We start from the raw sequence: 72,089 nt of genomic DNA, 5'->3' as shown, positions 1-72,089 counted from the left end.
CTTATGGAGACTCGAGTTAAAATCATCAATTCTCCTTTGAGATTTCTTGAATACCACCAAATCGATAACCTTGCTATTCTCTAAAAATTGAGGTGTGGTTTGTGGGAACCAAAAATTATATGGGAAGAGAAGAAGAATTTTTGGAGAGAAAATTTGTTCACAAAATTGTTTTGTTTGTCCAAATTGCAATCACCTTACATTCTCCAATTTTGCAGGTTTTTCAACCAATGGAGAAAGTGAGAGAGAGGAAACGTGGGATAACCCACGTTTTAGATAACTCCCCTACATGGAAGTTATCTGATTTAATTAATTAAATAATAATTAATTAAATCTAATTTAATTAATGATTTCATTTAAATCATATTAAATGAAACAACTCTCATATAAGTTATAGTTTTAATTTAATCAAATTAAATTAAATAATTATTTAATTCTCCAATTAAATAATTATCAAATTGAATATCAAATGTTTAATTTAGTCTACATTTGAATCATATTCGATTGTATTTTTCTTATAACCTATATTTTTAATGTGCATCTAATACACATTAATTTTAACCTATAGTTTTAATATGAATTCAATTCATATTAAATTAATATTTGAACTCCTTCAAATACTTAATTCTCCCATTAATTAATTTTGAATCATATCCAAAATTGAATTTATATTATAAAGTTTAATTAAAATATAAACTTTATATTATAATGTATCATTATACACTATACTATTTCTCTAAGTGAATTTGAACATTTCAAACTCAATTTAGGACATAATTACCTTAATTCCCTTTACAAACTAGGAAGGAGACTTCATGGACCTACACTAGAATGTCAACTACACGAATGCATTGGATCATTGCGTTTATATCACATACAAAGTGAGTTATATCCATAATGTCATCAAAATAAGGTTCCTAACCTTATCCTTATACTATAGACCCTTTAGACTGTATTTTGAACATTAGTCCTTATATGTCTCCACATACAATTTAAGATTTTATAAGACAGCCTAAATATTAATTTATTGTATTTAGAATTATTAGGACAAAACACATACAACACAATTGATAACACTTCTTAAAATAACATCGATAACTTTTTATTAATGATGGTCAATTATTTACCTTTATTATCTATGAGTTTTACGAGCATAAAATCTAACATGATCAACCCCACCAATCAGCCTGTCCATCGCTGACCTTCGCGCTACTCACCGGTCGTTCGTGTTGCTGTCCCCAATCACATTCATTTGCTTTTCGGTGGGTTTCTTTTCTTCAGTCGGTCTCTTTCTCTCTCTTGTTCACACTGCACTCCGAGGTACCCACCCTCGATAGATCACTGTTCTAAGTTCGCCGTTGGTCGCTGCTTGCATCTACTCCTGTGATCAGCTTCGCCAGCGCCACAGTTATTCCTCGTCCCTACAACACAATAGCCCCACCAGCGTCCGTTCGGTTCGTTGGTAAGTTTCTTTGCCGTCGCTTTTGGATTTTTCTTGGAGTTCTTAAATAACCCATTAAGTTTTGGTTTAAATTTAAGTTACAAATATTGTTTGGTTGTTAGATTCTTGGTATTTGAAAGATTTGGGGCATTATCCAGAAGAAATGACTATGGTTTAGTACGTGTTTTTGTGAATATTAAGACTTTGAAACCTTTTTCAATTAGTCAAAAATAATGAAAATTGGACTTATAACCCTAACCCATAATAATGTTTCAATTTTTTGTTATTCTGTGTTGTAGTTGTATTTGTTCTTTTAGCAAATTCAAGTTTTTGATTTGGACGTGTTTGTGCCAACTTTATAACTTTTAGAGCTTGGTCCTTTAATCCCGGTTGGATCTTACTTCTATATTTTGTTTTCTTTAAAAAGAAAAATGATTAGTTAAGCATCAATCAATTAAGTTTTTGGTTACCTAAGGCTGAAATATAAAAAGCTTGGAGTTTAAGTAGTTGGGATGCTGAAAATAAATTTTATTTGTCTCTTACAGTTTTGATTTTAAGTTGGAAGAAGAGACAAAATTTCCTCATTTTGCCTTTGAATGAAATAAAGTGTTGTGGAAAAGAAAAAAGGTTCTATAATTTGTGTTATGAACTTGCCATGTTGTTGATCCATTTTCTAGAGTTATTTGAGGACTAACAAAATTATCAACATCAATTGCAAGAGATGTGTGAAGAAGATCCATTTTTTAGACTTCACAGGTTTGTTTTGTGATATATGTTTCAAGTGTATAATGAAGTTGAGAACTAGTGAAATGGAATGGGAAAAAATCAATTATGTTGTATTTATCTTTTATGGCAAATAGAATCCCTTGAAGTTGCATATATTAATCATAGGTAGCTCTGACTCTCTTGGTATTCAAGAACTAAGGGACGTTTGGAACAAGAAGTTAGTTATTATAGTTGTAGTTTATTCTAGTTGAGTTATAATAGTTTGTGTTTTGGATTATAATATAGTATGTGTTTGTGGTGTAAACTATTTTAGTTTGAGAAGGAAATAGTATGATGAATGTAACATAGTAAAAATTGTAGCAAATAGTAAATATTGTAGTAAATGAAATAGTATTAACGGTAGTTAATTGAGAGTTTTGAAATAGTGTTTATTGTAATAGGAGATGATTATCATAGTCTTAAGATAGTTCTTACCCCAAACATCTTCTTAGTTCTTGGGCTTATATTATGATAGTGTATGGTTAGATTTAGTTGAATCTATTTGCGGCCAAAATAGCCTATGAATAATGTTTAGCAATTGGAGTTTGAAAGGATTAGCTCATCAATTCTCTTCTTTGATTGCCAATTTCTACAAAATACCATTGTTGAAGAGGCCAAAAAGTTTCATTGCCTATTTGAATTTGGTGCAAATGTTGCCCTCGTTTTCTTAGGTAGAACAATGAAGTACTTCTCAAATTTAATGAAACACACCTGGGTCCTAGAGTCAATGGCTGAGCAATATCTCTAGAAGTAATGATGAGCATTGTGGTGGGGTATAGGGCTTACTAGCTAGTTTTGTAACTGTTGCTTTGGGAGAATTTGAACATTTTATTAGTTATGTGAAGTTGATATTTGTTAATTGTATGTAAACTACAAGTTGGAAACTATTAGTTGTATTTGGTTGTGTTGATAATACAAATTTCAGGTGTTAAAAGCTTGTTTGAATGACCTGATTTTGTAACTATTCCTTTGGGAGAATCAAACATTGCAAGTTGTATATGAGGGTTCCAATTACTTGGTTTTTTTCAAACTGGTATAGTTGATGAGTAAAAAAACGTCAATAAAAATGTACAATTGACGTTAAAAAAATGTCAATAAAAACATAAGTTGATAGATAATAAAACAGTTTTATTGACACACAAAAAGGATTTTCTTGACCTTTTTAAAAAATAGTTAATGGATAAAAAATATCGATATTACTTTACTTTGACATTCAAAAAGTAACAAAGGAATTTTCATTTACGGTTTTTCCATATAGTTGATGGGCAAGAAACGTCAATGTACCTTTTATTGGTGGCCAAGAATGTCAAAAAAGGATTTTCGATGACTTTTTTTGGCCATCAACAAAAATATTTTTTTTTATGTTGGCTTCCTTGACGTTTTTTTTTTGCTATTTTTTGACATTTTTTTGTCCATCGACAAATGCCAAATTTGTAGTAGTGATATTTTGTAATTAATTCAACAATGGTGGATGAAAGATTGAACTATCAATTCTGGTGATAATAATTGATGTCTTATTTAATGAGTTAGGCTCAATAATAAGAATTATATTTTAGTAAGAAAAATTTTAAGGAACAAAAGAATATTTAATTTGTTTTGTTTGTATTGTGTTACTTATAGCCTTAATAAGTTATAGGGGTCCATTTCGAGTGATGGTGCACAATTTATGGGAAATGGATCAAATTTGAATGCATGTAGTATTCATCGACATTGCAACTCTAATTTTATTATATGGGCTCCCTTTTAGACCATACCCAAACGTCTACTTTTATTTGATGTATATTAATTCAATCACATCCTCATATCAAACCTTTATTATTACTTAACAAAATTAAGATATATATTTTCAATCAACATAAATGGACTCGTTTTCCTTAAAAAAAAAAGATGGACTTTGTTTGCTTGATAGATTTTAAATTTTAAGCTTGTTATAGTAATTACTTATTAGTTAACAAATAAATTAATCAACTCTGTCTAATTAGGTAAAAAAAATTGTTGATAAAAATTAAAAGAAAAATGGAATTCTTTAAATACATGTTTGAACTTTGGATTATAATCCCTATTTAATTCTTATTATGAAAACCATTAATAGAATGTTGATCTGATATTTCTATTATATTGGTGTAATGTATAAAATAATTGGATGATAATAAAGATGGTTATATTAACTGTTCTAGAAAAGATTCATGAAAAAAATTAGAGAAACGAAAAGTTATATCTAATAGATCTAAAGCTTAAACTATAGGTTCTTAGATATTAAGAAATGTCAAATATATTAATTGTCTACTTAACACAAAATTAAGAATTAAATTGACCTCGAGCTTGGTTCACTTATTACACGTAGATTCATATAAATTGATTAAGAGCTAAAGGTTAGACTGTATTTACGAACTACGAAATATTTGTTGTTCCTTAAATAAAAAAAATCGACTATTTTGATAGTATTTTTAAGGTAAGAATTAAATTAATACAAACTTGGAATGACTAGATTTAATTATTACAAATTGTTTAGGGTTAAATTATTTCAAATTTAAAAATTACATAGGCTAATTTATTACAAACTAATGTTGAAGAACTAAATTATTATTTTCATGAAATTTTAAAAAATATCTCTTTTTTTAATAGTTTATGTATTTTATCTAACATGAATATATATTGTACTATTGATGGAAATATTGGATAAATAACTTTCTAGTTTTCAACTTTTGAAATTTATGCTTGTTTTTTTTTTTTAATCTATTTTTCAGTTATGGATTTACATTTAATAAAAAAAAAAAAAAAAACTTTAATTCTTAAACAAATTCTCAACAGAAAAAAGTTTTTTGAAAACGATATATATATATTTTTTAGATTTTGGATTGATTTTTAAAAATACGGATAGAAAGTATATAATAAAATATATAGGACTTTACAAGTGAAAGTAACATTTATAAAAATTAATTTTTAAAAACAATAAACAAAAAAATAAATGAAAAAATTACTTTTTTGGTCCCTAAGTATTGGATTTAGTTTTCATTTGAATTTTACGTTTTAAAATGTTACACTTTTAGTATTTAAGTTTTGAATTTGGTTTCGATTCAGTTATTAGATTTCAAAATATTATAATTTTACATTTGAGATTTAAATTTTGGTTCAATTTGTTCCATAGGATTCATGATTTACACTTTTAATTTCGATTTTTACTAAATACACACTTTTCGTATTTAGTGTTCATGTTTATTTAGTTAATTTAAAAGAATTATAATTAATTAAGTTTCACTATTTTTCATCACTATTAAATTTTAAATTTCACATCATAATTAATTAATTAATAGATATTAACGACCTGAAACTAGAAGTGAATACATAATAAAAAAAATTGAAGTTAAAAGTATAAATTTTGAAACCTAAAAACTAAATTGAAATAAAATTCAACACTTAGGAACTAAATGTGTAATTTTTTTAAACTTAACTACTAGAAAAATAGATTCAAAATTTAGAGACAAAACAAAAATTTTTCCCCAAAATTCAAATAGTTCTAAAAATAAAAATTTGTATCCCATGAGATATATGGTTGGTAGCATATTCAAAAATTAGATTCTAATTTAAGTAGTTATTTAAAATGTGTGTGATATCATATTTATAAATCGTATCTTTATCCATTAAATATTAGTAGATAGTTTTATGAGTACAATTTATTTTTAAAAAAGATTGTATAATTATTACTTTGTAAAATTATATAATTTATAATACATTACATAATGCATATTTTAGTTTTTTTAAAAAATAAATTGAGTTTATTCTATTTCTAGAATGTATTTTTATAATATAATTGAGAGAGAGACAAAAAAAGAAAAAAGAAAAATAGAAATCTAACCCTCCAACGATAAATGTGAGCAATAATAATAAAGGATGGTGGCGGATGCGAGAGAGAAGGTTGAAGGAAAAGGACGAGAGGGGCAAAATCGTAAATAAGAGAAGAAATGTGGCTGAATCTGGAAATTTGAAAGAAAAGGCGGGACCGGGACAGGTGGTTGCTATATATCTGGTCGAGGGACCTGGGATCTCTCATTTCACATACACAACCCTTCTATCTCTTTCTTCTCGTATCGTATTTCTTTCTCTCTTTTTTTTTTCTTGTGCTTTTTCAAACGAATATCGGGGCTCCTTAAAAGAGGGGAAAAAAAAACCACAAACCCTAAAAATCGACGACGAACAAGGGTCTGTTGATTGATCCCCAATGAATCACTAGCCATTTTTGCTGCATTTTTCTCTTTGCTGTGGATTTGGATTCTCCCGCGCCACCATTACCATTTTCTTGCCTTCTTCAAGGTTTGCATTCAATGTTCTTTCGTGTTATTCTCTTTTCAGATTGGCGTTTTATGTTCTTGAGAATGTGAGGGAATGTAGTGTTCATTTGGTTTGGAGAATTGGAACTCGATATATTCTAGAAATTCGAATTTGTCGTGAGATTTTTGGGTTTTTAGTTGAACTTATTCCGTTTCTTTCTTCATTCTTGGTTGTATCTTTTCATCTTATCGTTCTGGAAAATGTTTATTTGTTCTCGACATTTAGTTTCGCATTTCTAGTTTATAGTAATACTCATAAGTCTCTCTACGATTCTCATATGGTTCTGATATGTATGTATTTTTAATTACATGTGTTTGTTCTTTCTAGTAGTTTTTGTACTATTCTTTGACTTCCGAATTTTTTTTTTTTCCTTCTACTTTCCTCTGTTTTCTCGGTCAATTAGTGGAGTGGGACAGAGCAGATATAGAAATTGAAGGTACTGTTCTTTTAGGTAGTCTGCTTGCTGTTGGCAATTTTTGGAGTCTTCACTCATAAGGACCTTTAATTATTCGGTCTAGGATTTTGCTACAGTTTTTTTTTTTTTTTTTTTTTTTTAATTTTGATTTTATCTTTTCCGTTGTCTTCAATTCATTTCTGATTAGATGCTGATTTCACTATGTGTATTCTTATATTCCAATACAGATGAATAATCTTTAATTTGGTTCCTGTTGTTTTTAATTTTTCATTTATTAGCAGCAAAGCTTGCGTTCAAGCTATTTATTGATATACTGAAGTGTTTGATTTTGTTGTTTGAAGTTCATCATGGTAGCAACTGCTGCTACATCCGCGTTTTATCCTCTTCCTTCTTCATCTTCTGACTCTGGAGCAAAGAACACCAAAATTGGAGGTGGATCTGCGAATTTGGGGGGGATCAAGTCTAAATCTCTGTCTTCTGGAAGTCTTCAGGTGAAGACTAATGCTCAAGCCCCTTCCAAAGTAAATGGAAGCTCAACTGGTTTATCAACATCTGCAGGTGGTGTCAAGGCTGGGGATGACTTCTCGTCATCTCACCCACGAACTTTTATTAACCAGCTGCCTGACTGGAGCATGCTTCTTGCTGCTATTACCACTATCTTTTTAGCAGCTGAGAAGCAGTGGATGATGCTTGACTGGAAACCTAGGCGGCCTGACATGCTCATAGATCCGTTCGGTTTGGGAAGGATTGTTCAGGATGGTCTTGTGTTTACCCAGAATTTCTCTATTAGATCCTATGAAATAGGTGCTGATCGTACAGCTTCTATAGAGACTTTAATGAATCATTTACAGGTACAATTAGATTGATGAATTCGAGTGTTTTTCGAGTATCTATTAATTGTAATTTTACGTATGCTTATGAGATGGAGATAAGTTAATCCAGTCTATGAATTTTTATACAGGAAACTGCCCTTAATCATGTTAAGACTGCCGGGCTACTTGGTGATGGATTTGGTTCTACGCCAGAAATGTGCAAAAAGAACCTGATATGGGTAGTTACCAAGATGCGGATTATGGTAGACCGTTACCCGACTTGGTAAATTTAAGTTCTTCCATGAAGTATTCGCTTCTAAAGATGGATTCATTATAACACTTGTGATTTTACTTGGGTGGGTGAGAAGAGAATTGAATTTAATTCAATAGTTTACCTTCTTCGTCTTATCCCCTTAGGTTACGTATCCAGTATTGCCCTGTTCCTTGCAACTATATAATATTCACCTCACTTTCACCTTCTAAAAATAATTGATAACGGAAACATTGGACTTTTCACAGACTAATAAGTCACTGAAGTGGCCTTTGATTTACATTTTTCTTTATGAGGTGGAAGTTTTTGGAGCTTGGCTGTGTCTCTTCTGCTTTAATTAACCTCTGTTTCCATCTTTCATTGACTGTATGCATGAGATATTGGAGATTATTGTGCTCACAGGGGTGATACCGTTCAAGTAGACACTTGGGTCAGTGCTTCTGGAAAGAATGGCATGCGCCGTGATTGGCTCGTGTATGATTGCAAAACTGGGGACACTTTGACAAGAGCTTCCAGGTTGGTTCCCTCCCCCCTTTCTGATGAAAATATGGTATCATTTTTCTTCATACCTGTTGTAATTTTTTTTCTCAACCCATGAATTATAAAGTTAACCAGCTTTGATTGAACCCATGATTGGATGGATAATTCTGGTTATAGGTGATGTAGGTTTTCCTATAACCTGTGAATTTCTTATGTGTGTTTCATAAAAAACAGAAACAAATTTTGAGGAAACTACATTCACTTATTTTCAATCTTAATTCTAATTTGATCTTTGCATGGAGACTGGATTGTGATTGCAGTCGTTTTTCTACTATCAAGCCATGGCATATGTAGTGACCATAGTTTACTGATATAGTTCTATTTTTTTCAACGTGAAGTATCTGGGTTATGATGAATAAAGAGACAAGAAAGTTGTCAAAGATTCCTGAGGAAGTGAGGATAGAAATAGAGCCATTCTTTATGAACACTGCTCCTGTTATTGAAGATGATGGCAGGAGACTTCCAAAAATTGATGATGATACAGCTGATTATGTTCGAACGGGTTTGACTGTAAGTTGTTTCATTTAGCTTGAAAATGTTGCTTGAGAAAAGAAAGTTGGCACTGGGTGTTTCGGTGTGTTTCATTGTGACGTTTGGAATTTGGTTCAATAATAACTCTCAAGATGCTTTTCTACTTGGAAGTTGTATCTCATGGCACCTATATTTCTATACTGCAGCCTAAATGGAGCGATTTAGATGTCAACCAGCATGTTAATAATGTGAAGTACATTGGCTGGATTCTCGAGGTAGATAAATCTAGCTTTTCTTATCATTGGTTTCTGATCCAGTGCAAAAATAGTGTTATCTTCTCTAGTACATTTCCCCAAAATTTTATACAGTAACTATTCTTCTAAAGCTTGGTTTCCTCTCTTTGATTGGCAAATTATGCTCGTGGTCAATAGAGTGCCCCGCCACCGATATTAGAGAGTCATGAACTTTCTTCCATCACTTTGGAGTACCGGAGGGAATGTGGGAGGGACAGTGTGCTGCAGTCCCTTACTGCCGTCACTGGCATGGACGTTGGGACTTTAGCGACTGCTAGTGATGTTGATTGCAATCACTTACTTCGGTTCGAGAATGGGGCTGAGATTGTGAGAGGAAGAACAGAGTGGAGACCCAAATTAGGCAACAATTTTAGGATCCTAGGCCATATTTCAGCTGATCGTGGAATTTAAGCTGCCACGCTAGACCTCTCGGAGGAGGGTTCCTACTGCATCCATGGAGGGTTCCTACTGCATCCATGGTTTGCGCCAAATTCTGCTTTTAATCCTCAGATATATATATATATATGTCTATATGTTTTTTTCATTCCCCCTCTAAACAGAAAAAAGGAAAGAAAAAAAAAAGTTTAATTTCATTGTAATTACCCCTTATCTATTATTTTTCCCTCTTGTCCCCGGAAGGCTACTGTATAATGGTTATCTTGCTCAGCCTGGTCGGTTGCTATGCAATCAATGTGTACCTACCGCTGGCCGATTGTCTCACAGCAGGGTCGAAAATATTTTTGTTTGAAAATTCATTGGATTTTTTTTTCTTTTTTTACTTCGAAGGGTATCATTTGTATATTTACTTGCATATTTCTTTTAATTCTGGTTTGGAAGCTGTTAAAGAGAAGGAAAATTTTCCATTTTTTGGACCTCGAACCGTAGTTGGTATATTTCTGCACTCACTTTGTTTCGAGTAGATTGGAAATATTTTAACTTGTTTTGAAATTAGTTGGGAAAAATAAAAAAATTCCAGGGGATGAAACTTTGTATGTTTTCTTGCTGTTTCTTTGACTTATGTTTGGGAGTTGAGAAAAAGGAAAAAGAAATATTCCTTTTTTTTTTTTTGTACCTTGATTTGTCCAATTTTTTTATGTGGAAGAAGTTGGGGTGTCTGGAGTTTCTTCCCAGAATAACTTATTTTTGTGGTAGTGGAATTGGGTAAATACTAAAAAGTGGCATTATTAGTTTTAATGGCTGTTTTTAATGCAAGCTGGGTCGCAGTTATTATTAGTTTGATCTGATGGCATTGGTAGCTCAGTTATACACCATTTATGCTCATCTTGGTAGGTCTAGCTGGAAGAGTGAAGTAGGGTTTATTATTAGGTTAAAATAATATAACAATTAGTTTTTATACATTCAATAAATCTCTAATTTAGTCTATTTATTGTTTTTTTTTTAAATAATCTTTTTATTATCTATTAGTATTTTTACAATAAATTTTAAAAACATGTTCACATTTTTTTTCCTTGCATAAAAATTAGTATTATTATTTAATTAATTTTAATATGAGGAATTAAATTTAAGATTTATGGAAAGTATAGGGATCGTAAATGGACAATTGAAAATAGAGGGATTATACTTTCAATAAATCTTAAATTTAGTGTATTTATGGTTGACTCTTTAAAAAAAAATTGTAATCTATTTACATTTTTACAATAAATTTTGAAAGTATGTTCACATATTTTATTTTCTTGCATGAAAATTACTATTAATATTTAATTAATTTTGATAAAATAAAAATAACTTTAGGGACTAAATTTAAGATTTATGGAAAATATGAGATCATATTTGGATAATTGAAAATATAGGGACTATTTTTTTTCAATAAATAAATTTAGTCCATTTATTGTTGATTTTTTTATATTTTTTTTTTTTTTTGTCTATGCATATTTACAGTAAATTTTGAAAACATGTTTGGATATTTTATTTTCTTATATGAGAATTATTATTATTATTTAATTAATTCTGATAAATAATAATTAACTTCGAAAAATATGGAATCATAATCGGACAATTTAAAATAACATGGGCTAAAATTAGATAAATTTCAAAATATAAACACTAAAATGCTATTATTAATTATTATTATTTTGAGATTTATATTTTGCAATTTTGTTGCCATTTTGAAAGAATTCTTTGACGTGGCAAAATAAATCATGGATCTCAATTAATTGAATCATACATTCAAGGATTGGACATTATGATTTTTGGTTGGAGTCCTCTGTTGATTGTGTTCTTTAATCTTATAAAGTAATGTTTAAAAATGATTTTATAAATTTCTTAAATAAATGTGATACTAAGTATCATATAATAAACCGAGTGTAGAAGATAGAATTCCTTTCAATTTTGTAGAGGAAAATGATTGGGAGGGAGTAGCTCTTATGAGTAATGACTTAATCTAGTTTATGAAAAGTAATCTTTTTGCTGACGTCACTTAATACTATATTGCTCGTAACACCTCGCGATATGGACGTCTCTTTCAACGAAGTAGTCAGAGCTCTATTGCAATGTTCTTTTAAATCACCAATTGATCAATTAAGGTTGTTACTTGTTAGTGCCCTTTCACTATGATATTATAGTGGAGGTCTGATGGGATAATACAACCCACTATAATATCACAATTGAAGAGCAGCCGTAGTTCTTGATTTAAAATAAATTGCGATTGAAATGAATATTGTGTTAGACTCTTATTATCTCGTAATGGGATGGACGTTCCTAACGCGATAGTGCTTTGTGACGTCTACGTAACGTTAGTTTTCATTGATATTTTAGAATTGGTTTATTCCACGTTAACGACTTCATGATTGGGTTATCCATACAATAATTTATTTTCCAATTCTTTCTTAACTTGTTTTGAACCTTGATACTTGAGCCCTCCATCTCACCACCTATCACTAGAAATCCAAGTTTTTGTAACTTGCTATTATATTGAGGCCCAACTAAATATACACTATATTGTAAAAATAGAATAAGAAAGCTATTTGGTAATAATATTTATAATATAATGCATAGTGTAATTAGAGTCCAATAATGTAGAAACATCAAAAGTGTATCTCCATGTGCAAAAAGGCAAGAAATGAAGCTGCCCATCTGCTGGTCAGTGTGAACAAGGAAGCTATCGTTTAGAGAGGATGAGTTTGAATGGGTTAGGTCCATTTTGTTCAAAAGACTTTTTTTTTAATTCTATTTTCATTTGTTAATGAGAATTTATTTTCTTAAAAAATAAAATAAAAAATTGATACAGACCTTAACAAAAATAGTCAAACATATCTTCGTGGTAATTGACATATACTCCTAGATTAGATGTTCAAATCTTCATTCTCCATATCTACTTAACTAGAAATAAAACATTCACAAAAGCGGTTGCAAATACAACTAAGAATAAAATGTATTTGATTATAACAAGTTCAAAATAATGATTTACCTTTCATTATTTAAGTCAACCATCAGTTTTAAAATTAATGCATATTTAATGAATGGTTTCGTGTTGGTTGAGTGAGACAATTATCAATATCTAATTTTTAAAAGAATATAGGAGTACATAAAATATGGTATCCTTTAAAAAAAAAAAATGTTTATGTTATATTTGTAACTACTTTAAAAAAACAAACATATTTAAAATTATTTTTTACAAATATATGTGTGTTTCTAGTGTCTAACCAATTAAAAATTGAAATAGTATTAAAAATGTATAGAAATGAAATTATGAATTAAAGAGAGAAATGAGATCTAAATGGCCCATCACATGGTGGTTTTGGAAGTACTTTTACAAAATTAAAATATAAAGTGCAAAATGGGAAAAGTGGAGTTGTCTTTGTTAATTTAGCTGTACACCCTAATAAAATTAGATCCTCTTTTGATTTACTGTTGATGATGAAATGTCAAATGAATCTACCCTTTTTTACCTTAAAATAATTTGGGAATGGGAAATATATGTCTTTATCAATTAAAAGGAAAATAAAAAGAAAAAAAGAAAAAGGGAAACATTGCAATAAAAACATCTTTTTTTTTTAAATATAGATTAAAAAAAAAAGGCTGATTTGTGTAAATTCCAAAATAACTTTGTGTAAAAGCAATATGGTCAAATTCAGACGGTACGTTGCATTAAAATTTGGCCTAAATTCAATGGAATCCTAGGCTTCATTGTACTTGAATTTGTTTTTTTATATAACTTTTAGACATATACATATTTTGCTTTATTTATTTATTTGGTTAAGTTATATTTTTACTTTTAAACCTTGAAATTTACTTTAGAAATACATCTCAATAGTTGTTACGTCACAATGAGATGAAAATTGACATGAAGAGAGGATTAATGTATAAAAATTAAAAGACATATGTGACGTCATTAACATAAATTGACCAAGTAATTGATGTATACAATTAATTTTGTAAATGATTTAAATGATATATTTTGGGTTAAATTATACAAAATACCCATAAACTTTATATTTTGTGTCAAAAATATCCATGAACTTTCAAATGTTTAAAAAAATATCCTAAACTTCTAAAAATGAGTTCAAAAAATCCTTATCGTTTTGGATGAAAATTGTTAGTGTTTTGTGTCAAAATACCCCTAAATTTTCAATAGCTTCAAAAATACTCTTAGACTTTAAAAAAGGTTCAAAAATATCATCACCATTATATGAACAAAAACCATTAATATCGTCTTACTTCTCTATTTTCCACTTTTTTTTCTCCCATCCCTTCTTCAATACCCTCTTACTTCTCTTTTTGTTAATCGGTTGACATTTTTTTATATAAAATAAGTAAATAAATAAAATTGCACACTTGTGTTAAGGTATATGGACTATGATAAGAAGAAAGAGAATGAGGAACCATGAAATTTTAGGACTTGAATGTTTTAACGAAGTTGTACTTTAGTAGTTGGGTGTAGGTAGTCAAATACTTTTTATTATTATTATTATTATTTATCATTTTGGTATGTTTTAAACAGAGATCTTAATTTTAGAATTTTGTGAAATTTTATGTTTTAACTTAAAATTTTAGTTGTTGAAAAAATTGGTATAAGTTAAGAATTGGAAAAATAAGAGAAAAATAAAAGTGTCTATATGAAAAATCGAAGATATCTATATAATTTGTTTTAAAATTGAATTTTTCGAATTTAAGAAAACTTCAAACAAATTGACCACCATATTAATGGTAAAAGCATTTTTAAACTTGTTTTTAATCTTAAAATTATTTTTGCGACAAGGTATTAGCAGTTTTTGTTCATATACTAATAATGAAGCTATTTTTTGAACTTTTTTTTTAGTTAGGGTATTTTTAAAATTTTTAAAAGTTCAAAGTTCAAAAGTATTTTTGAAACAACACATTAACAGTTTCCATGCATAACTAATAGCAAGGACATTTTTTAACTCTTTTCGAAAGTTTAAGGGTATTTTTGAAACTTTTGAAAGTTCAAGGGTATTTTTGACATAAAGTACAAAGTTCGTAGGTATTTTTTATAATTTAGCCTATATTTTGAGATGAAATAAATGGTAACAATGATCTTAATCATATATAGTTGTAAATTTAACATGTACCTTCGAATTTTTATACATCAACTAATACGTCAATCTCAATCCATACTTTATTTTAGTGAAAAATATTGTTTTATAACAATTCGATATTTAGTATAATTTAACTTTTTTCACACTCTTATATTTCGAGTATGATACTCAATTTTTTTTTTTCAAAAATCAAATTTCTAAACTCAATTTCTTAAAGTTTTGTATAAATCGTCTCTATCATAATGTTTTCGGGTGGTCACAGTTGAAAACTTAGATTCTTTCCGTTTAATAAATTGGGTGAAGAAGTTTAACTTCTAATTAATTGAGCTATATGTTTAAATTGACAAGTAACTAATCAAAATCTATCTAACTATTTTATAAAATGTAAAGACACAAAACACACAATGCTCAAATTACAATGGTGTGTAATTTAAAACAGCCATTTACTTCCTTGTTTTCTTGTAAGTTTTTAATTATGTGTATCACTATTTTGCATAAATATTTGAATTTTTAGTTAAATTTAAAAGAAAAATTAAAATTTAACTTGTATTTTAAAAATATTTCATAAAATTAAAATGTAGAAATATATAGAAACTAATAAGTGGAACAGATATTTATAAATTTAATTTCCAAAAACTAAAAACTCGGAGCTATCAAATGAGGTATTAACGTTTTAAAATAAAAGGTAATTATAATAGGTAATACTTTTAAGGTTTCATTTGATAACCATTTCGTTTTTTGTTTTTTGTTTTTAAAAGTTAAGCCTATAGATACTACGTCCACCTTCAAATTTCTTCATTTGGTATCTACTTTTTATCAATGATTTAAAAAATCAAGTCAAATTTTGAAAACTAAAAAAAAATAACTGTTAAAAGCTTATTATCATAAGAAATGAAGAGGAAATATGCTTGATTTTCAAAAACCAAAAACAAAAAATTGAAATGATTATCAAAGAGGGCCTAAGTGTATAGCAATATTTTTAAAAAATTGCAAATATAGGAATTAGGAAAATGTATAAGTGATAAACCGTTATATTAGCAAATTCTTTTATATTATATTATATCTACTAATATTTTGAATTTAATGACTATATTTACGACAGTCTTATTAATAAATGATGTTTTGTTCGTTTTTGCCTTTTACAGTCTAGTCAACCTTTTCTCTTTTACAAAAATTATATAAATTTCCATCACTATAGTTCTTAGTTTAGACTTCAACCCGATGGAATTAAAAGTTTTGAGATTATTAGTTAAAAAATAAATAATTAATTAATTAATTAAAAAAAAAGTCTAAAAACTTTCAAAGTTAGTCTGTAATAGGTTTTTGAGCTATAAACATTTAACTTTTATGCTTAATAGGTTTCATAATTTTAAAACTGTTTAGTATATTAGTAGACATTTATTCTTTTCTTTTTAATATATGTCTCCAACTGACACAACATATTTGAAAATCACCTATTATGTGCAAATTTCAATATTATGATTTAATAGAAACCTAAATCTTTGAACATAGTGATTAACATATATCAATTTGTATACATTAACCTTTTTAAAAGTTTGTCAACGTTGTTAAATTATAAATTTAATCTCTATAATTTGAGAAAGTTAAAATTTAATTTTTATAGTTTATAACTAAAATTTAGTTCATATGGTTTCATAAAACTTCATAAATAGTCTCTCCTACTCACTTCGTAGAAAATTATTTATGAGAATTTTATCAAACTTTAGGAACTATATTTTAATTATAAACCACATAGACTAAATTATAACTTTTTCTAAACCATAGGGACCATATTTATAATTTAACCTAACGTTTTATAAAGTTAACAAATTTATGTGAGCAATTATTATAGAAAATTGAAGGACTAGGCTAGTAATTTTCATTATTTTGTTTTAGGTTAAAAATATCATTTTGGTTTATATACTTTGAGGTTTATTCAAATTCAGTCCATATATTTTTAAATTTTAAGTTTTAGTCCTTTGTACTTTTAATAAATTCTAAATTTTAGTCTCTCACAGTTAAATTTTTATTTAAATTGACTAAATAATAATAATCATAATTTTTATGTCAAAAAATATAATATTTGAATATATATTAAAATTTAGAGTGAAAATACTATTAAGTGAGAGTAAAGTAAACTTGACTCAAAATATTATTGGCTGATATGGCAATATAAATAGCCAATGAGTACATGAGAGAGAATATAAAGTCAACAAGTCAAACATAATAAACCCTAATACTCCCCTTTAAGATGACAATCTTGGATGTGAATATGAAGAATCCCCACCTTTCATAACAAGGATGTAAAAACAAACAAAGGTAAAGCCTTAGTAAAAATATCAGCTAATTGCAATGAAGACTGTATAGGTAATAACTTGATAACTCCTTGAACGACTTGATCACAAACAAAATGGCAATTAAATTCGACGTGCTTTGCTCTCTCATGAAAAATAGGATTAGAAGCAATATGTATTGCAGATTGATTATCACAATAAATCAATGCAAGTTTCGACGTGTAGCAACTTGAATATTAGTCAACAATTATTCAAGCCAAATAATCTCACTAGTTGTTGCTGCAAGCACCTGGTATTCAGTTTCAATAGAAGATCGAAACATTATCGTTTGCTTCTTAACTTTCCATGAAACAAGTGAGTTACCTAAAAATACATCGAAATCAATAGTGAATTTCCTGAAATATAAGCAAGAACCTGAAACAACATCGGTATGTAATTGAAAACTAAAAATCAAGAGAAGAAAAATCTCTTGCCTTGGATTATGTTTCAAATCATTAATAAATGTTGATAAATAACAAAAAGAAAATTAACAATTATCAAGGGCTAAATTTAAAAATATAAATACTAAAAATGGACATTCAAAAGTAGAAGTAAAATTGATATAAATATATTTTAACATTTTGTTTTAATACGGAAAAAAGAGGGGGGGGGGGGGGGGGGGGGGAGCATTAAAAGAAGAAAAATCTGGTGTCGCCCGTGTATGATTAGTCCTCAGAAAAATGAAAAAACCGTGTGCTACTGAGAACTTGACTGGTTTTGCAGTAAACTCAGTTGGGATTGGGAGCCATATGACGTTGTCCCTTTTAATTTTTGCTTTCAGTGCTAACATTCCACCAATAATACCTTGCCACGTTTACACTCTCCACGTGTCTCTCCCTTCTATGTCCTCTCTTTCCGGACTTCTCTGTTTCTTCTCACTTCTTTTTTTTTTTATTTTTTTATTTTATTTTTCATTTTTATGTTTATTTTTTTTAAAAAAAAATCCATTTAAATCATGAGTTAATAGTTGTATTATTTTAAATTTTAAATTTATTTAAGTGTATCAATTTATATTCTTCAGTATATTCCATTTGATACATAACTTACAAATGTATGAATTAAAACTCTAGACTTTCATAAATTAATCAAATTTAAACTCTTAGTCGTAATCTTTCTTTTAGAATTGTCTATGAATTTACTCTGACGATTCAATCTGTAAAATTGACATGTGAAGAAGTATACGTACGTTTGAGAATTAGTGCATAGATAATTTTCAAAGTTAATTGTAATGAATTATCTAAATTGATTGGTTTATGAAAATTTAATAGTTTAATTGATTTAAATTTTAAGTTTCACACAATAATGAAATTTGTAGGGAAGGGTATATCGATATACTTGTGAAAGTTTATTAGTTCAAGGTTTAGTTTTTACAATCCTCAAGTTTAGGGGTATAATTAAATTGTTCTTTGCCCTACTATTTTTATTAAAATATTATTTTAGTCTTTGTACTTTGAGCTTCGTTTTATTTTGACATTTATATACTTTCAATTATCTAATTTTAGTCAATATACTTTTAATAAATCTTAAATTCAATATCTATACTTTCAATAAATATTAAACCTAGTCATTTGAAGTTAATTTTTATCGAAATTAGTTCAACAATTATAGTAATTTTTCTGCAAGAAAAGTTATTCTGTAAATATATTTTAACTATTTTATAAAGGGGATGCTCATAGAGACTTATTGTTTGGAAAAAAATCAACAAGAAACTAACTGCATGAACAAATTTTGAAATTTGATTGAAAGTGTCAAAATTGATTAAAATTAGATAATTGAAAGTATATTATCAAAATGGAACAAAATTCAAAATATAGAGACAAAAAAATGATATTTTAATCTTTATACTCACAAAAATATATACGTTCAAAATTACAAGTTTAGTCCATAAATTTTAAACATATTTTAATAGGTTGATAAACTTTTGATTTGATGTCTAATAAATCCTTAAACTTAAAAAAAAATGTTGAATAAATCTTTAAACTTTTGATTTTGTTGTTAGATATATTTAAATAATAATATGTGAGCTATGTATGTGGATTAATAATTTATCATGGATTATTTTATTAGATTGGAACTAATTAATTAATGCTATTCCTAATTGAGTATGAACTTAATGGGTAAAACTCATTCTAAATTAATTAGGGTTAATGGGACCCTAATTGAACATATAAAAAAGATCTCAAGGCTATGGTCTCTAATATACTAAAGTTATGAGCATTCAGTCTTTCTTGAATCTTATCTAAAGAGATTCCACTAAGAGTATTCAGAGTTTTGATTAAGGAGGACTATAGTCACATCAAAGTCATCGTTATCTTGACGCTACCATCAATAATCACAATGGAATCAAATATGTTGTTTATTATTGATAATTTAACATGAATGATCATAGAGATTATTTATTCAATATAGATATAAAGTAATTATATAAGCTAACATTTGTATCTTTCAAATTTTTTGCAACTCATTCAACACACAATTAAAAATTTTTGATATTAGCTAATGCATTAGTCAAATTAAAATTAAAAGAAAATGTTGAGTATGTTATACATTTGTAAGACAGAAAAATTGAAGTTTCAGAAATAGAACATTTTTAAAATTCATGAATAATTAGACACAAAATTAGAAGGTGATCGATCTATTATTAAAGATTCTTTTAAAAAATGTTGAAACCTATTTAACACAAATATAAAATTTGTAGACTTATTAAATATTTTTTAAAGTTAGTTTAATCCGATTAAATTTAGTAATTTAGCCTATATTGTAAATTAATTAATTTTGGTTATTTTCCATTTGAATTTTTGTGTAGCATTACGACACATGTTTTGAGAATATAGCATTACAAAATATAAAATTTGGGCTTAAACCTTCGATTATAAAAGATATTAAGAATATTTTAATTAGTTGTATTCCAAGTTTAAAGTTTCCATTGAAATTTCACAATTCCGATATTTCGATGGTTTCGAAATTTTGATTGGAAATTTTTCTTTTTTCCACAATTTCGAGAAAATTTAGAGAATTTTCAAATTTCGAAAATATTTTGAAAATGTCCTAATTTCCCTGTTTCGACAAAATTTCGGTATTTTGAAAAAAATTTGAAAAAATTCGACATTTTGAGAAAATTTTGATTGTTTTTAATTAACTACGTTAGTTCGATATAAATTTTTTCAATTTTATGGCCTCATTGTACACAATTTTATGGTTTCATACACCAATATCATTTTCGACAAAGGATTAAGCCTTAGTTTTATTTCGATCCATAACTTTCATTTCTAAAGAAATTGAATATGAAAAAACCACATAAAATAATATATATTTACTTTTAACCCCATCCAAATATTTTTCATTAAATTTTCACATCATTTCACCACAAAATCGAATTGATGTGTATTCTTTTTCTTTAACAATCCAAAATTTTCATAATTTTCATATCATTTTAACTCAAAATATTTCTAAACTTTATATTATTTTGTAATTATTTTTTATTTCTTTTTTAATTTATGCTCTACATCAACATTTACATGGACATTTATAACAAACATCTAAATGTAAGACTTTATAGAATTTGAATTAAAAATGGTCCACTATCACTACAAGAATTTTCACATTTCTCCACACAAAAAAACGTTTGACAAAGTATTAAAAACGTCGGGATAGGTTATGCCGACGCAAATTTTTGCGTCGATAGAATCGTCGTCGTATCCATGTCGGAAGAACTTCTTCCCGACGAAAACGATTTTCGTCGACATAAATACCATTTTTGGCAACACAACTATTTGCGTCGGCATATGTTTTTTCTCAACAAAATACAATTTGCATCGAGAAAAGCATATTCCTAAACAACAAAATTTCAATTCAATATGTAGATTTCTGCCACGTTTATTTACGTCGGCATAAATTTTTATAATTTTATATATTTTTTATAACAATTTAATAACCAAATTTTTATTTTCTTAATACCTAATTATGCACAAATAAAAATTAATCTTCAAACAAATCAATCGATAATGAATATAACAAAAATAAGCTTATATATTTAAAAATAAGACTAATATTCAATACACAAGCTATAAAATTTTACAAACAAAAACTGTATATACAATTATATTTGAGCTTTTCTAACTTCTTACAAACCCCCTATACCAAAAAAAGTTTAATCTTCCTAAACCAAAATACCAAAAGCCAAAATAAGTGAGATACCAAACCAAACTAAGTAGTCATCTCACAAAATCTTCTTGCAATCTCAAAAAAAATTATCTTTAAGAATTTACACGAATAACCTGAAATAGGAAAAACAAAATGTTTAAAATGGTTATGAGGAATGATCCCTCTCTCAAGCTACAAACAAGTTGTCAATGTTCATAATTAAAACATGAACACTACAAACAACGATTTTACTATCTAAAAAGTGATTAAAATGGTTATAATTAAGACGTGAACCTCTCCCCACATTACGAGCAACATATATAACATATACATCCCCCTCCCCTCCCAAGCTACGAACGTATCCTAGTTCCACCTAAACGTCATTTAAACCACAAAGTAGTAACAAATGCATAAAAGCGTCAAAGTGAATCACTCCCCTCTAAATTCACCTAAATTTCTTTCAAGGCTAAATCCGTCATTAGATAGTCTTAAAAGCATATAACTCAACTCAAGTATGTGTCGAGGACATTAGTAAGAAAAAATGGTCAAATATTTCCATTTTCTAATTTTACTAGAGTTTTTTTTTTTTTTAAACAACTATTTACTAGAGTTTTTTTAAATGATATGATATCAAAATTACATTTACTTATCAACTTAAGTTTTTCGGATCAATCGATGATTTAACACTAGCAAGTAAAAAGTGTGAAATTTAGTTAATTTTCTTTAAATATTCTTAGCAATTTTATAAAACTTAAAGCATATTATATCCATAAAAAGGAAAGATTAAACGTCAATCTTAATAAATGAATCTCATGTACAAAATTACAACCAAAATATACAAATAATTCATCCTTCATTATATCCATCCATATACAAACCAAAGATAGAATAACAATTTCATTCATAAACAAATCTATATCCTAATTCGAATATAAAACAAAACCATTTATCAGAATAATAACACAGACACAACCTACGAATAACATTTATTAGAAAAAAACAAAGAGAAAAAGAACCAACCAATGCGTGCGGTGGCGAAAGTAGTGTGCAACAGCATGCATTGGCGTTCGGTATTGAAGCAGCGACTGTTTGTGTAAAAAATATAAGGAGAAAGGGAAAATAATAAGAAAATGAGGGAAAATTTTAATCAGTGTGGGACTTAAAAGAAGGGAAACGAAATGGGTGGGGAGGGTAGGCGGCTGGATGGGAAAGGAAGGGGTCAGCTGGGGGAGCATGGGAGGGGAAGGGGTTGGGGGTGGGGGGAAAAGAATGAGAGGGACAGGAGGGAGGGGGTGACGGAAAAAGAAAGGGAGGGAAGCGAGAAGGGGGTGGGGGACGAGAGGGGAGACCGGGTAGAGAGGGGATGGGGCTCGACTGGGGGAGAATGGGAGGGGAAGGGGTGGGGGGAAAAGAATGAGAGGGACAGAGGGGAGGAGGTGACAGAAAAAGAAAGGGAGGGAAGCGGGGGAGGGGGTGGGGGGCGAGAGGGGAGAGGGTCGGCTAGGGGAGAAAGGGAGGGGAGGGGGTTGGGGGTGGGGAACGGGAGGGAACACCGAGTAGAGAGGGGATGGGGCTCGGTTGGGAGAAAGAAAGGGAGGGACGGAGCGGAGGGGAAAAACAATTGGTGGGGGTCGTTGGAGGGGAAAAGAGAAGGAAAATGGAAAAAAATAAAATAATAATAATAATAAAGAGGACTAAGGTCGGCCGGAAAAGGAGAAGAGAAAGAAGAAGGGGAATGGGTCGTCGGCCAGGGGGAGAAAAGAGAAGAAAAACGGGGAAAAAAAAAGAATAAGAAGAAAAGATAAGTGGGTCGACCGGAAAAAGAGAAGAGAAAGGAGAAGGGGAAAATAGAAAAAGAAAGGAAAAATAAAAAGAAAGGAAAAGCGGGAGGAAAAAAGAATATGGGGTTTTTTAAGACTTTCCCCACACATATTTTTATTGAGAAAAGTTTCAATTTTTGTCGATATAATTTTTTAAAAAAAATGTATACGTTACTCTATTTTGGAATATCGGAACAGGTAAAAATTCTTGTAGTGTATAGTCTAATTAAACCACAAGCAAAGTTTCATTAACTAATTATAAAAATTTTCATCCATTTCCATCATTTTCCATAATTTTGCCCGAAATTTCCATTAATATCAATATTTCCATCGATATAGCCACAAAATTAGGGATTGATATTTTCATCGACATCCATGTTCCGAATCTTGGTTGTATTATATATTTTAGACAAAATTTACGTATGAGATATATTAGGTGCTTGTGTATGAGATACATGAGGTGCTTGTTAAATATATTGTGTGCAAAATTAGAAGATAAGGACCAAAAAATTGATTCATATATAATTAAGTATGTGAATCTTGAATGAACTAAAAACCAAACCTATATGAAAGAATAGGTTTAAGATATAAAATAAACTTATTTTAAGGCCAAACTATATCATGTTTATACTTAATAAGAATTGCATCCGTCTTGATATAGTATAAATATTTAATTAATAAGTCAAGATTTATCGAAAATAGATATATTAAAAAATTGTGCATGTCTATTTATAAATTTTAAGTTTAAATGAGAGCAAGATTTTATGGTTTTTTTTAATAATAAAAAGAAGCTAATTAGAAAATATTTGACTAAAAATTTAAACCGTCTTTGTTTCAAATTTATAACTATAAGAATGTTCAAATTAAATTGAAAGAAATAAAAAAGTAATTTTTTTATAATAGATAAAATGAAATAGTTACTTAAAGGAGACATTAGTAGTCATGACTCAAAAAATCAAATTTATAGTTTAAATATACTTTTTAAAGTCTCATCATATGGAATGATATTAAACCTGAATATATCCCAATAATGATCAAGTCATTATCTCGTCTTATATATTAAAAGTAATTAGAGGTGCAAATTCTCACGATTATTATTGAACGAAAAAAAATATAAATAAATAAAAGAGAGATTTTCTTTCATGGAACAAGAATCCAAGTAATAAATCGAAATCAAGAGTGTGAATTCAAAGTTTGGAAGCTATTGATTGTCGGATTCCAACTTTATAATTGTTAGTGGTTGAATCATCTTATAATAACTCAAGTATTATTATTATTATTATTATTATTATTTATTTTGTCTTCTAAGAATTTTCATGCATTGAAATGTTTCATTTATAAATGTAATGCATAATTATTACATATAATATTGTATATTATTTTTTTTTAAAAAAATAACATTGACATTGAAAAATATTTAGAAAAGGGTTTCAAACACATTAATATTTTCTATATTTAATGAAAATAGATTGCTTTAAATACACTTGAATATATAATTGAAAAAAAAAATAAAGGTATTGTATTTTATGGTTAATATTTTGTCATTGATACACCATACACATATATAACTTATTTTACTAAAATTGGTAGAAGGGTAGACTATATATCATGTAACTAAAATCATTTTAAAATATATAAAAATATTATCATTTAAACAATGTACGTAAATTAAGTAAGTATAAGTATAAGTATCAACCGCTAAGATAAAAGAGAGAAGAATCTCACTAAATTAATTACCACTTATTTCTTTTCCTTGACAAACAACTAATTGGGGTCCTACTCCTATATTGAGTGCCTTAAGAGGAAATATCATCACATTTTTCAAATACAAAATTTTGTTCTTTACACAACCCTTTTCAATGTTATGTTGGGTTTTGATATAGAAATTTAGGGTGGTATTGGTTTTATTCCATTGCCATTTTGATGGGTAGGTGATTGAAAAGAAAACAAAATTGGTGGACCCAAATGAAAAGAAAGGAAAAATGTGGGGGGCACTATGTCAAGAAAACAAAGAGGATATGGTCATTCACTCTTGTTTGTTTGGGTATGTTCCTTAGAAGTTTCCCTTTGTCATTTCACACAATATATCTTTAATCTTTCTTACCCATTTATTTTTACCTCTTTTGAATCACATGATATTTATCATTCAAAAATATCGATAAGACTCTCCTTTTAGGATAATACAATCTCAAAATTAAAGATCATGTTCGAATAATCGAGAAAATGTTCATTATTATATATATAATGACTTCTAGAAAAAAAAAATAAGTTAATAAATGATAAAATGCTTCTGAGTGAGCATACAAATAAACATGGATATAAAAACTTCCGAAAAAAGGTTAACCTTTCAAATTTTTGTCAAATCTATAGGTAGACAAGAAATAACGTGATAGACAAAAACATCTTAACAACTATAAACGAGTGAAGAAATTAGAGAGAGGCCCTATTATGTATAGAATTACTCTCATCTCTTAATCATAACACTTACATATCAATTCATTCATATAAGCTAACCTTCGACCAATCTAAGCTCTTAGTTTGTCTAAATTGATTTAATTAATTCAAGAAAAAAATTCATTTTATTATTATTATTATTATTATTTTGACAGTGAGAAAAGTTGCCTTTAATTTAATTTGTGTAGCATGTTGCTTTTTGTCTTAGTTAGGCGTTACCAACCTTTGTTTGAGACTCTTCACCTAGAGTATCATATAGTTTTCTATTATATATCTTTATATATATATATATATATATAATTAATGAGACCTAAAGTCCAACCATTATATATTAATAATGAGATATTTTTGGTGGAGCTTTAAGCCTATAAAAAGTAAAATAGTAATTAATTAAGCTCTATGTATTTTTTTAATACTTAAGAGCATATATTATTATATAGTTGGCTCAAATAATTTCTATTATTATAAATATACATGTGTGTGTTTGCAGACTTTGTTAATTTTTATATATGTTTAGATCTTAATGTAAATTATGTGCTCCTTGGGAATAATGCAGAGAAGCTAGTTTAGAGATTACTCGATGTGATTTTTCGTGAATTTCCATGTATGGGATTTTATTTTATTTAAATTTTTACTTCACAAAAAGGTGAGAGCTAGGTTGTGATTTTTTTTTTCTAAGTAATAGAACAACAAGGAACTAATACGATATTAAATCATTAAACACAATCACATCGATTTATGAGACTGTCCTTTAATCTAGATGCTAGAGACTTTAATTTAGTTTGTCAATGAGCAATGGTATTATAGATTAGTGGACAAAACGAGAAGCTTGAAACATGTTTCGTTTGATGAAAAGCTCAAATGTCATCAACAAATACTTGAACTTTAATGTTGAAACAATACCGACTTTCAAATAAGTTCTAGAGAATCATGATTTTTTTTCAACTCCTGATGGGTAAATCTCTACTTCTTCGACTACAAAAATTCTATTAAAGAGAGCAACAACCTCGACAAGCTCAACAATACTGATGAACTTTAGAGCTTTCTACATCGAAATCATGTTATAATATGAGGTATTGATAAAATTAGTTAAATTATAAGTAGTATCCAAATTTTTAAGTATGTATCTATTTGGTATCTTAACTTTAACGGGTGTTTAATAGGTTTTAAAATTTTTAATTTTATGTCTATCAAGTTCTTGAATTTTAAAAATATTTAATTAGCCCCTCAATTTTCAATTTTGTATCTACTAGGTTTCTAATATAAAATTAATTGATCGAATAGATATATAATTGAGTTTTTATGTCAAATAGTATCCTAAGCTTTCGTAATATTTCATGATTTAAAAATAAAGTTGAATAAATGACTTATTAGACATAATATTGAAACTTTAGAGATATATTGGATATAAAAATGAAAGTTTAAAGACCTCGCTTTGATACCCTATAAAATTCAAGTGCGTTGTTAGATATAAAATTAAAAATTTAAAGATTTATTAGATAAATTTTAAAATTTAGGACAAAAAATGATTTTTTAATCTAATATATACATATCTATCCATTAAAACGGGTTTGCTATTATAAAAAAAAATAATAAAAAAGGAAAGAAAAAGAAAATTAACATGAGAGTTAAAAAGAACAACAACAACATTGAAATCTTTAGAAGTAGACCAATTAAATTAGACAAATGGAAAAGTACATCAATGAAAGGTATAATTTAACCTTTCTCAGTAATAAATTACCCAAATAACTTTTCACACTTTTCCCCCCCAAAGTGCCTACTTTTATGGTCTTAAAGCAAAGCTTGAGAAATAAAACAAAAATCAAACAACATCCCTCTCTCTAGTTGAAAACATCACCTCCAATTTCAAATCAAACTAAAAAATAATAATAATAATAAAAACCTAATCCAATAAGCAATTTTCACTCAAAGCAAAAATTTGGCCAAAAAGGAGAACAAGAACAAAGCTACTTTTGAATTAAGATTGACTTTGAAATCACCTTTGTTGGGTTTTAACCATGCTTGTAATTATAACTAAGCATTATTAATCCCATTATCATTGAAGTGGTAACACTTGTTTCTTTTTCTTCTTCTTTGAGTGAGTAAAAAAAAAAAAAAAGATTAGATTTAAAGATTTAATTTTAAAATATTAATTTATTATATAGTCAATTATTTAAGATTTGCCCACTAACCTTTTTTCTATTTACTAAATCTCCACTACTTTATAGGATGCTTTTGAATTGATCTAAGCCATTGCAAATGTGTGTGAGACTTTTTTTTTTTAACAAAAATAATGGTGTTGTGTGTATGATTGTGTTCATTGAAGGATGATTACATTTTGTGGATGATATTTTTCCCCATGGGTATTGGTAAAATTGTCCCTACAAGAAATGTAAATTATCTGTTTATTGATTTTTTTTAATTATTATTCTTGGTATGTAAAGCACAAATACACTATTTGGAGAAATGAAAAGAAAATGGGATAGTTAAAAAAGGGATGGAAGATTTATTATTATTATTAACTACAGATCTTGAATTAGATTCAATCTTCTTTATGTAGCATAGAACTAACTAAATTTGAGATTATATTTCTTTAAATTGTTTTTTGTTTTGTTATATTCTTTTGTTTTTTTTTTATTTAATTCTTTTTTTCTTGATCTTCAAAACACATACATATATAAAATTATTTGAAAAAAAAATGTATAGAGATTAAAGGATTAAAACGCCTTAAAATTATAAATAGTTTTTTTTTTTCGAAATACAAATTCTTTGTCAAATTTTAAAGAGGATTGTTTTTTTTTTAAAAAAAAAAAAAACTACTCTTTTCTACTTTTGTTTTATAAGTTTAATTTTCATATAAAATAAATAAATAAATAACTAAGGTTCCCTTTTGGTAACCATTTGGTTTTTGGTTTTTGGTTTTTTGTTTTTAAAAATTAAGCCTATAAACACTACTTTCACCCCTAAATTTCTTCATTTGTTATCTACCTTTTTATCAATTATTTGAAAAATTAAGCCAAAGTTTGAAAACTAAAAAAAATAATAATAACTTTTAAAAACTTGTTTTTGTTTTTGGAATTTGGTTAAGAATTCAAGTGTTGTACTCAAGAAATATGCAAATCATTGTAAAAAATGAAAGGAAATAGACTTAATTTTTGAAAATAAAAAATAAAAAATAAAATGATTACGAAACGGACCTAAATATTTATCGAAAGAGATAAATAAGTAAAAATTAAAACAAATTTTTTAAAAAAATTTTGTTAATGTTTTCTTAAAATAGAATAAAACAAAGATTTTTTTTAAACATAAAAAATAACTAAAATATTTACAAATATAACGAAATGTCACAGTCTATCGAGAGATAAACATTAACATTGATAATTTACTACCATCTATAAGTAATAAATATGAATAGACTATATATTTTGTTATATTTAAAATAGTTTTACTAAAATGACACCTTTATTGAATTTGATTATTCCAACTTGTCTGTTAAGTCAATGTATCTTTACTATTACTTTGACTTGTGTGTTTATAGTTTATGGCAAATTTTATTCGGTAGCAAGCAGTAATTTTAAATCTTTTTTCCTTATTTATTTTCAACTTTTCCTTCTTATTTCACACACTTATGTCTATTTTGTTGTATTTATTTAAACAAAATCAGCTATTTTAGACGCATTTTATAAAACAAAATTTTGGTAAAATTACAAAACTGATCTTTATAGCTTAGAGAACGTTAGAATTTAGTTCCTATTGTATTAAAAGTTGAGCTCTAATCTTTATAGTTTGATAATATCTCATAAATAGTCCATATGATTTGATTAAAGCCCTCATCAATGGAGATTATTTATAAAGATTTTAATCAAGAGCTCTTTTCAAATATAAGAAAATAAGTTAACTTATTTATAAATATAGTAAAATATTATTGTCTATTAGTGATGTATATTGATAGACATCTATCAATATTAGTGATAGATAACGATAGACAGTGACATTTTGTTATATTTAAAATATTTTTAATAATTTTTATATTAAGAAATAATTATTCTTCAATCAAACAATAAAAACTAAATTCTAATTATAAATCTATTTTAACTTTTTCTAAATTTGCAATTTAAGCTTGAATTTTCTATCATCACTTTCTATATGACCAAACAGCAAAACAATTCCGAATATTCTGCTAGTAATAGATAGCCAAAAACTAGCTCAAATCTAACCATTTTTTTTATTATTATTTTATTTTAAAAATAATTACACTATTGCTTATATCAACGGATGAAAATTCCAATTTAGATCTAAATTAATCCAACTCAACTAACATAGTCGGAGAATATTCTGAACAATTTTCTCATAAAGAGGGACCCATTTAGTTTCTTCTCTTTTCTTTCTTTCTTTTTTTTTTTTTTTAAAGAAAATATTTTATATCATTTTTCATTAGCTAAGTTTTAAAATATACTCAATAAATTTTTTTAAATATACTCAATAAATTTTTAAAAGTTGAATCATTGTCCTTTTAACATTTCATAAATATTTGAAAATTACTCTTGAAGTAAAAAAAAAAAACGATTAGAGATAAAATGAAAAGTCTATAGGCATGAAATCCAAATGTCCTAATTACAATCATGTTGATTTTTCATCTAATATTATAAAAAAAATTAATTCAAAACTAATTTTTGTTGATGCATGAATCTCATTAGGTCAATTCCTTACTCTAGTGTTTTCTGGTCAAGCTAAAGTTAGCAAAGTCGTGTGTTTGATAGTACTAAAGCACCAACTAATCGCTAAACTCTATAGCAGTTGGAACTTGACTATTTATATACCTATCTGGTTGTCATTCACTCGAGCCTCATGTCTTGATAAGAATGACAGGGATATTCCCCTTGAAGTAGTTTCTCTAGAAAAGGTTTCAAGCTCAATATGTCTAACTCAGGGACGATTGTCTATTCTCTAGACAATTTTTGTTTTAGGAACTCTTTGAACTTGAGCCTTAAATGAGATATGTCCCGCAACAATTTTAAATCGTTTATGAAATACTAAGGGTAATATTGTAACTTTAAAAAACAAAAGCAATATCTAGGAATCATTTTTATAATTTAGCTTTTTTTTCCCTCTCTCTATTTTATTTATTTATTTATTTATTTTCTCTAACTTCTGTAGTGGTGACTGGCGAACTGGTACCTTCAATATATATTTTTTCTTTTTTTCTTTTTCTTGGTCGAGGAAAAGGCAGAAAATGCCATACAAGTTATTCTCTTGATTCGAGGAGAGCTGTGTTCTTGCGACCATTTTCATGGAGTTTCATTTCCCAGTTGAAAAAGGAGAGAGAGATCAGATTCAGATCGATACTTATCAACACAAGTTTCTTCTGAATTCACATCCATGGCTGACTCTGATCTTCTCTTCAACTTCTTACTTTCTCACTCAATATCACGCCTCTTCTTTTTTTTCTTTCTAGGTTTTTGAACTTCAAGGTTCAATTATTTCTTTCTTTCCCTCTCTTCTTCCTCGCATTCTCTTCTACTGGAGCTCACTTCATATTCCAGGTCTCTTTCTCTTTGAATTTTTGTCTTTGTTTCATCGCTGAACTTCGTTTTTTTTTTTTTTTTTTCTTTTCGAAATTGTAATTGGAAGCTTTTTATTTACTTGTTTATGAAGATGATCGGAGATGTTTCTTGTCGTATGGTTGTAATGTGCATTGATTTTGTCCTTCAGCTTCTAATTTTGCTATGTTTGGTAGTTTTCTTCCACCAGATCTATGGTTTAGTCCGCCGTTTTGATTGATGTTTCTGGCTTTGGACTTGTTTTGTGGCTTTAAATCTGGATTTCCCGCCGCCATATGCTTGAACTTGATAAAAATAGGCGTTTATTATTGTTGTTCTTCTTCTTGGAGGTTCAGGGGTGGGGTTTTGGGGAAAATGCCTCTCGATCTTAACTTGGAAAATGCCTTCTGTTGTCTCTGGAAGACTTGTTTGTTTGTCTTTTCGTGAATTCTAACTGAAATTTCTTTGTTAATTCATGAATCTGCCCTTACCAGAAGCTTCGGGGTATTTTGCTCTCAGACTTACACAAGTCTGCTAAACTGAGCTTCATCTCATATGAATTTTGCTTCAAGAGATATACTTCTACACCACAAGGATTTTCGATGGAAGTTTTTGTATAGAATGCCGTTGGAGCATGAAACTATTCCCTTTCCCTCCCTTTTCTCTCTCTCTCTCTTTTTTCTTTTCAACTCATTCTTTTTCGTTCTTCTTCTTCTTCTTCATTCTCTTTTTCTCATTTACTTTCATCAACTTCGTCCGTTATAGCTTTTCTGATGTTTCAAATTGTAACTTCTTTTTTACAACTAAGATTTCAAAGTTATATGAGTCCTCTTATCTGATTTTTGTTCTGGTGTTCACAATTTTAAGCTTTGATTAATTGATGCCAGGCTCATACTTATGGTTTAAAGAGTTATATCTGAATTCCTTGAATGCTACATGCTGAATAGTCGTTTCTGAGAATGAAGTTGTGCATGCAGATACACCAGAAAGTTTGCTGAAGAGTAATTTCCGATATCTTGCGGAAGCTAGGAAAGATTTTTAGGCAGAAAATAAATCTTTGACATACCATGTTCTGAATTTATCCAGCCACCTTGATTTAGAGTGCTCATCTTCCAGATCGTAAAGCATCTCACCATGCTTAAGCAAATACTAAGCAAACTTCCTCGGAAGTTGCAGAAGTCGGAGACGGTGGATTCTGCAACAAATGATTCTAGCAACAATACTTCTCGTCTGGGACATGTATTCCAGTGTACAAATGTAGGGAGTGCCTTCTCGAGTAAATTAAATGTCGTGAAACGTGTTTCTTCAGCAGTTTTCCCTGCAAGCATTGCAGCGGAAGCAGTGGATCCTCACTTGTCATTCAAAGATGTTCCAAATCCACAGAAGCAAAACCTGTTTGTCAGCAAATTGAACTATTGCTGTGAGGTTTTTGATCTGAACGATGTGGAGAAGCAGGATCTTAAACGTCAAATGTTGATAGATGTTGTTGATTTTGTTACATCTGGATCTGCAAAGTTCACTGAGACAGCAATTTCATCAATATGTAAGTTGTGTGCTGCTAATCTTTTTCGCGTGTTCCCGCCCAAATCTCGTTCAACTTCAACTGGTGGAGAAACGGAGGATGAAGAACCAATATTTGACCCGGCTTGGTCTCATTTGCAAAATGTTTATGATCTACTGCTTCATTTTGTCAGTAGCACTTCTCTAGATGCAAAAGTGGCCAAAAAATATCTTGATCATTCTTTTATCCTGAGATTGCTTGATCTCTTTGATTCTGATGACCCAAGAGAAAGAGATTGCTTGAAAACAATCCTTCACCGTGTCTATGGAAAGTTCATGATACACAGGCCTTTCATCAGGAAGGCTATTAGCAATGTCATGTATCGTTTTGTTTTCGAGACAGAGCGGCACAATGGAATTGCAGAACTGTTGGAGATTTTTGGTAGTGTGATTACCGGGTTCGCATTGCCATTGAAGGAGGAACACAAGACATTCTTATGGAGGGTGCTAATTCCTCTTCACAAACCAAAGTCGGTCGGAATTTATCATCAACAATTAACATATTGTATTGTACAGTTTATAGATAAGGATCCAAAGTTGGCCAGCACGGTTATTAAGGGACTTTTAAGATATTGGCCTTTAACAAATAGCCAGAAAGAGCTGATGTTTTTAAGTGAAACAGAAGAGATATTAGAAATGATCAGCATGGTTGAGTTCCAGAAGATCATGGTCCCTCTCTTTCGGCGAATCGGATATTGCTTGAATAGCTCTCATTACCAGGTATATTTGCTACTTCAAGCTATCTACGATTACTTGCTTCCTGGTTTTCAAGGGTTTGATTTAGATGGCTGTTTTCTTCTATTTTACTGCATTTCACTAGATTTTGGCTTTTCTTATGTTATTGTATATGCATATTTTACAAGCATGGAAGGGCTTCAAATTGTATTAATTGTTTTATAAATACGAAGAATTAGGAATATTTCCAAGTCCCAGCATTCTAGACCTAGTCTATGTTGATTGGCTTTGACTCCTTGTGTTTTTTTGAGCTTTTAGTTGAATTTTGGTTGGTTGGTACATTTGTTTACTTTTCCAATTCTTTTAGGTGGCAGAAAAAGCTCACTTGCTTTGGAACAACGAACACATCATCAATCTTATAGCTCAAAACCGGCAAACGATCATTCCGATTATCATCCCAGCACTCGAACGAAATACACAAAAGCATTGGAACAACTCTGTACTAAATCTAACTTTAAATGTGAAGAAGCTGGTTCATGAGATGGACGAGGAACTCGTGGTTGCTTGCCAGCTTGACTTGAAGGAGGAACAATCGAAGTCAATTGCAGCGGCAGAGAAGAGGAGATTGACATGGGAGCGGCTTGAGAATGCTGCAACTCCACAACCTATTTCTCCTAACATTTCATTTCTGGTAGAACCCGCAACATGTGCAGTTGCTGGCTAGCCACTTAGAATTGGAAGATCAAGTCAACAAAATGATGGTAGCATTACTTGCAGTATATCGGAATCATCTAGTTCTTTGATTCAACCAAGTTTTCGATTCCACTGCAAAAAGTGTCTCGCTCGCCGAGATGCGACGAACAAGTTATGGATGAAGGATCTGATCAGATCCAGCTGAAACTTTCTGTACAGGTGTGTGGGTAAAAGCAGCCTGTTTGGTTGTTGCCATAGATTTGAGGAAATCTGTATCCTTTTATCAAACAGTGTGTTTCTTCACTGTTTTTTCCATATCTCATTCATGATGGGATTTTGTGCTTTTGAGTTCCATTGGCACCATATTTTGAAGCCTTCAGCTTTTAGCTTGTTTGTTCTTCTGAAAATTAAATTTCTTCCCTTTCTCCTCTTAAATTCCTCTCTAAATTCATTCCAAACAGGGTGGTGAATTCTCATTTCTTTGAAATGGGAACGAAGGCGAGGAATGCTTTTCCTGTCCTTACCTCTAACCCTGTTTTCGATCTCGAAATTTATATAATAAAATGTACATTTTTTTCAGTGTATGAGCTAGGTTCAATTGTAGGGTGGAGGATGGCGGATTGAATCAACCTTTGGAATGTAAGTGATATTTCTTTTTGGAAAAATTACCTTTTTGTCCTTAAGTTTTGAGTTTCTATTTAGTCTCTACGTTTTAAAATGTCGCACATTCAGTTTTTAAGTTTTGAGTTTCGTTTTAATTTAGTCCTTAAGTTTTAAAATATTATAATTTTGTCCTTAAAATTTAAGTTTTGTTTCAATTTGATTCTTAGGTTTCAAGATTTACATTTATAACTTCTATTTTTCATTAAACATCCATGGTTCGTCTTTAGTGTAATGTCTGGCAAATAAATTAAAATAATTAAAGGAATTATACTTAATTAAGTTTTACTATTTTTCTTCGTTATTAAAATTAAGTTCAAAATTTTACTTCATAATTATTTTAATTAATTAATAGACATTGACGTCAGTAACTAAAGTGAGTATTTAATCGAAGTCAAAAGTGTAAAACCTTGAAACTTAGATATCAAAATAAAATAAATTTCAAGGATAAAGGATTGTAACATTTTGAGAATGTGCATTTAAAAAAAACAAGAAAAGAGAAAAGAGATTTAGCCATATAATGAAAAAGGGTAATAAATAGGAGGAGGGTCATAAGTGATGAGATCAATGGATGTATGATATTATGTAAGATGAAATGAATGGCTGTGATTGTGAGAGCATGGGAAGCAGCGTAGTGTGTGTAACAGAGGAAAACTGAAAGGTAAAGAAAAGCAGGCAAATTCTGAGGTGTGTCTGAATGTAAGGTTTGGCTCTTTTTCCAAAGGACGATTAGATTGTACAATAATTGCGTTCTTCTCGCTACCATTTAGCCGACAGTATCATTTTCCTTCCTCACCCACTTTCCCCCTCTTTCTTCCTTCTTAATCTTTTTTTTTTTTTTCCTTTGTTACCAAATTTCAAAGTTCAATTATAAAAATATCCCTGACTAGTATGGTTACCTTGTTAGACTTCATCCCAATCCTCCTTACAGTTAAGGTAAGGATTTCGGACATGACCAGCATGTGACGAGCGATGTGTACAAAGTCTGAGAATGAATCCACCGTCATATAGCTTACTAGCGATCACGGCTTCATGTAGACGAGTTGTAGCCTACAATTCAAACTGAGGACAGATTTGGGAATGAATTCATAGTTATATACTTAGTTAGCAATTACGGCTTCATATAGACGAGTTGTAGCCTACAATTCAAACTGAGAACGGATTTTTGGAGTTAGCTCACACTCGTGGGATAATGACCCTTTGTTTTGACCGTTGTAGCACGTGTATCATCCAGGGCATCATTTATTTCATAAGTATTTTTATATTTATAACATTACTTATTATTTTTTATAAGCGTTTCAAAAATATATTTGGAGCATAAATTCTTTAGGATTTTGAACAAAAATTTAAACATAAACGATATGATAGTTACCTAAAATGAAAATGTGGATTTTGCCACGTTGTTTTAAGAAATTGCTATACAATTTTAGATTCTAGTTTCTATTTGATATTTTAAAAAGAAAATTTACTGCAAAATAGTTTTGGAATGTTTATAAAAGTTAAGGATAATATTGTAATATTGAAATATTTATAAAAATTGAGAAGTAATATTGTAAATTTTGAGAGTGTCATTTTTTTAAACATTGTTTAAGAGTTATAATTTGTCCAACCAAATTTGAATGTTAGTGGGACTATGCGGTAATATTTTTGTTTCTAATATTTTCTACTTTCATTTTTTTTTCATGAATTCAGTACGTGAATTATTGATTTCACTTGAGAGGGTATTGCAAGATTTGGAACTAAGTGTCTTATCTTTGATTGAAATTTTGTTTGTTTGTGTGTGTGTTTTTTTCTTGAAATTTTTGGGCCTATTCTTGTTTCATTTTTTGAACTTTAGGTCTATTTTAATCTTTCAATGTTTAAAAAAAAAAAATGTGATTTGACCTTTGTCTCTAGATTTGGAAAATAATTTAGGTCGGTTTGATAACCATTTTGAATTTTAGTTTTAGTTTTTAAAAATTAAGCCTATTTCATTCAATTTTTTACAATGATTTACATCATTCTTTAAATATAATGATTAAATTCTTAATTAAATTTCAAAAACAAAAACAATTTTTTGAAAGCTAGTTTTTTTAGTTCTCAAAATTTGACTTGGTTTCTTAAACTATGGATGAAAATTGAAGGTAGAAGTAAATTCCATTGACTTAATTTTCAAAAACAAAAACAAAAAATAAAATTTTTACCAAACGAGGCCTTAGTTAGTATATCCAACTTTAAAAAGATGAACCATTTTGTTCTTTGTTATTATTATCACCTAATATTCAACCAACTTTGTAACTTATATACATACTCAATTAATTTGTTAAAAGAAAAATGGTGGATAAAATGATCATTTTTAACGTTTAAGGACTAAAAATGATATTTTGAAACTTAAAAAATGCTAAAGTAGAATAAATTTAAAGGTCAAGGAGTAAAATAGGCAACTAAAAGTTTAAAGGTGAAAATTGAATAATCTCAAAAGTTCAAGGATCAAAATTAAACTTATATGCTAACAATAGCGTAGACATAGTGTTCATAGTATCAACCTCGAGGTTTGATTTCCCACCCCATAGTTTAATTACAATATCTTTGGAAAAAAGAAAAAAATATATATTTATATCTTTTTTTTAATATATGTACTCTTAACCTTTGGTTTGCTATGACCAACATAGCTCAATTGACATTAATTTATACTATCAACTCGAGGTTTGAGGTTTGGCCTTTCTATATATATATATATAACATAATTGAACCCTTTTATTTTATTTTGAATAATGATCTGTTTTCGTGCTTTTAATTTTTTTTTTCATTACAACAACTAAAATTATACACGTTTGATTATTTACACGTAAATTATTGCTAAACTATGATTATTTTGACTAACTCTTTTAATTTAGATTATGAATTTGTTCGGTTTTTACCCGTGATAAAAAAAAAAAAAAAGACAACATATTAATATATATTAAAAAAAATGGGGACAGAGGCTGAGCCCTAAGCAACAAACTTTTTACAAAGGAGAAAAAAATCTATACATATATACCTGAACTTTTCTTTTCAAGTTTAATCAATTTATTCCATTGCAAAGAGGGGATCATCAACTTTTTTTGAAAGAGATTCCTTCAATGAAAGTAATGGTTTCATTTTTGCCACCCAACAAAATCATAGTATCAAAAAGATGGAGAGTGAAAATTAAAAGTGGATAAACCTTTTCAATTATTTAAACTAATCAAGGAAATTAAGGATACATTACAAATTTACCATTTGAAGTTTGTGTGTATTTGAAAATTTGAATTTTCACGATTATAAACTTAATCCTCTAGCTTTCGATTTTTTTTAAAAAATTAATGGATTAAAAAATTAAAATGTGAGGGTCTTATTAGACCGTAAATTTCAATTTCATATTTAATAAATTAATTAATATTTAAAATTTTTTAATTTTTCAAGGTTCTACATTAAACATTAAATTGAGTGCAAAATTTATTAGATATAAAATTAAAAATTTTAAGGATTCAATAAAATTTTTTGAAAGCTTAAGAACCAAATAGATATAAATGCCATACTTAAAAGATAAGTTTTGTAATTTAACCTAAAATAATTAGAAAAAATCAAATTAAAATTGGGGTTGGCACGCGTATCAATTTGCACTGTAACTTCTAATTTCATCCCATTGAACCTTAGCATATGTTTGCAATTTTTATTCTATATTCAATTTTCACTAAATTCACTTACTAATTTTGAAAAAAAAACAAGTAAAGTAAAAATCTTATAAAACTCCTTAATTTCAACTAAAATCAGGCCTTGTACTAGAGTAATTAGCTTGATTAATGCAGATAATTGAACAAAATTTTCAAAACACATAAATTTCGTAAAAAGAAATCCCTCAAACTTCGAGGTCAATAGTATGAACACTATGTCAGTTAAGCTACGCTCTGGTTGACAAAAAAAAAGAAAAAAATCCAGCATTAATCTTTTTCTTTTTTGGATAATTAATGTTGTTTTTAGTCGAAAAGTCTTTAATTTCATATGATATATATGTTTTCTATATTGATCAAAAAGCATATGAGAGTGTTTTTTTTTGTTTTGAAAATTCTTTCAAATAAAAATATATTAGAGGTTAAAATTTGTAATTATTGTTCAACATTAGGCTAAATATTGCTACATTTATCAAAGTTTAAGAAGCAATTTGAATTCAATTTGAGTCAATTGTAGGTGTAAGTCAGTTACGCATGTTTTAGCTTCCCATACTCGAAGATTTCAATTTTCTACCGTGTGGCTTGAAGACCATCTCTATGGATGGACTTGTTCTCTTTACTCTTTTTAGCCCTTTTGTTTTGTTGGATTTGACGATTGTACTAAAAAAAAAAGAAAAAACAAGCAATTTGATTGAATTAAAAAGTTTAGGGTAAACATTGATACAAATTTCAATTTTAGAGTAAGAATGGACATCTTTCCTAAAGATAACTACAATCTAGGATCAATAATCTATTAAACTCAATTTTGATTTCAAAAGTTTATTTAAATAAATACAAAATCTAAAGTATAGGACTTTATTAGACACCTTTTAAAATTCAGAACCCATTAAAAAATAAAGTTAAAATGTTATCTTGGTCTCTATATTTTCAATTTTGTTTAATTTGGTCCCGATATTTTCAATTGTCCAATTTCAGTCTTCGTATTTTCAATAAATCTTAAATTTAGTCACTCATGGTTAATTTTTACCAAAATTATTTAATTCACAGTAAAAATTACTAATAGATAACTAATTTTTTTTAAAGAAATCAACAATAAATTAGCATAAGGACTAAATTTAAGATTTATTGAAAGTTTATGGACTAAAATTAAATAAACGGCAAAGTATAAGGACCAAAATAGTATTTCAATTAAATAAATTTGAAATATCATGAACTTTTTAGAATTGTCGATTCAGGGACTTATCAGACACGAACACGAGAGTAAATTAAATTTGTAATATAATCTTATTGACATTATGTTCACATCAATTACATTTTGTTAATTTCTAAGATTTCTCGATCCATACTTTATGTCGATGGCAATGTTAAGCCTTCGTAAACACATGCAAATGTATAATAGATCGATGATATTTTTTTAGGTACGACTCATGAGGTAAAGAAATTTGAACATTTGACCATAAAAAGGGGTGTAGTATATATCCATTATTGTTGAACTCTAACATAGTGTTTGGGCCCAACTTCTAGTGGATGGAGTGAGTTATTATATTTCACTTTATGTTTGAGGCTCCAATTATAATAGTACGTATTTTCAACTAATATAACCTATAATTAAATACAGTATTACTATTTCAAAATCCTTTTTGTTATAGTGTTATACTATTTCCTACCCATCATCTCTTTTAGGGATGTTCAAAAAACTCAATGACCCAAAAAATCGATCAACTCAATCCAACCCATTCGGTTTGGGTTGAGTTATAAACTTTTTTGGATTGAGTTGGGTTCAAATAAATGAAAAATTTATGGATTGAGTTGGTTTATGGGTCACCTAAGATAACCCAAATCAATCTGAACCAACCCAAACTTATTATTAACTTAATTTTTTTTTTTTTGCTTATGTAAAATTAGATATACATATATTTATTTTAGTTTTCTTTAATTTTATCATTTTTTTGGATAATTTATTCTTCAATAACTCTTAAAAATAATTTTTCCACTTTGAAAAAAGATTATACATTATATAAATTGAAATTGAGTTGTTAATCTTAATTCATATATGAAAATAGTTAAATCGAATTTCTACGTATTAACATTTTACTTCTTTTTATAAAAAAAATTAAATAAATGACTCGAATAACCCAAACCAACCCAACCCAAATATTTCATGGTTAAGTTGGGTTGGGTTCATTTTTTTAATGAGAGTTATTTGGGTTGAAGAAATTTACAACCCGAACAATTGTGTTGGGTCTAAAATTTTTTTTAATCCAACCCAATCCAACCAACGAACACCCCTAATCTCTTTCATTTTTTGTTAAAATGTTTACTATTTTATATCAAACTAAAGGTTCGATGACCTTTTCACGAATTGGAAAGGTTGGCCCACCATGTTAATTGGTTAATCAAAATGTAAGATTTCATTAGTTTGTGGGGTGTAAGTCATTAAACATTTAATGCCTGTGAAAGAGCCATCCATTAAAACAAATGTCTCTACCACAAACACAAACTATTATACCTACGCATTATTATAAGTTATGGATTAATAACCAATTCATCGTCCCAAACACGGAATAAATTTCAAATCCTTAGCGAAGAAGCAATCACGTGCTTGCTTGGTGAGAGAGAGAGGGATAACAGAGTTAGGTATAAGTTTCTTATTTGTTGCGAGTAATTGTAATTGCGCAATGACCTCCCATTTATTGCTTCACACAGTCAACAAATTTCCATCCAGAAGTCAGAAGAAAAGATGTACTTTCCACCGCAAGAATACCACATCTCTTACATTACATACGTCAACCACGTCAAGAGACGCCATCACGACAGAGGCTATCTCTATGCTCTGTAAGAATCTCTAATTTCTTCCATTTTCTAATTTTCTCCATCCGTTTCTGGTTTTCGATTGATTTGTGAATCGCTTTGAGTTCAGTTTATTCGCTGTGTGTTGTTGTTTCTGCTGCTTCGAAACTTGCGAGTGCTCCTTGGAGTGTGTATGTTGTTGCTGCGATTGAAGAGTGTTCGATTCCATTACTGAATCTTCGTTGAAGAGTAGAAAGGAGATCCAAAAGATAAAAATGAGAAAGAAGAGAATTAGGTAATTAGAGAGATGGATATGTAGTTTGATCTGATTCGACTCATTGTTCTTGTTTGATTTTTCTTCAATTTGACGGAAGTGATGCAATTTCTTTGATTCCATAAAAGACTGGTTGTATTGTATATTTGTATTACATGTTTTAATTTATTTCACGAACCTGATGTTTGGTTTAACTTTTCAATGTTTAATTCTTTATCATTGTCTCTCCTGTGATCCCTCCCCCTCCCCCCCCCCCCCCCCCCCCCCCACCATAAATTGATTCTTCCTAAACGAAGCGGGATATTTTGTATTGGGCCATTGAATTGACCCAACCAACAACTAGAGGTCTATGATCTATCATTAAACACAACGGTATGAACACGATTCATACCAAAGCAAATCTATCAAAATACTCCTTTATCAACAATTTTTTTTTTAAAAAAAATAGTATTCAGCAATCGCTCAAAATAATTTTTGAAATACCTTGAAGTGTATTTTAAAATTTTATTTTATTAAAAGAGTTTAAATAAAATAAAATGATTAAATTTTTTTTTCTTTTAGTCAATCCAAACAGTCTTTAATTGCTTTCTAAACCTAGTCTGGAATTCCTGATCCTAGATTTTATTCTATTATCATCATCATCAATAAGTTTAGTACTGACAAAGTTTATGCTATCAATGTTGATAGAAATGTCAAGGTGTCGATTTTATGAAATGTTGACTTGATGTTAATGGATATTTCTTAGAAAATTATAGAAACAAAAACTTAAAAAAATATTTTATATCTTTTTAACTACGTTAAAATATTTATATTTATATTATATTGACACGATAATTAATTTCTGATTTTTATGTTGCATGGATTTTTTTTTTTTACTATAAAATGAAAATATCAATTCATTGTCAATATCGATGTCAAATCCATGAAAATATGGAATGTGGATATGTCAATGAAAATTTAATATAATGACAAACTTTAAAGTTCGTAAAATGTAAATAGAATCTAATAGGTGGTATGAATTTTTAATTTTGTTTAAGCGTCTCTTTATGTCTTATTTTTTAAAATATCAAATAAATCATGTATTTTTAATTTTGTGTGCATGGTAGATTTTGACATATTGAAAAAATTAAAATAACTTTCCATTAATTGACGAATAGGGCATTGAATAGAGTGTTGAGTGAGAATATGAAAAGAGGTAGATATTATATATATACAAGAAAAAGAAGTAGATTATTCTTTAAGATTGTTCTAATTTGAGAAAATGTATAAATTTAGTAATTTCTTCTGATTATGAAATTTTTAATATAAATTTTGTCATCTAATTAAGTCTAGTTATAATTTTTCCAGAGAAACATCAATTTTAACTCTAAATTTGATTGTTTAAAAACACAAACTCTAAATTTGATAAGGCATGTTGAATTTCACTTCCAAAATTTAATTTCTTTAGATTGCAACTCAAATTTTGAAAAGCATTGTTATCTTAACTTTACACTACTTTTTTATTTGTAGATTTTACTGTCATAACCTTTTTGTTTAAGAAATTATTACGTTATTGTTTGATAACTATTTGATTTTTATTTTTTGTTTTTAAAAATTAAATTTATAAACACTTATTTAATTTATTATCTACTTTTTTATCAATAGTTTAAAAATCAAATTAAAATTTGAAAATAAAAAAATAATTTTCAATTTTTTATTTTTATTTCTAGAATTTAGCTAAAATTTAATTATTATATTTATTAAATATGTAAATTATTGTAAAAAAAATGAAAAAAAATAGATTTAATTAAAAAAATTAAAAAAAAAACGAAATAGTTATGTAGGTTTTGTGACATACATGACATATTATAACTTTATTAAGTACGAAATAGATAGGAATTCAAAGAAAGACAATACAACCAATGTTTTTTTTTAAAAAAAAAATCACGCCCAATTCAATTTTATACCAAACCTTCATTTTATTTTTTTAAAATATTTGTGAGTTTTATAAGGTATTTACCCGCATTTTTATTATTAAAAGTCAATTTAGCAAAAGTTAAATTTAAAAGACATTTAAAATATTATTTTGATTTATGTATTTTTTGTGTTTTGATTCATTTTGATCCTTATATTTAAAAAACATTAATTGATCCCTATAATTTTAACTTTTATTTATTTTAGACATTGTACTTTTAAAATGTAAGTTTAGGTCCTTAATTTTCTTTTCTTTTTTTTTTTCTCCTTTTTTTTTATTTCATTTCTTTAGGTCAAAATCCATGCATATAAAATTTAGACAAATTTTATAAAATATTTTCTTAATTTCTTTAGACTTAATTTCTTTCTATGATAAAATAATAGATTTGGTCCTCATATTTTCATACAAATAACGATTTAGTCTATATAGTTTAAAATCTACACCAATTTAATTTAATTTAATTCCTAACTTGTATAATAATTCTAGCCTACACTCGTAAAAAATCCATAATAAGTTAATTTGAAATAAGTTACTCTTATCATTAAAGATCTAGTCAACCACATGAACTTTTGATTAGTTTTTGTATCTAATCATTTAGTATATGAAGATTAAAAATGAATTTAGTAACAAAAGTTTTTGTTATGGTTTAGCTATGGTCCTAAGAAAATCTAAAATATGTTGATGTGGTTTTTTTTTACCGATAATTAAAAAAAAAAACGATATATAATTTACAATTTGGAATCTTCAACCCAACTGGTTGTTTTTTTTTTTAATGATCTTGATCTATTAACTTTCAATATTTGTCGAGAGTCATCACAAGCAAGGTCCATAGCCTATTAGTGGACCCAAACCTAAGGGAAATCAGGAAATGACATGAAAAAATGCACATCCCAAAAGAGAAAAGTTAGAGCATTGAGTTCTAAGTCGATCAGTCGAGTCGGTAAATATATATCAATTGAAAAATATCTGAGGTGTGCTCAATCTGGTGCCTTATAGTCTTGAGTGTTGTAAATTACCATGACATCCCTAAAGTTACACATAACTACATCTCGTCAATTGTTAGAGGAAAAGGAGTATAAATAGCCTCATTCCAAGTAATCTTAAATGAGAGTCATAACCTTATTTTTGTGTGCTTACTTGAATTATACGCATTTTTTTTACTAATTTGGACATCAAAGTATGGTAGGCTCGACATCATATTAGTACAAAAATCTTTCACGTGGATTGACTTTGAAAACGAAACCAGACTAGGAGAGTCAAGTCCACGTGTGGCCCGCGACCAACAAACACGTGTGAGATCCATGTGCCAAACTGTATCTATTTTCTTAGATACCTGAGCAAACATCTAATTCAACTACTATATGAAGTTCTTTCACCCAATTTTTGGTGCCAAATAAAGGAGATATAGGTATCATGAAAAAATTACAGGTAGCCCAAATGCATTTTAATGAAGGTAGCTGAAAACCATTAACAGAATATATATGTCATATATGACCCATTTCAATTTTTGGTACATAAATTTTTCCCAATTACATATTCAAGGTGGCAACTTTTGTCAAACATTAGTTTAAAATTGCAATTAAAATTAGTAAATAATTTTAGGTAGTTCAATTTATAACCCAACCAATTATAGAGATTGTCCTTTTCAATATATGGAGATTGTTGAAATGTGTCTCCTTAAAACACAAACCTTTTTCTATTGATATGTATATATATATATATACACACACACTTTTTTATGCATTATATTTATGGTTAATGAGGGTAGAGACAATTTTAACTATTTTTATTGTTTTGTAAATCATATTATAGATTAATTTAAAGAAAATTATATTTCCAATTACATTGGTTTGTAAAATCTAGTTAAACCGTTGACTTCCTACAAAATTTGATGTGTCTTTATTTTGATAATTATTTTAAAAATTATAACAATCTCAAAATTAAATTTTAAAAGATTTGATTTAAAACTAACACTGTAGACTAATTTAAAGTTTTTTTTTTTTCTCTAAAAGAAGAATATTTTAATATTTGAAATTATAAAACTCGAAGTGTATGGGTTGTGTGTGTGTATATATATATGCTAAATTATAAAATATGGCCATGAACTTTGTAATCTGTGTAAAAAATACTCTAAACTTTCAAAAATTCTAAAAATTACTTTCAAAAAGAGGAAAAAAATGTCCCTCTGGTTAGTTTTGGATGAAAATTATTAAAGTTTTGTTTAAAAAATATCCCTAAACTTTCTAAGGTTTTAAAAAGACCCTTAACATAAAAAAAAGAGTTCAAAAATACCATCATTGTTAGTATATGAACAAAAACCATTAATACCACGTTGCAAAAATAACGTTCAACTTAAAAAATGCTTAAAATGCTCCTATTGTTAATGTGGTAATCACTTTCTTGAAGTTTTCTTAAATTCGAAAAGAATCAATTTTTTTTTTAACAAATTATATAGATATCCTTATTTTTTTTTATATAAATACTTAATTTTTCAATTTTTAGTTTACATCAATTTTCTCAAGAATCAAAATTTTAAATTAAAACATAAAAATCGCACGTAATCTTGCAAAATTCCAATATCAAAGTCTCCCTTTAAAACTTAACAAACAATAAATAATCAAACAAAATCTCACAAAATTTCAATATCAGAATCCCACTCACTCAGCTACTAACATACAACTTTGTTAAAATAATTAAGTTCTAAAATCTCTTGGTGCTTCCTTTATTCTCTTTCTTCTTATAATAGTCCATATACCTTAAGTGAATTGTGTAGCTTTATTCATTTACTCATTTTAGATAAATAAATGTCAAACGATTAACAAAAAGAGGAGTAAGAGGATATTAAAGAAGTGATAGGAGAAAAAAATGGAAAACCGAGAAGTAAGACAGTATTAACGGTTTTTGTTCATATAACAATAAGAATATTTTTTGAACTTTTTTAATTTTAAAGATATTTTTTAAACTTTTGAAAGTTCAAAAGTATTTTTGATACAAAATTGTAACGGTTTTCATCCAAACTAACCATAAATAAAGGTATTAAACATTTGAAAATCTAATGATAATTTTGACACAAAATACAAGGTTTAGAAGTATTTTGTATAATTTACCCCTCTATATATATATATATTAAACAGATCTCAACCAACTCCAACATCTAGGCCATAATCATGAGGTGGCCAAAAAATAGTTGGGTGCCACAATTTTGGGTCTTTTGTTGTTGTTTATGAAAGACTGAAATTTTAGGAACAATTTGAGAGGGCAATCAATTGGGACACAAAAGACATTTTGAAAAATAAAACTAATTTATGGTTTTTATTATTTCATTTTCATTTTCTTTTATTATTTATTTTTTATTTTTGAAGTCACACTACCATTTAATGTGCCACTAATATTCTCACCTACAAAACACCAAACATAGTTTGGAAAGAAATAATACAAAAGAGAGATGGTAGAATTTCAAAGCATCCCCATCTCAAAGGCTAGCCAACCAATATAAACTTCCTCACCCACTTTACTTTTTCTTTTCCCTCTCTAACATTCAACATATTAAATAGATTGATAGCACCACTTTTTTTTTCCAATATTACCTTAAGATTATTATAATCTCACTTCATATACTTTAAACAATGTATCTATTTTATATTCTAAAAAAGAAAACATTATATCTATGTAATCCTCAAATTTAGATTAATACAATTAATAAACTTGTTCTTCTAGTCTGGGTGCTGTGATTCTCGTGATTCTAATGGAACTGTGATTACAATTTCTGGTTTATATGTAGATAGAGATTTTGCTCCACCTCTCACAAAGATTTTTTTGTTGTTGTTTCGGAAGGCTTAAAATTTGCTCTCTCTCTACAAATTTCTCATCTCAAAGTTGAATCGGATTGGCTCCAAGCTACTCACCTTACCAATGGAAAGCACAACATTCGTAAAAAAAAGAATTTTTAAGCATTACTTTTCTCCCATAAAAACACTTCTCCCTTTTTGTAAATTGGTTCAAGTTTGGTTTATTTTCACAAAGTATAGTTCGTTGAATCTTGTGGACGAGGTTTTGCTTAATGTTCTATCTTGGGAGATAATTACTCAAGAAACTCAGCACTAGAGTGAGTAAAATTATCTTAAAGAGACAACATGAAGTCGTTGGCTCAGATTTTCTCTCACTTTTATAAGGTTATATATTTTCTTATATTTTTTTTAATGAAATTATTCATATAACAATTTTAAGACAATTATTTAAAAATTCATATTGTATTTTATGCCACTTTCATCATGCATCATTTTGTGTATAGCTTTATGCCTCTTATATATAATAAGTTTCACGTTGGTTTTAGATTTGCACATTATTTGATGTCTTTTCATCATATTTTAGTGGATATAACCACGGTTATGAAAGAAAAGTGCTTATGAAAATTGGTCCGATGTATTTGAATTTTGTTGGGTAATCAAAGGATATTTCTACCAATTTTCTTGCGTTAGATTTGAATTGTGTTGGGTAAGGAAATGAATGTTTGTTGTATGCAAAACAAAATTGATAGAGGATGATATGTATATATAAGTTATATGTATGATTATAATGATTTAAGTCGTGATGTATTGTAGTATTTATGTAATTTTTTTATTGGCTTATTACTATCCATTGTTGCTATTATGCATAATAGATATCAAGCAGAATGTTCTCATGTTGTTTTACATATTTTAAATTAAAATGATAACAAGATATTTCAATCTCCCTTGCAACTTAGAATATGACAATTTTTTCTCAAAAAACAAATGCTATTATAATGTTGAAGGAGAAGTCAACAAAGAAAGATTGATTGCACTTGAGGCATAGAAACATATACAAAATATTTATGCAAGAGCCACATTTTGAGTGGACTAGATAACACACTATATAATGTTTATAGTGATGAATTTGGCCACTTGAGACATAGAAACATATGCAAAATATTTGTATGGTATTCCGAAAGTATGAATACAACCTATACTTCTTTAATGAATAATAATATGTCTAGACTAGAGATGTCCACGGGACGGGACGAGGACGGGGATGCCATTCTCCATCCCCGGGAAATTTTCCATAGAATTGGGGTGGGAAATTTTTCCCCGTTACCTTTTTTTTTTGTAAAAATCAATTAATTTAAATCATTAATGTGAACAAATTTTAATTAAATAATTAACTTTATCACTAAATTGTTTATTATAGTTAGTTTTACATGGCAATTTGAATTTAAAGATAAATTACTCAAATTTTGGCCTAAAAAAGCTAATTAATTTTTTTAGTAGAAAAAAATAAATATAAATCAAATTATTCACATATATAATCTAAATTTAAATATTCAATTTAAACATATTCATTATATTTCTGAAATTTAATTGTAATATTTATATAATAATAATAACAATATAACATTAGATAACTATACTAAATAAATATGTAAAAGCTAATCGGGGCGGGGGCGGGGGCGGGGGCCAGGACAGGGAATGCATTCCCCGTCTCCATCCCCGTTTAGCTCACATAAATTTTTTTTCCTCCACTCCCTCCCCCATTCCCTGCCTAATCGGGGAATCCCCGTCTTGTTCGGGGTAGGGCCCCATCCCCGTGGGAAAATTGGACATCTCTAGTCTAGACTTATATGACGAAGATATAATACAATCAGATAATTACTTTCTAGTGGAGTTATCACAATTGATTTTGTAAGGTCAAAAGATAATATTGCGGATACGCTTGTAAAAGGCCTAACTAGAGAGTTGGTTGAAAGTTCATCAAGGAGAATGAGATTAAAGCCTTTAATTTTAAAAGTCAACCAGAGAGGCAACCCAACCTAGTTGACTGGAGGTCCCAAGATCTAGGTTTAACGGGCAAACTGACCTCGGATAACTTAGTGAGCATTGCGTTGATTTTTTTTCTTCTTCTTACCTATTCTAAAAACGATGAGATAGTGCATGTATGGTTTTAGGGTAAGCATTGTGCTTTTAATGATTTCGGTAAGTTGTTGAATAATTATTTATGAAAAGAGCATATACGATGTTCTTTATAGGAATCACCTATGTGAGTGTGAAAGGGCCGCTTCTGAGAGAATTTTAAGGCAAATTCTCTAAAACACTCATGAGACTAGGTGATGTTCAAGGCCAAAATGAACACAGTTATGAGAATAAACTTTGTTATAATGAGAAATTGTGTGATTTTAGTTATCTTAGTTAACTCTAGAACGACTAACAGTTCGAGACATCAAGTCCATTAATTAGCTAAGTAAACTCGAATGATGTTCATTAAGGAAAATTCAAAGTGTTTACTACTTATCTCAATGTATATTTTTTATTGGAAAATACTGAACATTTTCTTTTTTCTTACATGTCTTTTCGTAATTAATCAACTTGAATAAGAGACGTGATTGTTCGAATGGTCACAATAGTCTATAAATATGTCTCTTATTCAAATTGCAAAAAAAAATTTTAATCATTACTTTTCTCCCCTTTTGTAAATTGATACAAGCTTAGTTTATTTCCACAAAGTATAGTTCGTTGAATCTTGTGGACGAAGTGTTGCTTCCATAAGAAAATTAATGTGTTTTATCATAGAAGACAATTATTCAAGAAACTTAAGCACTAGAGTGAGTAAAATTGTTTTAAAGAGACAACATGAAGTCGTTGGGTTATGATTCTCTCACGTTTATAAGGTTATGTATTTTCTCATATTTTTAATAAATGTATTCATATGACACACAACATATAAAATTTTATCAAAATTACTCTAACGAGCATGATGATTAGCTATAGACACCAAATAAAATTGTACTCTATAGTTTAGAAATGGTGATAAAAACTTGACGACTAAATGAAACTTATATAGCACTCTAACAATAATAATATTGTTAATATGAGGTGTTTGCACATTGCAATTTTTTTATTTGGCAAATTTGTTGTTCAAAATTTATTCTTACATACCATCCAAGGAAAAAAAACATATGCAGATATGATTTTAAAAGAGGCAACATTTAGATTTCGACGTTCCTTAAAATTTTAGAATTTTGGCAAAATTATCCAATGATTAATTTGTATATTTTAATCAATTAAAATAAGATCTGTAAAAAACTTGATATTATTGAAAAATATGAGTTGGATGAAAATGTTTGTATAAAAATTATACATAGATAGAAAACTCAAAACCAAACGATAGATTGATGGGAATGACCAATTTTTGAAACATGGTCAATAAATTTATAAATGATTTTTTTTCTTGGAAATTCGATTAAAATAAAACAAAAAGGAAAAAAAGAAAAATTGAGTAGATGTAGCAAAAGGGAGTGAATGCCATGTGGGTTTGATCATACTCATTAAATGATGGACGTGAATTATGTTCCCTAGTCAGTTTTACCACTTATTCACTATTAGCTGTAAGTTGACTCATTGTATTTATACTTAAAAAAGATTTTGTCACATTTCATACAACTATCATATAACATTTATTATGCCAACCATTATTCTAATTTAACGACCATTTATTATTATTAATCTCAACTAACTCAACAATTAAGACACATTCATATTCATTTTCTTACCTAGAGTAGAGCTTAAATCTTTTCTCTCAATTTGTGGTATCAAAAACAAATTTAATTATTCTTATTATTATTATTTTAGGACAAAACAATAAAAAAAAAAAAAAAAAATTTGTACGAATTTGCATTACGAGACACAATCATAGAAAATCACTTAGGATAAGGAGCAAAAAGACGGAAAGACTGTTGATCCTCCAAACCCTTAGTTGCTAGAGCATGTCCCACCACATTTTGACAACAGCAAATATGAGAGAAAGAGATAACTATCAAAACACTGTCCCAAACTTTGGCCTCTTCTATGAATAAAAAGACCAAAATGATATAACATTATTCAATAGGTTAACCACTTCCAAACAGTCAGATTCGAGTTAAGAATCATGGAAATGTTCTCTGTTCCAAGATAAATTGCTATTGCTTCAAGAATACCTTAATCTTACAACATTTGGGGATGAACTTTGAACCGACAATATAGACTCAACCAAGGTGATACCAAACCACTCATCCTAAACTTTCCAACTTAGAAACAGGTTAGACTCGAAGTAGCATTAATGTTCAACTTCCAAAAGATACTGTAGGAGATGAATTAAGTGAAAAGGTCTATGCAGAGCCTTTACCCTTGACCTCCCCAACCAAATTTATTCTCTTGCAAGTGCTTGTCGATCGATCAACATATGGACTCAACTCAACTAGCTGCAACTGAAAGAACAACTTACTCTTTGCTTCCTAATATTCTCATACAACAATCATGTCTTTATCCACGGGAAAAAAATTAATTATTCAACTATAAAAAAACCATTTATTAATTTCATTATTTCTTTTTAAATTTGAATTTATAATAAATTAAATGTAATTTAATTAATGATTCTTGTGACTAATAATACGACTCTACGATTATAGAATATTAAAGTCATTTGTCATTATTGAATATTGTGTAATTTGATGACTATAAACTAAATAAAAAAAACTTGAGAACTATCTACTATACACTACAAGAAATTTGATCTACCATGACATATTTGTACATTAAATTTGAGAGGGAGAAAAGAAAAAAGTGTCATAAATGTGAAAATTCGCGTTTTTTGTGAGAAAGTGGAAGTTTTTGGATTCTTATAATTCGTGACAGTTTTAAAATATCATCAATTAATGACATTTATTAATTGTCATTAAATATAATTAATAATTAATTCTTTAATAAAAATATTTAAAACTCTAACTTAACATTATTTCCAAGAATTCGAAGTAGACTTTTCCCCTACCCTTGTCGGCCCAAACAGTCAGTTTCGACGTTTCTTTGTTTCCCTATTTCCATATCCATATCAAACGTTTCCCCTACCCTCCTCGCACATCCTCGACATTTCTTTGTTTCCTTATTTTTATATTGGTTACTTTTCGACGAGTCGAATCAGTCCGCCTCACGAACGCTTTTCAACATTTCTTCATTTCACTCGTCGTTTTTTGTCGATACTCGCTAGTTTTCCTTTGTCGATACTCATCGTTATTCATCACCAGATTCGCGACGGGTATTGTCAAATAATGGCATTCACACCAGAGTTGTCACTTTCGGGCCAAACAGTTATGGTGAAATAATTATTTTCATTTTATTTTAAACCTTTGTTTTTAGATTTTAGTTCTTGTCATTTGACTTAATTAGATTTGTGTTGAAGTTCGATATTTATGGTTATATGTTTGTTGTTCAATAGTGTATGGTATGTGCATATTTAGGTTGTTTTGAAATATACGTTTTTTATGGTTCAATCTTCCACCATGGTTATGTATATACTTGGGTTGTTGCTTTAGTTTCCATTTTAATAGGTAAGTGAAAGTTGATTCATAGAAACCTTATTTACCATATCTATGTTTCTTATATTATATGCACAATGTCCTAAACAATTGGGCGTGGTTGAATGCGGCTATTATGTCATGCGGTTTATGCGTGAAATAATATTCTCCAAGAACACTTCAATTGTAGACATAGTATGTACTGTAGAACTTCAAACAATTTGAACTAGAAATTTAGTGCCATAAGTTAAGATCCACTTTATTGTATACAGATAAAAGATGCATCTTCTACTTCTACACAAGATGACATTGACTGTGTGCAATCTGAATGGACTAAGTTTGTAGGATCATACATATTTTTTTGCATGATATATGATACTTGGTGCTTTTTGTTGCTTTTGGACTGCATTTTGTTGTAAATGATATTTTGGAGAAGAAATACATGTACGAATACACAGTAGGGAGAATTAAGACGTGGCTGTTTTTACATTTTTCATTTGTATACCTCCCCCACAAGAAAATAATATTTATAATAAGGAAAATCATGATGCCATTTGTTGTCGAGTATTACGTGTTTACTACCATTTTGGAGAATTTTGTTGAATATTGTTATGATTGTTGACATGGATGAATTACGCGTATAGGTCATTATACCAATGTTGTATAAGTAAAACATTTACCCAATTTGATTATGGGTGTTCATACTTGTGGATATAGGTTATGAACTCCATGTTTTGGGCAAGATCAATGTGTTGGAATAATTGTTAACATTGGAAAAGGTAAAACCTTTTTATATTGTTATTATTGTCAATATTGATAGGTAGTGTTTGACTCTAAAATAATAATTTATTTTCTTAATAGATTTTGTAAGAATTTGTTGGAGAAAAAAAACCATGGAGCATTGATATATTTATATGATTTTTTTGTAGAGTTAGTAGCTAAGGTTTAATTGAAATGTAATTTGATGTGGCTTATTGTCAAACCTTTATTAGTGATTATTAGTTAATCTTTTATGTAAAAATATTATCAACTTTATGCTTATTTTCTATATATATATATATATATATGAAAGTATTTTATATTTGTGTTCTTAGGATTGAAAAGCATTAATTCATTATAGAAATCTTATATGTAATGATAGAGTTCACAAAAATACCAACTATATATTCCTTTTTTACATTTTATAATTGTGTTCATTACCTAAAATCCTACATAAATTAGCCAATTTTGAGTCAGTTGATGACAATGATAACATATCATATTAAACTTGACAATGATAGTTTATCATTGTCAGTAACAGTTCATTAGTGACAATTATTTGTTGTCATTTAAAGCTCAATTATGACATTTTTCAAAATCTGTCATTGAATATCATACCTTTACAAGGATACTATGACAGAAGATAACTGTCATGAATTCTAAATATGACAATTTTAAATGTCATGGAATCACAGTTTTCTTGTAGTAATAATTTAATTCTACTTATATATATTTCAATATATATGTCTATCAAAATATTTTTTTTAGTATAATGATTAATATGATATCGCATCTTAGTATAGTTCAATGATGAATATACTACCAAAATAAGGTTAAGTTCAGTTGATATTAATATATACCGATCGTGACTCATTAACTATTATCTTTTTATTTAACTTATAATAATTAATAACAACAATAACATTAACAACTAAAGCATAAATGTGTGGTTAATCCACCCCACCCTTTATTTGAACTTTTGTATGTATGGAAAATTGTAACAATATAATTTTGATAGAGGTTTCAACCTTGGCCATTTTTGGGTATTACTAGTGTCTTAAAGCATCGGTCATTTGGCTAAAATAGACAAAACAAATAATTAAAAAAAACCATTTCCTTATATTCCTAATTTTAAGTTTCAAAATATATTTAAATTTTGGTTAAATTATTAATAATAAAATCAATGAAAATCATTAAAATAGTTCTAATACAAAATTTAGAAACTAGACATAACCAAATAATTTAACTTTTGAGATAAAAAAAAGTTGAAAGAACTAAAATGAAATAAGAATCAAACCTTCCTTCTTAAAATAAAATTTAAAATCATCTTCTATATAAGCATTAGATTAAAGAATTTGGACCCATCCTTATTTTGTGGTATGGAAAATGGACAAGAACATGACTATAATTTCCATAATTTAATTAAAACTAGCATTTACTATGTTTATGTTTTTGTGGTTGCAACTAGCATATTGACCTATATTTTGAGTCTTTTGCACAAATCATGTTATTGTATCATGTACGAGAAAATTTTCTTAGAACGTATGAAAATTTAAAAAGAAAAAATTACTTACGCAATAAAAGATAGATAAACAAATAAATAATAATAATTTAATATAAAAAATATATTTTTTTAGTTTATATAAATAAATTAGACGCAACGAAAGAATAGATAAATATGTTTAAAAATTATTAGTAGTGTGAATAAGAGAGAGGATGTTTAATTAATAATAAAAAAAAAAAGTCGTGCTTATTTATACACGAGAGTGTAAGGTATTTGACTAAAAAAATTGTGGAGCTTACAAAATAAAGAATAAAAATGTAATTGATGAAATATTAGAAGAGATGTGAGATTTTCCAAATTGATGGTGAGTTGTTACATCAATTAATTTATTTCTTGCATTTTTACTATCAATCAATGTGAACAACAAATTTCATTCTTATTCCTCCCATTTTAAAGTAAAAAGGAGATATAAATTAATTTTGAATGATTGAAAATATGTTTTAAAATTATTTTGAACTTAACAAAAAATAATTCTAACAATTTTAAAATAACTCAAAAAAATATCAGAAAATTTTTATGCTCCGAAAAAAACCCCAATCAAATTATCTCTTAAAATAACTATCCACCTATTTATTCTCCACCACGTTGAGAACTTTCTCGACTGAAGCCATCGTATCTTCTTAAATTGTAACTGTTAATTTCACATTATTGAATGTCAAATAGAGAAATTACAAAACATATTTTAACCTTATATATCAAATAATTATTAAGAGACATGCAAATTCCAAACTATTAAGGGGCCGAGCAACCACGTTGTTGTAGCTACCTTCGATAATTTTTCGAAGGTAGAGTACAAACTTGTCTATTTGAAACACAACCACATATTTTTGGGAGATATAAACATAGTTCTACATCAACTAAGAACAACTTAATTGGTATAAAATATTTATATGACAGATCCATTCGCAATCTACTAAAAGGCAAGTAGCTTGATTATTTCAAATTCAAGTCGTGAGACGACAATGATGATGAGAAAAAGGAATAGGTTGGCCTGACTTTAGCATGCTCTGGTTATTATGGTGATTGATGATCGATTTGCAAACAATAAGTTAGAGTCCTTAAAAAAAATCCCAGTTTTAAGGGAACAAAGCTAAAAATAAAAAAAGCAAATTGAAAAAAAATCATACTTGAAATATGGTTGCAGTTGCAATTATAATTATAGTATTATAAATCAAACTTTCAATTGTAAAAATTAAGCCCTCAAATTTAAATAAATGTTAAAATTGGACTATCAAAAAAAAAAAAAAGAAAAAAGAACTTTCAAATTTATATAATTGTTACATTTATGTATGTTTGAGAGTCCAATTTTAATAGTTGTATAAGTTTGAGAGCTCAACTTTTATTATTCAAAGTTTGAGCGTATAGTTGTAATTGTCACTATATTTTAGAGATGATTTTTGCAATTTACCGATTAAAACAAACAATATTTTTTTTAGTACAATTAGGAGTAAGAAATTCAAACTACAGATCTAGTAGTTTTTAGAACGAAATCAATTGAACTATACTCGATTTAACATATATTATAATCATTACATTATATTGCAATTATAAAAAGATAGAGAGACCGTAACATGTGATATTAAAAGTAACAAAAAATACGGTGCTATTACTATTACAAAGTAGATTGTCAAAAAATTGGGTTAACATTTGATGAAACGTACTTGGTTAAAAGCCAAACCCGCTTTCCCTTTGTCCAAATTCCAACTTTTCCATTTTTCTCCTAAGCTACAAAAATGGGACATTTACCCGCCCTTTTAAATAAAAACCACCATTCTTTCAGGGGTACAACGGTAACTTCACACATCTCAACCGTTTTAATCAAAATACTTCCCCCGACGCTTCAGTCCCACGCGCTCCATTCCAGTGCCTAAAAACAATCGCTTAGAAGGTCCCTACCGTCATTTCACACCTAATCTTATTAAAAAAAAAAAAAAGAAAAAGGCAAATTGCAAAAAATACATATGAAATATGGTAGTAGTTGTAATTACACCATCAAACTCTCAGTTTAAAAATTAGGCCCCTAAACTTATTAAAATTGGACTTTCAAACTAACAATAATGGTAGAAAATAGACATAAATGATAAAAATAAACTCTTAAACTTAGGCAAATGTTATCATTTATACAATTATATAAGTTTGAAGGTCCAATTCGACCCAATTTTAACATTTAAATGATTCAATTTTTAAAATTGAAAATTTAAGGATATAATTGTAACTACCATCATACTTATGGGTGGTTTTTGCAATTTACTAAAAAATCAGAGAGAGATCTCACCTTAAGGTCAAATACACAAAGACGATCCCAAAAACAAGACAAGTATTAAGGGATAGACAAAATAGTCTATCTGAAAACAATTCTAGTACTATTTAAAACCTATTCATTTTTATTTAAATACTTTTGATAAAAACTAGTTAATATATATTTGAAAAACTATTTTAGATGGTTGTCAAACACTTTGATTTTTTTCACAATATTTTTTTAAAAAAAAGTTAAACACTTACTAATTTATTCTAAACATATATTTATTCCATAATTTATTAATTTATTTTGTGAATGTCTATTCATATTATTTTTTAATAATGAATAAAAGTAATATGAAAGTTTCAAAAGAAATAAACATTATCAACTACAAAAAGTTAGGCAAACATAATTCTAAGTGGAGAGCCCAAAAAGGAAATAAACATTATCACTTACTCACACTATTGGCCCTCAACTAAATAGAGAGAAGAAAAAAAAATATACCCAATTCAAAAGATCATTTGAAGATATGTGGGTTGATAAAATTTAACCTCTAATAAATTTGTGGATAGTATATATCCAAAGTTTAAAAAGAAATTTATTGTGAAAATAATAATTTAGTCAATAATAACGATTTAGTCATTGTAATTTCAATACTGCAACAATTTAGTCTTTGAACTTTAATAAATAATGATGTAGTCCATATACTTTATAATTTAATAATGCAAATTTAATCCCTATCGTGAAAAATTTCATAAAAACTAATGTAAAAAATATTACGTTACAACTAAAACTTTATTATTTGTAAATAAATTTGATTTTAGAGTAATTTATAAATTTATCAATGTAATAAATTTCATTAAATCATCTAATATTTTTAACAATAGGGACTAAATTATTAAAATTATAAAATATAAAGACTAAATCGTTATTTAAAGTTAAAAAACTAAAGTTTCATTTGGTAACCATTTAATTATTTGTTTCTGTTTTGTAAAATTAAGTATATTTCATCTACATTTCTTACAATGATTTGCATATTTCTTAAGTACAATAGTTGAATTTTCAACCAAATTCAAAAAACGAAAACAACTTTTTTAAACCTATTTTTTTTTAGTTATTAAAATTTGGTTTGGTTTTTTAAACTATTGATGAAAAAGTAGATAACAAAAAAAAAATTTAGAGGTGAAAGTAATGTCTATATACTTAATTTTGAAAAATAAAAATTTAGAAAAATAGTTATTAAACGAAGCATGAATTATTATAAAATTGTAAATATTTTTGCAAAATTTCAGGCCTAAAAATGAATTTTTAATTTTTTGGAAATTAAACAAGTGGCTCCGAGTATCGTTACTCGTTAGTATGCCCACGGGGCGAGTAGGATTTATTTTCATACGCGCGAGAGTGGGATTGGTAATGTCTTTTTTAAGGCATGTCTCTCTTTTTATCCTTCCCGCGGCCATTAAATGATCCTACTCACTCACAGTGCTCTTCTTCTCTGCTTTACTTTACATTTCTTGCAACAGCTTTGAGGTAGAAAGAGAGTTCAACAAACAACGACTTTAAACAGAGAGAGAGAAGGATGAAGAAGTCATTAATGCAGAGCTCAACTACCCGTTTCTAGGGCAATATTTCTTTCACTCATATACCACAAAAGAGCTAAACGACTTCTTAGATTCACCAATGTGACAATCTCTTCTTCAACCATTTTCCATTGTTTCTCTCTTTTATTTTTTTAATTTTTGTGTGTTCGATTGATTCTCTGTTTGTTTCCTTTCTCTGGTTGAAACTTATAGATCTTCTTCCACCATGTGGAACACGGCGGAGAATGTGTTTGTTCGAACGTCGTCGTTTAGGGAAGATGGAGAAGACGAGGAGGCCTTACGCTGGGCGGCGCTCGAGAGGCTACCGACGTATTCGCGTCTTCGTAGAGGCATTTTCAGGAATATTGTTGGAGATGCTAAGGAGATTGATGTTAGTGAGCTTGAGGTTCAAGAGCAAAAGCTTCTTATTGACCGATTAGTCAGTTCGGTTGATGATGATCCGGAGATGTTCTTTCAACGAGTGCGACGGCGTTTCGATGCGTAATTCTTCTAATTCAGCTTCCTTGCTAATTTCTGATTGTTGATGTGTTGTTTATTACTGCTCTTTGGAAAAATGAAAGGATAATGGCGAAATTCTTTTTGATTACTCCTCTGTTTTTCTTATTATTAACTAACAAGTGAAATGTGGTGTGATTATTGGGTAGAATGTCGTTTTCTTGCTTCATGGAGGCGTTTTTCACTAATTACTACCGTTTTGAAGTTTGTGATCGTGTCAATTTGAGAGCCATCAATCCTACAGTTACTAATAATGCTTGCTAATTATTTTTCCTGCTGAATTTTGATTTGTAATTGGTTTGCGGCTTTCATGATTAAGGTACTACCGCGACCGTTAAATTGATTCACATTCTCTGACTTTTATGGTCGCAGAGTTGATTTAGAGTTCCCAAAGATTGAGGTTAGGTTTCAACAGTTGACTGTAGAATCGTTTGTTCACATTGGAACCAGAGCTCTGCCGACTATTCCCAACTTCATGTGCAACATGATGGAGGTAGGGTAGTATTTACTCTGTATCTCTAACATGAGGACGCCATTTTTTTATAAAAAAAAAATTGTTAATCAACTATTGGAAAAATGCCGCTTCATCTGTTCTTCAGATGGTTACTTGATGTTTGTATGTAAACATTGTGCCAGGCACTTCTTAGGAAACTGAAAATATACAGCAGTCAAAGAAGCAAGTTGACAATTTTAGACAATGTCAGTGGAATTATAAGACCTTCCAGGTAAACTTCCTAATTCTAACCATATAGAGGCTGAATGTTGGATTATGTTTCTATTTTTAAATGTTATAAGATCATGAGCTTTTTGTAGATTGACTTTGTTATTGGGTCCCCCAAGCTCTGGAAAGACGACACTTCTTTTAGCCCTTGCTGGTCGCCTTGAAAGTGATTTGCAGGTACTGAATAATGGAAACTTTGCACTTCACTGCAAAAACGTTGTTGATATTAACAATGGATTCTAACTGGAAAGGAATCATGTTAGACGACTAATTATGTGAGCTTGCATAATTGCCTATCGATGTTTAGCAATGACCCCCACTAGACTTCTTTCCTGAATTTACTCCTCGAACCTAACAACGAATCAAAAAAAAATCTCTTGCACTGTGTTCTAAAAATCTGCTATCATGTTTGGCTGGTAATGACATAGAGAGTGTAACTAACATTGCACCATAGACCTCCGATTACAGCTACCTGTAGAGATTGAATGAATCCTCTGTCCTAGCGTATCCTAATGAAGTAACATCTAAGGCTTACTTCATCATTATTTCTTAAACCATCTGTTCTTATTTCTTTGGTCAGCAATCAGGGAGAATAACATATAATGGGCATGGCTTCAATGAGTTTGTTCCACAGAGGACAGCGGCTTACGTTAGTCAACAGGACAAACATATTGCAGAAATAACTGTTAGAGAAACTCTTGATTTTGCAGGCCGCTGTCAAGGCGTTGGGTTCAAATATGGTAAGCTATGAAAAATCTTGGACTCTGACAGTTAATACTTCTTTTAATACTTATTTCAACTGTGACAGATATGCTCATGGAACTAGCAAGAAGGGAAAAGATTGCAGGGATAAAACCTGATGAAGATCTTGATATATTTATGAAGGTATGTGATACTTCATGTATATTTTTTCTTTAATCTTCACTTGTTACCATCTGTTTTTTGAATGCCAGAAATATACTAAATGATATGAATTTGACTGGTTGAAAATTACTGCAATTTTCTCTCTAGTCATTGGCTCTAGGGGGTCAAGAGACAAGCCTTGTGGTGGAGTACATTATGAAGGTACGTTCAAGTTGCTTTCCACACTTTGATATGTACTGAACTGCTGATAGAAGTTGCAACCTTGGTCCTGTTAGATTTTACCTATATTTATGTATTATTTATCAACATGTAAGATACGATTACTGAACTTCCATTATCCTCAATAAATTGCTTTACTCTCCATCATCTTGTGCTTGGCTTGGCGTAGAACGATGCAATCAACATTTTGGTCAGTCCAGACTTCTTGGTTATGAAGTTTTATTGGTGACTCTGTTTAGTGTTTGACAGGAGATTTTCACTAATTAATTATGTCATAAAACCTTATTAATTCAATGTAAAATTTTAGAAAGCCATACAGGTTTTCTAAGAATTATACCGTTGTGCGTTCTTTCTGTGCAATATTTTGACGTCATTGCTCCACACCTGAAGTATTGATATCTGCGAAGATTTTAGGGTTGGACGTGTGTGCTGACACATTGGTAGGAGATGAAATGCTCAAAGGGATTTCTGGAGGACAAAAAAAGCGTCTTACGACTGGTTTGTTACCATCCATCTCTTCTACACCGATGATTATATTAATGAGTAATGATGATTACAACACATTACTTCAGGCGAATTGCTAATTGGTCCTGCAAGAGTACTATTCATGGATGAGATATCAACGGGGCTTGATAGTTCAACTACCTATCAAATTATCAAATATCTTAGGCATTCTACCTGTGCACTTGACTCAACCACTGTAGTTTCTCTGCTGCAGCCTGCTCCTGAGACCTATGAGTTGTTTGATGATGTTATACTTCTCTGTGAAGGCCAAATTATATATCAGGGACCGAGAGACTCTGTTCTTAATTTCTTTGCGTCTATGGGATTCACCTGTCCCGAGAGAAAGAATGTTGCAGACTTCTTGCAAGAAGTAAGCAAGCTGTGTAGAGATGAACTGAAAATTCCCACTACTTTTTTGCTAATATGTTTGCTTACCCAATAATGACTATAGGTTATATCAAAGAAGGATCAGGAGCAGTACTGGTCAGTTCCTGATCGTCCTTACCAATTTATCCCTGCAGCAAAGTTTGCCAAAGCTTTTCGTTTGTATCACATCGGGAAAAATTTGTCTGAAGAATTGGAAGTTCCTTTTGACAGACGTTATAACCATCCAGCTTCCTTGTCATCTTCTCAATATGGAGTAAAGAGGCGTGAGCTTCTTAAGACCAGCTTTTCATTGCTAAAGCTGTTGATGAAACGAAACTCATTTATCTACATTTTTAAATTTGTTCAGGTGGTAAAGCAGTTCTTTATCATTTTTTGTTTTACCTTTATATATTTTACGCCTTATTTAAAGATTGAAATAAATCCACTTGTTAATGCTGTGTCTGTGATAGAAACAACTTATGCGACCATTATAAACCAACAATTGAAGGATGACATATTTTTCTGTTGTCCTCATCGTTTCTATTATGCAGTTACTACTGGTTGCGATGATTACAATGAGTGTCTTTTTCCGGACAACAATGAATCATGACACAGTCGATGACGGAGGACTTTATCTTGGGGCACTCTACTTTTCTACCGTTATCATCCTTTTTAATGGATTTACAGAGGTGTCAATGCTGGTGGCCAAACTTCCTGTAATTTACAAGCACAGGGATTTGCACTTTTATCCAAGCTGGATTTATACTCTTCCTTCTTGGATCTTAAGTATTCCAATTTCACTCTTGGAATCTGGTATCTGGGTTGTAGTCACGTATTATGTGATTGGATATGATCCTGCTATCACTAGGTAAGTGGTAAAAATTGTGTATTCCTTTTGAATTTGGTGAGATAAGAATAACTATGTTGACATGGGTGGATTTGATTGTGGTTTCTTAATATGCAGATTCTTGCGGCAACTTTTGTTATTCTTTTCTCTGCATCAAATGTCTATAGCACTCTTTCGCCTCATGGGATCATTGGGACGTAACATGATTGTTGCCAATACCTTTGGATCCTTTACTATGTTGGTTGTTATGGCTCTTGGAGGATATATTATTTCAAGAGGTTGATGTTGCATGTTTTCTATGTCAACGTATTAACCCATGAAGTGTGCAAGTCTCACAAATGTTCCTTCATTGTAACAGATCGTATACCAAAATGGTGGATATGGGGTTTCTGGTGGTCTCCTTTGATGTACGCCCAAAATGCTGCATCTGTTAATGAGTTTCTTGGGCATTCTTGGGACAAGGTAATATTCTCATTTCTACAACTATTAAATATTCTAGATGCATCTGCTTTTAATGACATTGTGAACTGCTTTCTTTCTCTATTCACAATATAGAGCGTTGGGAAGAATACAAGCATGTCACTAGGAGAATCTTTACTGAAAGCACGCAGCCTTTTTACAGAGAGCTATTGGTATTGGATTGGCGTTGGTGCTTTGCTTGGATATACAGTGATTTTCAATACGCTTTTTACATTCTTCCTGGCATACCTTAAACGTAAGCAATCAGTTATAAATTGATTATATTATTTTACTTCTGCTACTATGTTAGCACCAATAGACTCTGCAGGATGATTATTGAAAAATGTAAATTTTTTTAAAATTATTTTTTCACTGATTTGTTGCTTCACCCTTTTTCTTCACAGCTTTGGGCAAAAGCCAAGCTGTAGTCTCCACGGAAGAACTGCAAGAGAGAGAGAAAAGAAGGAAAGGAGAAACCACTGTTATTGAGTTGAGACATTATTTGCAGTATTCGGGGTCATTGAATGGTCTGAATCTGATTAAGCTGTTTAAAAAACTTAGTATATAGATTTCCTCGGCCATTCGTCAAGTGCTGCCCATGCCAAACTAATTCCATAATTTCACCATCTCAATTATTTGGCAGGAAAGTACTTTAAACAGAGAGGGATGGTACTTCCCTTCCAACAACTTTCAATGTCTTTCAGCAATATTAATTACTATGTTGACGTTCCCATGGTGAGATTTGAATCCAGTTCTCTATTCATTATTTTGGGAACTTGGTTGTTTATTATCTGATTTAATTTATTACTTCAGGAGCTGAAGCAACAAGGGGTAACAGAAGACAGATTACAATTGTTGGTTAATGTTAGTGGATCTTTCAGACCAGGTGTGCTTACAGCGCTACTAGGAGTCAGTGGAGCTGGGAAAACCACACTCATGGATGTATTGGCTGGTAGGAAAACTGGTGGGGTCATTGAAGGAAGCATACATATATCCGGTTATCCCAAAAGGCAGGATACATTTGCTAGAGTTTCTGGTTACTGTGAACAAACGGATATTCACTCCCCATGTTTGACTATTATGGAATCACTTCTCTTCTCCGCTTGGCTGCGATTACCTTCAGATGTTGACTTGGAGACACAAAAGGTAAAACTCGATTGATGATTTCTTTTAAAATTATTATGGTGTGTAATTGACATATATTGATACTTGATAGTTTGTATTTATGCAGGCTTTTGTTGATGAGGTGATGGAACTTGTTGAGCTTACTCCACTCAGTGGAGCTTTAGTTGGTCTACCGGGTGTCGATGGTTTATCAACAGAACAAAGGAAAAGATTGACAATTGCTGTTGAACTTGTAGCGAACCCATCCATAGTGTTCATGGATGAACCTACGTCAGGGCTGGATGCGAGGTCTGCTGCCATTGTCATGCGGACAGTGAGGAATATTGTCAATACAGGGCGTACAATAGTCTGCACAATCCATCAGCCCAGCATAGATATTTTTGAATCTTTTGACGAGGTAATTTCCATTTTTCTCCAGAACTTGCTTGACTTTTGAGTTACCAAGTGCCAGCAATTGTGTTCTCTTTATCACTTAGATCAATTTTAATTGCATAAGCATCTTCCGTCTTCTTCTCCGCTATTATCATATCTTATGTACTTTACAATACCTACAACACTAGAGTCCACAATATGCACAATTACTTCCATTCACGTATTTTCTATTTTTTGCAACTTGAAGAGAACGGCTTTCTTTCTTCGTCCCACTTATTTTTGTACTACTTAAATATATGTAGAAGAGTAAGGGTAACTAAGCCATCATGGTATTGGAATTTCTTATGTTTCTTTCGTCTCAACACTTAGAAAGTCAATCTGAACATGTCCGAAAACTTCTTTTTCATCTGATTATTTGTAATGAAGTTCCTTCTAATGATGGCATTCTATGCTGCAGCTTTTATTAATGAAGCGTGGAGGAGAACTCATCTATGCTGGTCCATTAGGACCCAAGTCCCGTGAACTTATCAAGTATTTTGAGGTAAAATTATTTATAGACGCGTCATTTTAGTAACAACCAATTGCTTAATATTTGTAGATACACAAATCCTCAGACGTCCTAGTATTATGTTATGTAGGCAGTTGAAGGAGTGCCAAAAATCAAATCAGGCTATAATCCTGCCGCATGGATGCTTGAGGTTACTTCTGCAGTTGAAGAAAGTCGTCTCGGAGTGGATTTTGCTGAAGTTTACAGGAGATCAACTCTATTCCAGTATGGATATGTTCATTCCTTCATTTTCATGCAGATACCTTCTGTTTATCTAACTAGGTTCACTTCTTTTTGTTTCAGACGCAATCTAGACTTGGTTGAAACCTTGAGCAGGCCAATTAGTAATTCAAAAGAACTGAGCTTCCCAACAAAGTATTCTCAGTCATCTTTCAATCAGTTTTTAGCTTGCCTGTGGAAACAAAATTTGTCTTACTGGCGGAACCCACAGTACACTGCAGTGAAATTCTTTTACACTGTTATTATCTCATTGATGCTTGGAACAATATGTTGGAAATTTGGTGCCAAAAGGTTTCTACTATAACTTTTTATCTGTTTATTATTTGTATGCCTTCTACAGACCACCGGTTTCTCGCTTTTATTTCCCCATCTCAACAAAATTTAGTCATTATGATTTGATTATTTTTACACTCTACATGGTTATCATCATTATTGTTTTCTCCCTTCACAGAGAAACCCAACAAGACTTATTTAATGCTATGGGATCCCTTTATGCTGCTGTTCTTTTCATTGGAATCACGAATGCCACTGCCGTTCAACCAGTTGTTTCAATCGAGCGATTTGTCTCATATCGAGAAAGAGCTGCTGGATTGTATTCTGCTTTACCATTTGCATTTGCTCAGGTACTCCTCTTGATGTTTTATGTGTACCTATATTGTAATTGACTTCCTGAAAGTTGCCTAATGCATTTTTTATATGCATAGGTTGCAATCGAGTTCCCTTATGTGTTCGCACAGACAGTTATTTACTGCTCCATTTTCTACTCCATGGCTGCATTTGACTGGACGGCTTTGAAGTTTATTTGGTATATTTTCTTTATGTACTTTACCTTGCTATACTTCACATTCTACGGAATGATGACAACAGCTATCACACCAAATCATAATGTGGGTGCCATTATTGCGGCTCCCTTCTACATGCTCTGGAACCTCTTCAGTGGCTTCATGATTCCTCACAAGGTAAACTCTTCCATATGTAACATATTTTTAGTTGTTTATCATCAAAATTTTGCTTGATAATTATATCTTTTATAAATAAGCTAGCCAGATCATTCTAGAGAGTCAGTACTCTACTATTGGAACTTTTCTAATCTGTTCTCGTGTCTTACTTCCCCCTCGTTCTCCCCTTGAAAAAAAAAAGAGAAAAAGAATAGAAAAAATACAGCATTTACTCGTTTCTAACTTTTCTTGTTGAAATATAGAGATAATTAAATCTACTCAAACTCATCGGTTTAAGCTTTTGGGTTGATGGTTGATTTAAAATTCTCTTTGCCTCTCTTCACATACGTATGAACTAGTGGAGTCCCCTAACGTAACGGGCATAACTTATCTGACTGCCATCAAATGATATAATAGAAGCATGTTCTTGCTTCTGCTTATATTCATTTTGAGTGACCTGAAGTTGTTTCTTTACTACTTATTTCAGAGAATCCCAATATGGTGGAGATGGTATTACTGGGCTAATCCTGTGGCTTGGAGTTTATATGGACTCCAAGTATCACAATATGGCGATGACAATAAGCTGGTAAAGCTATCGGATGGAATTAATTCGGTAGCGATACACGATGTTCTCAAGCACGTTTTCGGCTTTAGACATGATTTTCTAGGTGTAGCTGCCATCATGGTATTTGGTTTCTGCTTGTTTTTTGCCACGATCTTTGCTTTCGCAATAAAATCCTTCAACTTCCAAAGGAGATGAGAGGTTTGATTTTACTTAAACAAATTCATAAAAAGTTATAAACAATGTCAGAGGTTATAGATTCTGTATAGTAGTAGTATGTATCTTTCAGATCACTCATTGTATACTTCTAGCTGGAATTTGTCTATATAGAAAGTAATAATAGAATTCTATTTCCATAAAAACAAATTTATTGATGAGTATTGAAATGAAGGTAATGAATTCTGCTTGAATGATTTAATCAGTGCCTTTCTTTTTTTATCTTGTGAACAACTTTCTCTCCTTCCATCTACTTTAATGACACCAATCATTAGTTCTTCTTTCTTCCCTTTTGTTGTCCTCATTTTTTGCAGCCTACACAAAACCAATCAGAAAAATGGAAAACCATTAAAAGATCACCATTTTCAAGCAGCTCAGAAGAGAGAAATGGAGAAAGATTGTACCATTTTAATGGGGCTCTTCCTTCTTCCTCCCTCTTCATCAGTGGCTGACAATAGGTTCTTCCCTTCGTTCTGAATTATATAGTTTAATCGCTTCTTTATATTGTTCGTCGTCAAGTACTTTCTGTTTCAGAGCAATTAATCATTTCATAAAGAAGCTACAAAAAGAACCAGAAAAAAAAAATGAAAAAAAGAAAAAAACAACTATTGAAAACAAGTGGGTTATTTTTTACGTACTGGTAGTTCTTCTGGGTTGAAATAAAGGGAGTCTTGGTCTTCTTCATCATCAACGACTATGGGTGGGCTTCTCCTTTCTTCTTCCTCTTCGTTGTCATCAATGATTAGGAGTGGTACTTTCGAGCTCTGAAATTCTTTTAATTTTGGAGTTGAGTGCTTTAATGGCATCTAGATTCTGTTCCAGATGAGCGATTGAGCTCTTTGGATCAAAAGTATTACGAAATGGATAAGTAAAAAATAGAGAAAATATAAAAAACAATACAGATTTATGTGATTCACTAGCAACGTCTATGAGATAGGAGAAAACATTTTTATTAGGGAGAATATTATATAATAATAATAATAATAACAGCTTTAGGTTAGAGAATTTTTATAGTGCTCTCTTCTAAATCCCATACTTGGTCATTCAAAGTATCACAAGATAGATTCAAGCCATTTTAACAAGAAGCTACGAGAAAATTTGCCTCAAACTTTGAAGTTTTCATTTAAAACTGCTTTGATTTAAAAAAAACTAATAATAATAATTCCCGGAGAGTTTTTACTTGCTAAAATGATGTGGGGGTTGATTTGTTTGTGAATTTTGGAAGACTATCAAATATATGAAAAATTATAATTGTTATTATATTTATTTAAATTCAAAGTTATGATTGACATCATTTTCGAAATACAAATTTACATATCAATTGTCATATTGTTATTATACAATTAGTAATGCTATAAATGACATCATGTATGTTTACAACTCTAAGACTTCTATTGTCTTGTCAAGTTATATTTTATTTCAGCAGTGGTGTACATAGTCCGAATTGAAAGAATTGTGTAGAAGAAAATTCGGGTTGACTAATAATGAACCCTATTAGTTCATTTTTGGAGGGTCAACCCAACCTAACCCAAAATTTCTGGATTGGGCCGGGTTGGGTCACCGGTTCTGTTACACGATCACGATCGCCTACCAATGCTATACGATCGCCTACCAAATGTTATATGATCGCTTACCAAATGCTACACGATCGCTGAGCTCGGCTACCCGATCACTTAGCTCTGCTACACGATCGTTGAGTAACAAAATGTTATACGATCGCCTACCCAATGCTATACGATCACTTACCAAATGCTACACGATCGTTGAGCTCTGCTACACGATTGCTTACCAAAGATCACTTACCAAATGCTACACGATTGCTTACCAAAGGCGGTCTATCGGTCTCGCGTCTCGATCTGTCGGTTTTATGTTTTATTTCATTATATATATATATATATATATTCTGGTCGAGTCGGGTCGACATGACCCTGAAATGGGGTAACCCGATACCCAACCCGAATTTAATATTTTAAAAAAATTTTAACCCAACCCAAAATAAAATCTAACCCGGTTGGGTAGTCCGGGTTGGTGGGGTTACCGGGTTTTTTAACACCCCTATATTTTATAGTAAATTTTCAAAAGGGATCTTTTGAAACAATTTTAAAGTTCAATGGACTAAAATAAAAACTTTCAAATGCCTAACACGAGAGTAATTGAAACTTGAACTCTTTAATCCAAAATAAGAATAAATTTTATAGAATGTAACAAAAGAAAAAAAACAAAGAAAGAAAGAAGAGAAGAGAAGAGAAGAGAAGAAAAGAAAGTGTAAGAAACACAAGTGGGTTATTTTACGGAAAATTTATACGGATGAGTCAAATTTCGAGGCCCACTCGAAATTTGGCCCAACTTTCAAAAACACTCGAATTTTGGCCTTTTGATGACGTCAACCACATGTGAAATGTCCGCTTCGTTCCCAAAACTCTCGATGTCGCACATGCATCGCATATTCTCGCTCATTCATCTCGTTTTATACTTATTTCTCTCGTGTCTTCCTCTCGTTCTTCATTAGACAGATTGAACATTTTAAATTTTAAATTTCAGTCCACCTTCTTCCTCTTTGTCTTCTTTTTCCTCTTTTTTTTGCCTTTCTTTTTCTTTTTCTTTCTTCTTCTAGCTTTCTTTTCTTCTTCTTTCTGAATTCAAATGAAGGAAAAAACTACAAAATTGATGAGAAAAAGCTAGAGGAAGAAACAAGAGGAAGAAGTGAGAGGAAGAAGCGAGAAGAAGAACCAAGAGGAAGAATTCAAAAGAAGGAAAAAATGATGGAGAACAACGTGAATTGGGGAGCAAGAGGAAGGAGCGAGAGGAATAAGATGAAGGAACGAGAGGAAAGAACAAGAAATCTGTATTACATCTAGTCTCGCACACGTTTTGGGGTTAAAACGATACTTTCGCGCGCAACTAACATCATCAGGAGACCAATTTTCAAGCGTTTTTTAAAGGTTGGTCAAATTTCGAGCGGGCCTCAAAATTTGACCCATTATTATTGTTTTATGTATTTAAATTAATAATTAAAAAAGATTTTATATTTTTTATTGTAAATTTAATATAAAGTTAAAATTAATTATATTATAAAAAATTAAAAAACAAAACAAAAGAAATTAATAAAACACTACTGTTACATAAAATTTTGCAATAACAGTAGCTACTGTTGTTATATATATATATATATATATTAAATAATAAAAAAAATATCCAGGTCGGGGACGGGGATAGGGCGGGATACCCTCTCTGTCCCTGACTGGGGACCAGTTTTGTATCCCTGATTTGACCCCATCCCCGGTCAAACCAGGGACTCCCTGTCCTGGACCTGACCCATTTTTGCCACCCCAAACTACAATGTTAGATTTATAATGTGCTAACAACCAAGTGGTCAATGGTTTGAATATCTCTACATTTTTTGCAATAAAAATTTTGAGGCAAATTGCAAAAACCAGCCATGATATGGTAGTAATTGTACTTATATCTTCAAATTTTCAATTGTAAAAATTGGACTCTCAAACTTCTATAAGTGTTATACATGGTTGTAGAAATTGAACCCCCAATTGATAAAAATTGAACCATCAAATTTATACATGGTTACAATTTATATAATTATGTATGTTTGAGGGTCCAATTGTAACTACCGCCATACTTTAAGTGTGGATTTTGTAATTTGCCCAAAAATTTATTATTCATTGAAGAACAATACATTTTTTTAGTACAAAAACTGCGAGAAGGAAGATCAAATTTTTAATCCCAAAGGAAGTAGTGTATTTCAATTAACGCTAAGCAACATCCAACCATTTTGGTGCAGACCACTCCAATCACACAATAAAAAAGACTACAATGTAATAAACTGTAGTTAGATAATTGGATGAACTAACAGATATGGGTGTACTGAAAATGCATCTGATTAGATTTTTTCTTTCTTGGTGAAATTAAAATTTAGTTCTATGAACTAATATCCAAAGTATTATCATACCAAGAAGTTTATTGCCCTAATTACTATTTTATGGTTTATAGTTTTGTTTGTAAACTATAATCAAAAGGCCTTGTATCATATGTTGGAATTAACACAACAAAAACTCAATGACGCTATAGTTAAAGCTCTAAATGATTTGCCAAACAATTGGTTTTTGTTGACCATCTTCCCCTAAAACAATGGTTTAGATCTTGTTTGATAACCCGTTGATTTTTAATTTTTTAATTGCTTTCTCATCAATTTTCATCTTTTATAAATAACATTTTGAATTTTCAACTCCAAATTCTATTACAAAAAAAGTAAGTTTTAATAGCTATTTTTTTAGTTTTAAAATATTGGCTTAAATTTTGAAAACACTTTTAAGAAGTAGACAATAAAAAAAATAAGTGGAAGTAATGCTTTCGAATTTAATTCTCAAAAATTGAAAACCAAATAATTTATTAAATGATTTGTAAAGTTTAAAATTAAAATATCATATATACTTAAAAGAGCATGTTGGTGTCACTACTCCTAGACAATTTCCATTGAGTTGAGTTGAACTTACTTTAGTTATTGACGTTCTTGTTTGATGATGAGTCTTTTTAGTTAATGTTTTTTTTTTTTTTAGTTTATTTGTTTTCTTATCGATTTGTAGTAGAATGTTTCGATCTGTTATAGTCCTCTCGACTTTAAATAATCTTGTAGATGAATAAAGCTCCCTTTTAAGAAGGTATTCATATTTGTAAGTATCCAA

At 29.5% G+C, this 72,089-nt stretch overlaps 3 protein-coding genes and 3 long non-coding RNA genes across 9 annotated transcripts; 4 read left to right on the top strand and 2 right to left on the bottom strand.

Annotated features, from left to right (window-relative positions):
• Nucleotides 1-6,095: 6,095 nt before the first annotated feature.
• LOC120080246 (palmitoyl-acyl carrier protein thioesterase, chloroplastic-like) lies at nt 6,096-10,112 on the top strand. Of its 2 annotated transcripts, none has more exons than XM_039034857.2 (7): nt 6,096-6,514; nt 7,289-7,798; nt 7,909-8,042; nt 8,433-8,546; nt 8,909-9,080; nt 9,248-9,316; nt 9,473-10,112. In XM_039034857.2, the coding sequence occupies exons 2-7, from the start codon at nt 7,295-7,297 to the stop codon at nt 9,743-9,745; spliced, it is 1,266 nt and encodes a 421-aa protein (XP_038890785.1). In that variant the 5' UTR covers nt 6,096-6,514; nt 7,289-7,294; the 3' UTR covers nt 9,746-10,112. The 2 variants fall into 2 exon arrangements, with proteins under 2 accessions (XP_038890785.1, XP_038890786.1); XM_039034858.2 differs by having other exon boundaries at nt 6,254-6,968.
• An 11,082-nt stretch (nt 10,113-21,194) lies between these two features.
• LOC150035800 (uncharacterized) lies at nt 21,195-23,232 on the bottom strand. The gene is made up of 2 exons (XR_016530057.1): nt 22,347-23,232; nt 21,195-21,460 (listed from the first exon to the last, which is right to left on the bottom strand). It is a non-coding gene; the product is annotated as an uncharacterized LOC150035800 (long non-coding RNA).
• A 7,481-nt stretch (nt 23,233-30,713) lies between these two features.
• Nucleotides 30,714-34,503, top strand: LOC120080036 (serine/threonine protein phosphatase 2A 57 kDa regulatory subunit B' kappa isoform-like). Of its 2 annotated transcripts, none has more exons than XM_039034572.2 (3): nt 30,714-31,143; nt 32,118-33,420; nt 33,743-34,503. In XM_039034572.2, the coding sequence occupies exons 2-3, from the start codon at nt 32,275-32,277 to the stop codon at nt 34,097-34,099; spliced, it is 1,503 nt and encodes a 500-aa protein (XP_038890500.1). In that variant the 5' UTR covers nt 30,714-31,143; nt 32,118-32,274; the 3' UTR covers nt 34,100-34,503. The 2 variants fall into 2 exon arrangements, with proteins under 2 accessions (XP_038890500.1, XP_038890501.1); XM_039034573.2 differs by having other exon boundaries at nt 30,745-31,143; nt 32,028-33,420.
• A 6,575-nt stretch (nt 34,504-41,078) lies between these two features.
• Nucleotides 41,079-41,684, top strand: LOC150035799 (uncharacterized). Its single transcript, XR_016530335.1, has 2 exons — nt 41,079-41,234; nt 41,320-41,684. It is a non-coding gene; the product is annotated as an uncharacterized LOC150035799 (long non-coding RNA).
• A 17,175-nt stretch (nt 41,685-58,859) lies between these two features.
• Nucleotides 58,860-67,594, top strand: ABCG32 (pleiotropic drug resistance 4). 2 transcript variants are annotated; one of them, XM_090315008.1, is made up of 25 exons: nt 58,860-58,998; nt 59,110-59,397; nt 59,785-59,905; nt 60,049-60,137; nt 60,226-60,310; nt 60,714-60,873; nt 60,942-61,018; nt 61,145-61,198; nt 61,624-61,714; nt 61,789-62,090; nt 62,172-62,453; nt 62,638-62,954; nt 63,051-63,211; nt 63,292-63,395; nt 63,489-63,648; nt 63,797-63,919; nt 64,036-64,127; nt 64,206-64,538; nt 64,624-64,914; nt 65,347-65,430; nt 65,528-65,661; nt 65,740-65,967; nt 66,128-66,299; nt 66,381-66,635; nt 67,102-67,594. In XM_090315008.1, exons 2-25 carry the CDS (start codon nt 59,123-59,125, stop codon nt 67,372-67,374), a joined length of 4,263 nt encoding a protein of 1,420 aa, XP_090171134.1. In that variant the 5' UTR covers nt 58,860-58,998; nt 59,110-59,122; the 3' UTR covers nt 67,375-67,594. The 2 variants fall into 2 exon arrangements, with proteins under 2 accessions (XP_090171134.1, XP_038890607.1); XM_039034679.2 differs by having other exon boundaries at nt 58,993-59,397.
• On the bottom strand, nt 67,456-68,212 carry LOC150035798 (uncharacterized). Its single transcript, XR_016530334.1, has 3 exons — nt 68,031-68,212; nt 67,797-67,917; nt 67,456-67,707 (listed from the first exon to the last, which is right to left on the bottom strand). It is a non-coding gene; the product is annotated as an uncharacterized LOC150035798 (long non-coding RNA).
• Between the last annotated feature and the right edge of the window lie 3,877 nt (nt 68,213-72,089).

Source organism: Benincasa hispida, chromosome 6, assembly GCF_027475165.1.
Source record: "Benincasa hispida cultivar pf3 chromosome 6, pf3_genome.v1.1, whole genome shotgun sequence".
Lineage (NCBI taxonomy): Eukaryota > Viridiplantae > Streptophyta > Magnoliopsida > Cucurbitales > Cucurbitaceae > Benincasa > Benincasa hispida.
Note: the sequence above shows the minus strand (reverse complement) of the source record. Positions and strands in the feature narration are given on the sequence as shown.

Excerpts from the sequence above, each read along its gene's own strand:
- LOC120080036 (XM_039034572.2), top strand. The coding sequence starts at position 32,275 with ATGCTTAAGCAAATACTAAGCAAACTTCCTCGGAAGTTGCAGAAGTCG. Across the intron at positions 33,421-33,742 it reads TGAATAGCTCTCATTACCAG|GTGGCAGAAAAAGCTCACTT; the intron begins GTATATTTGCTA and ends CAATTCTTTTAG.
- LOC120080246 (XM_039034857.2), top strand. The coding sequence starts at position 7,295 with ATGGTAGCAACTGCTGCTACATCCGCGTTTTATCCTCTTCCTTCTTCA. Across the intron at positions 7,799-7,908 it reads CTTTAATGAATCATTTACAG|GAAACTGCCCTTAATCATGT; the intron begins GTACAATTAGAT and ends ATTTTTATACAG. Across the intron at positions 9,081-9,247 it reads ATGTTCGAACGGGTTTGACT|CCTAAATGGAGCGATTTAGA; the intron begins GTAAGTTGTTTC and ends TCTATACTGCAG.
- ABCG32 (XM_090315008.1), top strand. The coding sequence starts at position 59,123 with ATGTGGAACACGGCGGAGAATGTGTTTGTTCGAACGTCGTCGTTTAGG. Across the intron at positions 62,454-62,637 it reads ACATTTTTAAATTTGTTCAG|TTACTACTGGTTGCGATGAT; the intron begins GTGGTAAAGCAG and ends TCTATTATGCAG. Across the intron at positions 64,539-64,623 it reads TTGACTTGGAGACACAAAAG|GCTTTTGTTGATGAGGTGAT; the intron begins GTAAAACTCGAT and ends GTATTTATGCAG.